At 35.9% G+C, this 72,089-nt stretch overlaps 3 protein-coding genes across 4 annotated transcripts; 2 read left to right on the top strand and 1 right to left on the bottom strand.

Moving 5' to 3' along the window:
• Positions 1–34,767: 34,767 nt before the first annotated feature.
• LOC145063220 (P-loop containing nucleoside triphosphate hydrolases superfamily protein) lies at positions 34,768–38,231 on the top strand. Its single transcript, XM_079010812.1, has 10 exons — positions 34,768–35,075; positions 35,541–35,634; positions 35,793–35,906; positions 36,214–36,336; positions 36,866–36,970; positions 37,091–37,249; positions 37,340–37,408; positions 37,483–37,572; positions 37,658–37,798; positions 37,876–38,231. The coding sequence occupies exons 1-10, from the start codon at positions 34,780–34,782 to the stop codon at positions 38,137–38,139; spliced, it is 1,455 nt and encodes a 484-aa protein (XP_078866938.1). The 5' UTR covers positions 34,768–34,779; the 3' UTR covers positions 38,140–38,231.
• Positions 38,232–54,563: 16,332 nt separating this feature from the next.
• LOC145061990 (CDPK adapter, putative (DUF1423)) lies at positions 54,564–57,818 on the top strand. 2 transcript variants are annotated; one of them, XM_079009596.1, is made up of 4 exons: positions 54,564–55,554; positions 55,626–56,176; positions 56,768–56,838; positions 57,210–57,378. In XM_079009596.1, the coding sequence occupies exons 1-4, from the start codon at positions 55,179–55,181 to the stop codon at positions 57,226–57,228; spliced, it is 1,017 nt and encodes a 338-aa protein (XP_078865722.1). In that variant the 5' UTR covers positions 54,564–55,178; the 3' UTR covers positions 57,229–57,378. The 2 variants fall into 2 exon arrangements, with proteins under 2 accessions (XP_078865722.1, XP_078865721.1); XM_079009595.1 differs by having other exon boundaries at positions 54,565–55,554; positions 56,768–56,831; positions 57,210–57,818.
• Positions 57,819–62,448: 4,630 nt separating this feature from the next.
• LOC145064854 (uncharacterized) lies at positions 62,449–64,820 on the bottom strand. Its single transcript, XM_079012224.1, has 6 exons — positions 64,665–64,820; positions 63,899–64,004; positions 63,727–63,771; positions 63,507–63,615; positions 63,173–63,392; positions 62,449–62,852 (listed from the first exon to the last, which is right to left on the bottom strand). The coding sequence occupies exons 1-6, from the start codon at positions 64,710–64,712 to the stop codon at positions 62,679–62,681; spliced, it is 702 nt and encodes a 233-aa protein (XP_078868350.1). The 5' UTR covers positions 64,713–64,820; the 3' UTR covers positions 62,449–62,678.
• Positions 64,821–72,089: the final 7,269 nt, after the last annotated feature.

Here is a 72,089-nt window from a genome sequence, read left to right as displayed (position 1 = left end):
TTGGATTTGATACTCAACTTGGAGTCAACCCCGGAAATGTTTCCGCCTTTGATTTTCAGGGTGTGACACACCGCTAATGCCTAGGATCGCTGCTAAAGGCTTTGCCGCTATTTCCCTCATTTCTTGTAGTTAGTTCATACATGGATAACTTTTCACCCTAACATTCTCCCCCTCAAAGTTAGGAATGGATGACCCGCTTCAAATCTTCCAAAATCGAGCAAATTCGTGAACCAAGCCTCAAGCATGATACATGTAGAAATGAACTTTAATTCTTCAATTCTTCAATGACTATCTAATCCTGGTTCTAGAGTGTGAGACTGTAACATCCCCCTCTGGCACGTATCACAATATTATTCGTTTTGAGCTCACTACAAAAAATATGTCATTTAGTGGCACGCAAAAAGTACCACTAAAAGCCCAAAAAAATGTCACTATAGGCTTCTCAAAGAATCAGCAGCACACTAAATAAATTCCACTAGAAACGCTACCACTAAAACCTTTTAGTTGCACTTTTTATTTTTGTTGCTGCAGTTTATAGGCTTTCAGTGGTACTTTTTTATTTGTCATAGTAAAACAAATTTCTTTTGTGGTACGTATTTTGTGCCACTAAATCTAATTTGATTTAATAACTTATGTTACTTTTAGTTACACATTTTAAAATTATAGTGGTACTTTTTTATTTACCACAATAAAAAATAGTGGCATTTTTTTATGTGTCACAATAGAAGAAAATTTTTTGTGACATATATTTTGTTCCATTAAAAGCTCATATGATTTAAAAAATTCATGCTACTTTTAGTTACATATTTTAAGATTTTAGTGACAATTTTATTTGCCACAATACAATTTCATCTATAATATAAAATAAAATGAATAATTAAAATGTAGCACATTGAAAATAATCAAAATTTCATTGTTTTTCATTAATATTTTTTTAACTTTTTGAATCGAATATCTAGGTAAATATCAAATATGTCTAAATACGTGCTAAAGATAAAGTAATGAACAAAAGTTAAAACATGCATTTTAAAAAAAACAAAGACATGATAGGTTGAATAAATTGTGTTATCTCATACTCTAGAATCAATGCTAGCAATTCCATGTCCAAAAACAAACAAAGATAATCAAGAATCTAGTGAAATAAGACTTAGTTTAGAAAATAAATAATATAACACTCAACACAAATAAGCTATATTTATAAGAACAAAGGAAAGACAAAAGCTCATAAAAATGATTACTATCGTTATGATGACTTTCAGAAGATGCTCTCAGGTTAACTGAATTAGAGTTGCGTGGAACTGTAGAAGTGTTGCGTGGAACTGTAGAAGTGTTGTCTGCCATCTTAAACAAATTAATGAAAACATATATCATTAATTTCCAACTCTCAATACCTTTTACTAGTCTTGTACAAATAAACAAGAAGAATGCGTTTAAGAAGATGCATATGTACACCAAGAAGATTATTTAGAAGGGCAAAAGTGGTTATTCTTGAGTCCAATTGGAAATATGATAATGGACTAATTTTAATGAATGTTTTTTCTATTCATAGGGTAATTGAAAAGGAACAATGCAACTATAGATGACATATGTACCTATATGTTCATATTGCTAAGAATTCCAAACAAGTTTGCATTTGGGATATGTTCTTGGATGATATTCGCCATAACGTTCACCATAGTTTTTAGTTGTTTGACACTCAGATCATTAGAACAAGAAACAACATTCTCTTTTACGGTAGACATCCTTCCAACACATTTGATATACCCTCTTTTTTCAGGACCTTTAACTTTAGAGTAGTCATCATTTGAAAAATCATCTACAGATCCTAGGGTACATGATCCTTGGGTATTTGAGGAATCACTTGCAATGGCTTGTAGGGAAGTCTGTATAATAGCAACATACAAAAAACATATCAAGTGTTTCTTACCCACTGTTTTTGTCCCACTTTCAAATTAATAGCAACATACTTTGAAAATGGTTGCTATACTATCATAGTATAGCAACCTACTTTAAAAGTATGTTTCTAATACTTTAAAAGTGGGACAAATAACAAGGTTTAAAACGAAACAAAGAGTATATGACTTGATACGATTAAAAACATGTATATATAATGTCTAGGGAAATCATTACCATAACTTGAGCGACTTTTTCATTCACGATATTTCCATTTTTACGAGTGTAGGTTTTTAGATATATTTGTCCTCATGTTGGGTATACATCATTCTTCAATGCCTATAACAAGATGTAGTTATGTTTGATGAAAAATAAATATATTTAAAAAAGATTATAAGATAAGTCAAAATAATACAATATAATAATACCTCTTCGTCAGCAAGTCGAGCAAATGATTTTGTCCCAGAAACATGGGGCTCTTCCATCTTTGCACGACTCTTTCTCCTCAAATCACACATGCTCTACATAATTATTTTTACATAATCAAGATGGTGGAAGCAAATAGTTGAGATCCATAATTAATCCATAATAGCAACAAAGTTCCTTTATTTACATATAATAGCAATTTACATGCATTTCTTTATTGATAATACATATGTAACAATCTAAAGGAGTCCAAAATATTATGGTTTGGTAGTGAAAATTGTTTTAACTAAAAGGTAAAAGTAAGGATTCAGTGAATAAAAAACATGCTAGGCCATTAAGGTTAATCAACTTTTTTATCATTTTCCATAAATTTATATTATTCTTTACCTACGATAGCAATGTAATTTCTACTTTTTCAGTGTAAAATTGTTTTAACTAAAAGATAAAAGTAAGGATTCAATGAATAAAAAGAATGCTAGCCCATTAAGGGTAACCAACTTTTTTTTTATCATTTTCCATAAATTTACTTTATCTTTTACCCACAATAGCAATGTACTTTCTATTTTAGTGTTAAGTTGTTTTAACTAAAAGGTAAAAGTAGGGATTTAATGAATAAAAAGCATGCTAGGCCATTAAGAGTAACTAAATTTTTTTTATCATTTTCCATAAATTTACTTTATCTTTTACCCATAATAGCAATGTACTTTTTATTTTTAGTGTAAAATTATTTTACCTAAAAGGTGAAAGTTGGGATTCAATGAATTAAAAGCATGCTAGGTCATTAAGGGTAACTAATGAGTAATAGGATAAATTCATTAGTTTATGTAAGAAACTAAATATATTACCTGATATTCTGAAGTAAACCAATGAGTAACAAATTTTTTAAACTGAGTTGGGTTCACCCTGTTATCTTTCTCAGTTTGTTGTGCCACAATTTGATCGATTGTAAGACTTGAATCATATGCACGTGCTTTTAGTGAACCTTTCCAAATCCTCCATTTTTCCCCCATGCTAAAAAGGATCCATTTCTTGATTTCACTTGTTTCAGCAGGATGAATAACAAACTTGGCCTACAAATAAAGCTTACATGTAAATATAAATACACCATAATTTTGGTTAATAGATACGCACCTTAACCATAGAATACATATCTTCTTTCTTCTGTATAGGGATCTTCCTCCAATTATCATAATCCATTCCGACATGATTAGCCATCCTCACAAGGGTCCCAAGGTATTGTACGAGTTCATATCCTTCATCTCCTACCGGTTTTCCGAACCTATTAAATGTCACTACTATTTTTTGGGAGCTACTCATGTTCCATGTCTCGGTCTTTTGAGTATAACCTCTTACCTTCTTTTGAGCACCTAATAAAAAAAAATAGTAAAGTTAACCAAAATTAGCAATAGAGTGATAATATGATAGTTTTCATCAATTAATTAGTAAATAGACATGTGTTTCTTTTTTACTCAAAATTGAAAGATGTCTTTCTGTTACAACTTGGAAGCCTTTATACTGAGGCGAGAAATTTATTCCAAAAGCAAACATCTAAATATTTCTTAGAAAAAAAGCTTAAAATACTAGGGAAAGATGAAGAATTGACAAACTTTAAAGAACTATTTATTGAATTTAAGCTTAGATATTTCAGATGATGTAAACAAAGAGATAGTTAGATAAAGGAAGTGGGCATTCGATCTAGTGGTAGATAAAGGAAGTGGGAATTTTTCATCAACAAAATCAAAACATTTGATCAACTAGAAACAGATCTACTTACTTAAAATGGATACCATATACCACAAAACAGATATGAAAATATGCAATAATAGTATCAATCAACAGAGTAAGGGTCATTTATACAGAAAGGTAACTGCTATAAATTGAAATTGTAAATGATAAAAGTAAAAAAGAACATGAAATATTTGAAATATATATTTAACATATGTCATTGACATACCTGATTTACCTCATTCAATAGAGTTGTGCTCTTCAGCAGTAGACTAGCCTCCTTCAGTAGTTTGTGGATGACTTGATTGATCTCCTTCAGTAAGGATATCAGTTGCAGAAAACTCAGAACTTTGTTCATGTATCTCACTTTCAATAGGGATATCATTTGAGGTGGTGCATAGCCTCTTACGCCTACCCATCCCTTTATAACACCACAACAGATAAGTACATGCATACAAATATATACATATAATACATAGATACATGCATATAAATATAAACAGAAAGATAAAGTGCATCAATTTTTCATTAACTATCATCAAATACTAATCTACCCACTATTATTTTCTTCATCATCTATGACATCTATGTTTTCATTAGCTATTATCATTTCTCGTGTAACATCTATGCCATCATCGCTAACCCTATGCAAGTTAGGTACATCAAATATGTCATCATAAGCACCTCCCATGTCAAATACATCTCTAAGCTTTACATGTCGCATAATCTCCCAACCTATATGTTTAGGATCCATGGAGTAGAACACCTTGTCGACTTGTGATGCCAAAACAAAGAGATCATCAATCAAGTTAACACTAGTATGTGTCTTATATGAGAAGTTGACCAATGTTACATTATGAGAAGTTAACCAATGTTGTCAACCCACTCACATTTGAATAAAACTAATCGTATCATTCTAGAGTAGTTTAATTCAATAATGTCAGTTAATTTTCCATAATAGTTATTCATGCCTTCGACTGGCCTTCTATCTCGACTACTGGAATAATTTGCATCTTCTACCATAATAGCCACACCACTGTTTTGAGTTCGTAGAAGTTCCTCTCGTTTTCTTGTGTGAAATCGATAACATTTAACTAGGTATCCTGAGTATTATTGCACAACTCTAAGTGGACCACGTGCAAGCCATTTTATTTCGTCGGTTACATTTTGATCTCCTTGCTCTTCCATGTGTGCGACCTATCAACATAATTATACAATTACATCTTGAAAATCAAACTTTGATACATCAAATATTTAATCCAAACTACCCTTCTCTTAAACCAATCACTAAATTGTTGGTAGTGAATCTTGTTGATTTCACAATCATATATCCATCGAGATCGATTTTGTCCCTTTATTATCCTTTTGTGTTCCTTTCAGATAAAGAACAACAATATGAGGTAAATGAAGAATAATATGTAAACGCATAGGAAAACTGGTTTATCTTACTTTTGGAATGGTGAAACTGATTCAACATTAAATAGGACATAACGATGTGCTTGAGTGAGTGACTTCTCGTCCAGGACGAAATTTGAAGATCTCTTTCTTTTCTGAAGTAATACCCTAGAATGCTTTTTAGGTCCTAATGGATGACCTGGGCAAAGATTGTTAGATTCTTCAATCTCATTTTGGTGTCCTTCATCATCATTCCTAATTGGTCTAGTAAATATGGTTTCTACTCCTGAGAGATATCTGGAGCAAAATGGTACACTTTCTTGAGCTAAATAGCCTTCAGCAATTGAACCTTTAGGATTAGCTCTATTATGAACGTAGGACTTAAGTCTTAGAAGGTACCTATGATTACAATTACCAAAAACTAATCATCTATAGAATAATAGAAGATGATAGGAAAATTAAAAAAAATATTGTTTACCTCTCTATAGGGTACATCCATCGAAAAGCAACTGGACCTCCTAACTTAACCTCTCTAACTAAGTGGGTCACCAATTGCACCATTACAGTAAAGAATGAAGGAGGTAAAATCTTTTCCAATTTGCATAAAGTGAGGGAAACTTTTGATTCGAGATACTGGAGATTAACTTTGGTTAAGTCTTTGTAGCAAATGATCCTAAAAAATCGCTCAACTCTATTATAGTGGAGCTTACATGGTCTGGCAAAGTACCTCGTAATGCAATAGGCAATTGGGCAGAAAGATAAAAGTTTCTCTATTATAGTGGAGCTTACGAATAAGAAGAATCAATTGAGCAGAAATATAAAAGTTTCTCCAATCTGAAAAGATGGGAGAGTACTTTAGTATCATGTTTTATGATCGTCTCATTAATTATCAAACCATATCACAATTGATCCTCTAAGTAAATCATAGTGTACTAGTATGGCCAAGAAGATGAATCAGGAATTGTTGAAGTGGTTAAATCAAAATCGTTCCAAAATCAAGTCTTAGAATCATACTCCAAGATTGTGATATTGAGTGATACGTCTTCAGTAAATTTAATACACTCATCAAGTGTGGAGTAGGAAAGTTTTTCTTATTCCTACACGTTTGAAATTGATAAGTTGTGATGTCTTGGATAAGACAAAGACCGACTAAGACCAATTGTGTGAAGTGTTGTCTTGATAAGAATCCGCACTAACTCTTGAGTATTTGTTTGTCAAGAAATGGTTCTTTACAAGAGAATCTTATATGTCAAGAGGTTCGTAGGAGTTTAAATGGTCTTGAAAAGTTTCAAGAACTAATCAAGAGTACACCTAGTTTTTTTATCACTATCTCACAATTTGATGTTTATAACCTATCGTGTTGACATATTCTTGGTTTCTATTCCATTCCAGTAGAGTTGTCTATGCATGTGAGTTCTAAGAGTTCTAATTTGAATACATAAAGGCAATGCACCTTGATCAATTGTAAGTCCCAAATTCGCTTGATGTATCAATCAAATCCAATTGATGGTGCGGAATCCCAATCAATTGGATGATGCAAGATCAAAAAAAGAAGAAGGAGAAGAAGAATAAGATGAATCTTGAATGATTTGATGATTAGAATGTAGCTCCTTACAAGATGCACACACACTTAGCACCACACTCTCTCTCTCTTTCTCTCTTTCTCTCTCTCTCTCTCTCTCTCTCTCTCTCTCTCTCTCTCTCTCTCTCTCTTCTAGCTGTACAGACTCTCTAACTATTATGACCATCTAACTTGATTTTGGGATTTATACTCTGACATTATTTTCATTATGATACTCTTTTGGTTGTTTTGTCATGACTATTGGATGTTTTAAATGAAACTTTTTATCTAGAAATTTTGGGACGTTACACTCACACTCTATCTCATCTTGTGTGTTATTTTCACTTACTCTTCTCAAGTTCTTTTCTCTTTTTACTGTTCTCTTAATAGGTTTATCACACATCCCGTTATACTCAGTGTCCTCTCATTTTACATAAAATTCTTTATGACCTCATATGTTTATCACAACTCGTTATCTTATTCTCAATATAAGTGCTTTATACTCTTGCACTATATATATATATATATGTGTGTGTGTGTGTGTGTGTGTGTGTGTGGAGGTTAACAGTGTAGTTGTCAAAATCACTCTATCTTTGAAAAATATTGTTGTAATAAAATGATTTACATCTCATTTTTAATCATTAATTTTATTTCTTTTCAATCTAATTCTTTGAATTCTCCTTAGTTCATTTACATTTTCCCAAATTATCATTGATCAAACAACATCCATACTATTACTCTGAATATTGATCATTTATTTCACAAATAGTAATGTTTCACGTACGACCACTCAACGTCAGTTATTTTCTTTTGACCCTTTTCTCACTCATCATTTAGTACTCAACTTACGACCCATATCTTAAGTCATGAGTATACCACTAACATCAATAAATGGATACTCATAATCATGTAATCATTATATTGGGTATTATCACTCATTTTCCAATAAACTTCATACACTTCTCAATCTTTACGTAATACTCGAATCGTAAATTAATCATTTAAACTGGCCATACTCTAGACATTTCCACGCTTAATAAATAAGAATAATTTGTCTCCCTTTTTGTTTCTCGAAACATTCAAATCAACCTCAACCAGATAAATCTCTATAGTACCTGCACCATGGTTACACTACTCAGATCACTTAGATTGACCACTCAACTTAATTGGATCAATCACTTAGATCATTATTAATCACTCTAATCAATATCACTCATTTTCATCAACCACTCGAATCACTCAATTTAATCACTTGTGTTAATCAATCTGATCAATATCATCACTCAGATCGCTCAAATCAATTAGACCGAGTTCTTACATCAACCACTCAGATCAGTGACAAAAATCAATCAAATTAGTTACTTAGATCAATGTCACTCATTCAGTTCAAACAATCAAATCACTCACTCTAATCATTCAATCAAATCACTTTCCAATCGTTCAGATCGATCACTCTAATGAATATTAATTACTAGAAGACAAAATTGCAAAAATGGTCCCTGTGGTATGCATTTTTTTGGGGTTTTGGTCCAAACCCCGAATTTTTTGGATTGGTGGTCCTTTTGAGCTACTTTGTTTGTGGTTTTGGTCCTCGTAAAATTAAAAAGACAAAAATACCCTTCTAATGCATTTTCTATGTTTTTTCTATTTAATATAAAGTTTTATAAATAAAAATTATGGGACCCACCTACCTCTCTCTCTCTCTCTTATATCTCACCAGTTGAAGGGAAGAAAGCATTGTTGATTGTAACACCGGTCTAGGCTGCTCACCACCACCACTGCCGCCATAGACCACCACAACCCCACCGAAAACTGTCCTCGTCTGTATTGGTCGAGCCCTGCCACCATTCCCTTACTGTTTCTGTCGAGCAAGCTGCCAGGTACCACCCTACACTACCGTGTTCTTCCCCTTCTTGCTACTGATCGGAGCAAACTGCCACCACCATCTTAACCCACCTAATTTTTCGAACGCCTCCTCCACCTCGCCATGTCGTGACCCACCACCAGCAAACACCCTTCCCAAACGCCTATGGACCATAACCTTGCTCCTCCCTGCCCTCTTAATAGTCGAGCTCACCTGAAAAGAAAGGAAATGAAGGCATTAAAGTTGCCACCATAGCTCTGTCACCACCCACCGTTGACAAAACCCACGGCACCACCCACCACCACCATGATTGTTGGCAAAACCCTCTTCACCACCCACCAAATGCCTCCGTCCTGTCGTAACCCATCACCACCAAACTCCATCGTCGTTGCTGCTTCGTCTTAGTCCCTCGTCGAGCATCGGCCAACATAATTAAAGCAGCAAGGTCGCCCACATCCGCCAGCGATAGCCACCCATCGATGCCCTTCCACCGTCGTTGCGAGATCAGGTAGAGGAAGAAGAGAGGGTGGGATTAGGATCGTTTTTTCTCATATTGACGCAAACGAAGTCGGAAGAGGAGATGTCATCGTTTAAAATCTTTAAGCTTCCTTTTGATGCGTTGTTGAACGCAATCGATGGTGGGAGGATCGAGCAGAGTTATTGAAGGCTAACCAGTGGCGACTGTTTGTATATGTGGAATGTGTGTATCGTGGATTGTGTGTATGTTCTTTATGGTGACCAGGAGGAGGACGAAGAGAGAGAGAGAGAGAGAGAGAGAGAGAGAGACAGAGAGAGAGAGAGAGGCCCGATTTTATATTTAATAATAATCATAATTGTAAAAAGTGAAAGAAAAATGAAAATTAAATTCATTAGGGGTATAATAGTCTTTTTAGTTTGGACAGGGACCAAAACTGCATGTAAACTAGCTCAAAAGGACCACCAATCCAAAATAGCCGAGGTTTGGACTAAAACCCCAAAAAAATGCATACCACAAAGACAATTTTTGCAATTTTGTCGATACTCAAATTACTCTCTCAGATCAATCACGCAAATCAATATTAATCTCACAGTCAATTACTCAAAATCACTCATATTAATTTCTCAAAATACTTACTCGTGTCAATTTCTCAAATAAATCGATCAAATTTCTCATTTGAATTACTCATATTAATTGGATCAAATTCTCAAATTAATCACTCAAATAAGTAACTCGGATCCGTTATTTAGGTCAGTTAGATCAATTACCCAAACTACTATCACTTACTTGATTTAATTTCTCAAATTAATCGGATCAATTAGATCAAAGACTCAAATTAATCACTTAGATCAATTACTCAATTCAATCATATTAATTCTCATATTGGGATTAGGTTTCATTATCTCTCGATAGACCATCCACACACGCCATATAACGATCATCAATACGAGAATCTCATCTGATTAGGTCTCGTCACCTCTCAAAGACTCAAATTACAAAATATCATCTGTGACATCCCCATTTTCACGGCCAGAAAAGACCGATTTGTTTATTCTTTTTTTTATAAAATCAGAGTAATCCTTTGATTAAAAGGGTTGCGGAATTTGTTCCCAAGACAAAATATGATAAAATTTATCAAAACGTTTCTCAAGAGAATGTATTTTCATTAAATAATAAAACCTCGGGATGTCATGTTCCGATACAGACCAAAAGCATAAACAGTACAATACAGACCTTACAATAGTTATTTGTAACTACAGATCTATAATCCAAAATCTCTCGTCAAGTCAGCCAATTTATACTCTTGTGTCATTACCTGTAATGCAAAGAAAACTGAGTGGGTCAGGCTTGGGAGCCTGGTGAGCATATAGGGTTTTCAACCCACAATAATACAGTTATTATTCAATCATCAAACAATCAACCCAAATACCCATCCCCATAACTCCTTTATTTCTTAAGGGTTTGCCCAAAGAACCAACTATCATTCATTCATTCATTCCTAAGGATTTACCTAAGGAACTGGCACAAAGTCCATTTGCTACCACGGTTTATATAACAGGCGCTACGTCACATAGTCACCAGGGTTCATACGATAGGCACTACGTCTCATAGTCACCAGGGTTTACTCAATAGGCACTACGTCTCATAGTCACCTGAGTTTACACAAAAGGCATGAAGTCACATCGTCACAAAGGCTCATCAAATAGGCACGAAGTCACATCGTCACCTAGGCTTACTCAATAGGCATGAAGTCGCATCGTCACCAAGGTTTTACTCAATAGGCACGAAGTCACATCGTCACCAACTATTCCATCTACACATGTTCTACCCAACAATTTTGTAGATATAAATACAAACACAGTTTAAATCATTTAACACCCGTATAAAAACATCAATTCCAAGTCCATCTCAAATAGACAAATAATATATAACACATAGCACGTATTTCATAGCTAATACTTTATTTTTATGTGTTAGAAGAAAGTAACTATACACTCACTTGATTAGACGATGCTCAGACAGCACTATGACTTGTAGAAGTAGTATTCTTCGGTAGATCTGGAAGATCTTCACAAAAACCGGGCTTCTCGCGGGCAGAGCTTCGGCTCGGGAATTTCACTTCTCGGGATCTTCTGAGCTTCGGTACTTGCTTCGGGTCTCGAGAATGATACCGGGGCTTCAGGATATTTCTTGCACGAAAAACAAGGTAAAACGGGAGAGAGAGGAGAGGAATTGAGCAAGGAACTCGGCTGCCCTCGCACCCTTTATATAAGGGCTGATTCTTCGAATTACGCTGGGCGTAACCCGGATAAGCCCAGTGACTCCCCCCCCCCCTTTGGATAATATCCTAATTTATATTTAAATTAAATACTTTAATTATATAATAAACTTCAAAAATTCATATCTTCCTCATACGAGCTCTGTTTTTGACGTTCTTTATATCTCTGTGTAGGTGAGACTACGATCTACAACTTTTGTTTAGACTCCGTCGGCTAATTTTGAATTTATTTTTATTATTTATTTTTAGTAGGCCGGGACAAGAAAAATCCGTTATAAATTCATAACTTCTTCATCCGATGTCTGTTTTCGTCTGTCTTTTACTGTTGCACTACTATCAACAAGATCTTCGATTCTTTTTTAGATTGTTTCGGCTAAAAACCGATCGATCTCAAATCGAGTATTCGGGCTGCATACCGCTAAGTCGAAACTTAGAAAAATCATAACTTCCTTATACGAAGTCAGATTTGGACGTTCTTTTTATGAACGCTCATGGTTTAACGAACTCTACGACTTTCGTTTAGATTGCTAAGGCTAAATATCGCTCTAATGTAAATTCACTTTATACGTCATTCAGCGTCGTGTCGGTTCTGTCGCGAAACTTCGGCAGGTCATAACTTCTTCGTTATAACTCGGATTTCGGCGTTCTTTATATGTACGGAATCCTTGTAACATATACTACAACTTAGGTAAGATTATTACTTCAAAATAATCTTCCATCAAAAAGTCATTTTTGACGCTTATTGTCCTTAAATTGACTAGTCCTAATCTACAGGCGTTACAATTATCTCCCCCTGAGGATGATTACGTCCCGGAATCATCAATGAAATAGGATTTGTATACTGACTCTATACGTTATCTCTCCATCCTAAGTAGTAACCGTGATGCTTAATCTTTCATCTGCTCTTCATACTATTTTGGACTTTCAATCGTAACCTTCAAGTTACAAAATAAATCCTTATTGTAAAGTCCTTATTCTTCTTAGGATAAATACATTCCTTTATCTATTGTAACAGACCGATGGGTCGTGTCCCAATGACCTCTCATCGTAGTCGGACTCAATTTGATATGACCATTAGGGTCGGAATAACAACCATCTTACTAGTCATTATCGAAACAATGGTAACGACATACTTGAATAAAACGAACTCAATTACAAGCTTCTTGGTAACCTTGCGACTTTCCCTGATCCAAGTGCGAGTCATGTGCTTTCGGTAGTATAGATCTCTACTACCATTCACACCTACTCATACTCGTCCCAAGTATTGTCTCGCAGTTAACCAAGTCACCATACATAAATCATATAATCATTCAACACATCAGATAACAAAACCAGGGTTTATATTATTTCTCGAAACTATTACACAAAAGTTCAAGTTCACCCTATACTATACCTCTAACAGGCTATGCTTCTTGATACAGACTTTATATATTAATATGAATTCTTCATCTTTTAATCCTCCCATCGTTTTCTGCTTCGTCGAGGAGCATGTGGAATGCCCTTGGCTGTGGCGGTGCATTTTTCTTTGGGCAGTCTCTAGAAATATGCCTTTATTCGTTACATCCGTAGCACACCTTTTTGTTAGCTGCACATTTGTTGGTGAAATGCCCTGTCTTCCCACATTTGTAGCAGGTCGTCTCCTCGTTACACTTCCCGAAGTGTTTCATCTCTTCCTCCATATTTCGAGAATTTTGTTTCTTTGTTGATCATTGAAGATCCTTCATGTTTTCTTTTCTCTCCAACTTCAGCTCTCTCCAGACCCTTTTCTTTTATTTGGGTCTCAACATTTTTAGCTGCCCAGATGGCAGCTTTCAGAGTGGTTGCTTGTTTAACTATCGGACCAAAGTCCGCTGGTAATCCATTGGCAAACTTGTTGAACTTGGAAATTTCAGTTGGAATTAGGTATGGAATAAGCTTCATCTTCTCCGTAAAGCTTGTAGCATATTCAGTGACGCTCAATTTTCCCTTCTTCATATTCTGGAACTCATTGTTAATTTCCAGAAGATCCTGCTCAGAGCAGTATTGCATTTCCAGTTGCACCACGAACTCTTCCCAGGACATCTTGCTAACTTCCCCCTTGGGCATCGAACCAGCCAGTGACTTCCACCAGCTCAGTACTCCATATTTTAACAGAGGAATTGCAAGAGCGGTCTTCTGCTTGTTGCTACACTTGCAACTTTCAAACATTGTCTCCATCTCGGAGATCCAATCCATGACTTGCACCAGTTTCGGGCTCCTAGAAAGACACGGTGGTTTGGATGCCATGAAATCCTTGTACTTGCATCCACGTCCTTCATTTCCTCCATCCTGGTTGTTTCCGCGAACTATTGGTGGGTTGGCTTAACCAACGGTCCCATTGTAGTTTCCTCCTTCAGACTGCCCTCCATTTACTTCGGGCTCTTCAACTTGAATTGACAATTCTTCGCGATTCTGCCTAATTAGATGTCTGGTTTCTTCCATTTGGTGATCCAACATTGCCTGGATCATCACTTGAACTCCGGCCATTGTCATTGGCTCAGGTGCTACTTCTGCCACAACTACTAGTTCAATCACAGGTGCTTGATTCCTGTGTTTGTCTGCGTTTCCAACTCCACTTCTCGTTCTCACCATATTAATCTATACACCGAATAAGGTAAATTTAGATCCTCATTCACGGTAGATATTCAAATCATCCTTATCACTCCGAAACATTTACATGCTAGTTTTAATCCCGTAGTCGTACGCTTAGAAACCTAAACACATAAGGTTTCCCGATCCGATCGACAACAAACCATAGATCCAAACAAATAATATCATATATGGCAACATATAACATTTAGCACATAAAAGCATCTTAGGCAACTTTCCTAAAAACTACTAGTGCTCGTGTCTTAAAATATGGTGGACACTCATCTCACAATCATCGCTTAGCATTCTAAGTTTAAGTCTAGAAATCCTACAAATTCCTAGTTCGCTTAAACTAATGCTCTGATACCAACTGTGACATCCCCATTTTCATGGCCAGAAAAGACCGATTTGTTTGCTTTATTTTATAAAATCAGAGTAATCCTTTGATTAAAAGAGTTGCGGAATTTGTTAACAAGACAAAATATGATAAATTTTATCAAAACGTTTCTCAAGAGAATGTATTTTCATTAAATAATAAAACCTCGGGATGTCATGTTCCGATACAGACCAAAAGCATAAACAGTACAATACAGACCTTACAACAGTTTTTTGTAACTACTGATCTATAATCCAAAATCTCTCGTCAAGTCCACTAATTTATACTCTTGTGTCATTACCTGTAATGCAAAGAAAACTGAGTGGGTCAGGCTTGGGAGCCTGGTGAGCATATAGGGTTTTCAACCCACAATAATACATTTATTATTCAATCATCAAACAACCAACCTAAATACCCATCCCTATAACTCCTTTATTTCTTAAGGGTTTGCCCTAAGAACCAACTATCCTTCATTCATTCATTCCTAAGGATTTACCTAAGGAACTGGCACAAAGTCCATTTGCTACCATGGTTTATACAACAGGCACTACGTCACATAGTCACCAGGGTTCATACGATAGGCACTACGTCTCATAGTCACCAGGGTTTACTCAATAGGCACCACGTCTCATAGTCACCTAGGTTTACACAAAAGACGCGAAGTCACATCGTCACAAAGGCTCATCAAATAGGCACGAAGTCACATCGCCACCAAGGCTTACTCAATAGGTACGAAGTCGCATCGTCACCAAGGTTTTACTCAATAGGAACGAAGTCACATCATCACCAACTATTCCATCTACACATGTTCTACCCAATAATTTTGTAGATATAAATAAAAACACAGTTTAAATCATTTAACATCCGTATAAAAACATCAATTCTAAGTCCATCTCAAATAGACAAATAATATATAACACATAGCACGTATTTCATAGCTAATACTTTATTTTTATGTGTTAGAAGAAAGTAACTATACACTCACTTGATTAGACGATGCTTGAACAGCACTACAACTTGTAGAAGTAGAATTCTTCGGTAGATCTTGAAGATCTTCACAAAAACCGGGCTTCTTGCGGGCAGAGCTTCGGCTCGGTAATTTCACTTCTCGGGATCTTCGAGGCTTCGGGACTTGCTTCGGGTCTAGGGAATGATATCGGGGCTTCAAGATATTTCTTGCACAAAAAACGAGGTAAAACAGGAGAGAGAGGAGAGGAATTGAGCAAGGAACTCGGCTGCCCTCGCACCCTTTATATAAGGGCTGATTCTTCGAATTACGCTGGGCGTAAATCCAGGTACGCTGGGCGTAACCCGGATAAGCCCGGTGACTCCCCCCCCCTTTGGATAATATCCGAATTTATATTTAAATTAAATACTTTAATTATTTAATAAACTTCAAAAATTCATATCTTCCTCATACGAACTCCTTTTTCAATGTTCTTTATATCTCTGCGTAGGTGAGACTACGATCTACAACTTTCGTTTAGACTTCGTTGGCTAATTTTGAACTTATTTTTATTATTTATTTTTAGTAGGCCGGGACATGAAAAATCAGTTATAAATTCATAATTTCTTCATCCGACGTCTGTTTTCGTTTGTCTTTTTACTGTTGCACTACTATCAACAAGATATTCGATTCTTTTTTAGATTTTTTTCGGCTAAAAACCGCTCGATCTCAAATCGAGTATTCGGGCTGCATACCGCTAAGTCGAAACTTAGAAAAATCATAACTTCCTTATACGAAGTGATGGGATTAAAACAACTTTTAATCTATGAAGATCGATTAGATCTTGAACAAGTATATGAATAAGAAACAGTAAAAACGCAATAATAAGAACAAAACATCTTGAATCAAACGTGTTGAATGATTAAATAAATTCCTTAGAAGAGCTCGATTAAGAACATCAACTGTAAAGGATTAGAAGATTACAAGAACGATTACAGGAAAATATAATACTCTTGATGAATCGCTATATCGAAAATCTCTGCAATCTTAACCTAATATGCATGCAAGCATTAACTTAAATACTATACATAAAAGGCTCACGGTTGGACAGGCCCAAACCGGAGAATACAAGGCTAAACTACGAGCCCAAAAGACGCAACATCAAAACTATCTTCAGCCCAACAATCTCCCCCTTTGCGTCAATTTGGAGCGAGACTTTCACTTCTTACTTGGGCCGGCAGCTGAAGCTGGTACCTTCTTCTTCACGGTGCTAAACAGACACTTGGTTATGGAGAGGATGGTCTGTCTAAACCGGATGTACCAATTGATCATATCATTGAAGTACTTGATGTCATCAGCCGAATTGTCTTTACACCGCTTGACGATTGATAAGACGTGCTCCAAGCAAGTTGTGGTGTAAAGATGTTTGTCAGCTAAAGCGAAGAGACATTTCTGTCCTTCGGCTCTAGTGAACATCACAGAGTTTCGCCTCGGATCTATCTTACCCATTTGCATTGTGTTTAGATCACTGGCCGATCCCACTGGTGCTACTTTCGGTTTCTTTTTGAAAACAGTGGCGACCTCCTGATCCATTTGGGCAACCTCCATGATGTAGCAAGCCAACATCCTTTTGACATGGTCTATGATCGGACCATATTCAGATTCATTTGTCAGCAGGATATTGTACAAGACTATCCAATCATGAGGATTCAGATTGGGCAGATCCGCCAGGGTGATGATGTGAGCAGTTCTTGCAGATCCTCGGATAAGCTTGAACTTGACATTTGTAAATCTCCCCACGGCATAAGGCTTCAGCACCCGAACATTAACAATCTTCTGGGCGCTCCATGTAAGGTATTGAGGGCGAGCGGCCTCCAGGTAGAAGTCAATAAGCTCCCTGTCAAGCTCATCGTTCGGATGCGGGACTTCAAAAATGTTAGAGAAGGCGTGGAAGATGAACGCCTTTCGAGTCAGCGGCATATCGAACTGCGAATCGATAGTGTTGTTGCAGTCGAACGATATCACCGGCTCGAGCCATAGTATGCTTGGAGTCTCTATGGCCTCTTTTATCAAACGATCCCTGGTCCAGGCAGGGAAGAGCAACTTTCGGCTCTCAAGGAGATCGTGGGCTTCTTTTTGCATACGTTCGGCTTCTTCAGCCTCACGCGCCACACGACTGGCATCGTCTTCAGCATTGCGACTGTTCTTTCTTTTTAACATGTCCGCAATGGTCTCCTTGTCTTCATTTTCATCTTCATCTTCATCTTCATCTCCTCCCTCTGCTATGTTTTTGCCCTTGTTCTTCACACCCGAACCCGAGGCATGACCAGTTGGGGGTGGTTCGGTGGTGTGAGTAGCTTTGGAGGAAGGAGGTGGTTTCGATCCTTTCTTCTCATCTCCCCCTTGTTTCGGAATGGACACGAAACTCGGTAGGCCTTCAATTTTGCTTAAAAGGTCCATGGCCGGGGAGAGCTTTTCAGCGAGGGTACGCCTCACCGAATGGTTCAGGATGGGGTCATGTGCTTCCAGGATGTTTGATAATGCTGCGTGGACATCCGAAACACACGATTTTATGACCTCCCTTTCGGATCGAAGAGCTTCCAATTGTTCTTGAGAGTTGGTAAGTTGTGTGCTCTTGACCTTTAGGGCGGTTGTTTTACTCGCCAAAACGTCCATCAGAGAGTTCTCAACTGCAAGATCCTCTTGTAGCTTTGCCAGGCGGGCATCAATGGAGGCACGGAGTGCCGAGTTGTCGTCGCTAATATTTTGTCTGAGGGTAGCGAACGAAGTCAACTCCATCGAGACGAACTTGGCCAATTGCTGAACAATCGGTTCCAGAGTTGTCTTTGTGGCGTCGGCGCTTTCCTGCAAAGATGTTAACAGGACAGTAGCGTCGGAGAATAGTTTATCGACTTTTTCGGTCGCAGCCTCACAGGATCGGGTGGAGGCGTCGATGGCAGCAGTTGCCGAGGCTACGGAATCATGTTGAGCCCTGGAGAAGGCGTCAACGATCTTCTGAAGGGCAGCTTCAGACAAAGATGACTGTTGATTGGAAGAGGATGCGAGAAGTTGATCAACCTTCTCGTTAAGCTCGCGAAGATGCTTCTTTGTCACTGGAGCATCATCCTCCTCATCACTCTGAACTTGAAACGGACTATAATAGACCGAATCGAAGTTCATGTGATCACCACCAAGATATTGATCACCGCCATCGGAGGCGTCTTCTGGAGATTGAGGTGGTGGTGAAGCTGGGGGTGTTATGGGTTTGGTTGGTTCAGGTTGAGTGGGTGGGGGGTTAGTTTCGGGTGGTGGTGGTGTATGGGTTTCGGTTTGTGGAGGTTCGGTTACAGGAGGAGTTTCGGTGACAGGTGGTGTTTCGGTTGATGTGGTGAATATGGGTGGGGGTATAGGGAATGAGGTTGGGGGTATAGTGGGGTTTATGGTGGGAATGGAAATAGGTATTGTGGGTGGAGGTGAAGGAACTGGGGATTGATGAAGTTCCATCTCCGGGGTTGGGGAACGAGGGGGTGTGTTGCCTCGTTGAGGAGATTCGTCTCCTTGTGATCCTTCAGATTCCGAACTCCCACCTTCGGATTCGCTTGATGAGGAGGGAATAAGAGCTTTCGCTTCGGTTGGGTCTTCCTCCGTTTCGGCTGTGGGGATGAAGCAGTCTTCGGTTGTTTGCGCTTCTTGGGAGAAGGTCCCTTTGGAGCTTTGGACACTTGCTTCCCCTTCTCTGCCTTTTTGCCCCTGGCCACCGGTTTATCAGCATCATGAATCGATCACAGCATGTCCGGTGTCAGTTCCCTCGGACCAGTTGGCCTAAACTCTTTGATCGTCCTGATCAGTCTGCTATCGGCGGGCACATCAGCATACATCGACTCCGGGATAGAGCCAATGAATGAGAATTTTGATGCATCGGATACGATGATCTTCTTGGTATGAAACGTACCAATAGAAGACATCGATGCACCATCGGCGGTTGAAACATTAAACTTGTCCATGGCCCATCTTGTGATCAAGATCCAGAACCGGGCCAACGACACCTCAGAGTGTCGGGAAGAGGAAGAGAGGCTCTGAATCAGTTGTTGCCAAAGGACAAACCCATAGTCCAAGTTTATCCCATTGTATACCCCATACATTATTGAAAGGAAAAGACGACTTGCACCGTCAGATCCTGAGCTCCTCTCTGACAGCCCCTTGAAGAGAACTGTAAATAACCCATTCCACTGGGGCGGTAGGCAGGACTTCTTAAACTTGGCGACGGAGGTGAGAACCTCTGTGTAGCCCATGTTGTAAAACATGTTGTACAACATTCCAACCGGAATCGTCTCCGGGTGAACTCGCGACGGGTCAGCAGCAAACCCTAACATAGTGCAGAAACGGGGGCGAGAAATCGACGTCTTGTGTTCTGCCACTTCGAAGAATACCCTGTCGACGGCCTTGTCGTAGTAAGCCATCGCGTAGACCTGAGATAAGGCCACCATTGGCACCATTTCAATTCGTGACAGTGCAGGAGCAAGCTGGGAGTACTTGAGACATTCGATGACCGGCGACATATAGGAATCATACGCCAGTGGATTCAGATCAATGGCTAGGCATTGCTGAGGACGGATTGGAAGAATCTGAGAAGTTGCATGAACAGATGAAGATTCAGCCATTGTTGCAGGTTTGGAGAAGAAGATGAACAGTGAAGTACTTTGGAGGTTTTTGCTCTTTAGAAAATCCGGAAGCAGTAAAAAGGTAAATAGTGTTGTAGACGCCCTTTTATAGTGAGGAATTGGAGAGAGAAAAATCGTTTGATATCTTTTATGCGATGATCACGTAGGAGAGAGAGTGTCAGATTCCTAGGATCACGCTACCCAACAAGCGCCGTTTCAGAGAGAGAAACCGTTTCCATTTCCACACGCGCGTTTAATGCCAGAGAGATGACGCTTGATAATCGCACACGCGTCCATAAATGTCAGTAAAAGCGCGGCCGTTTCACCTTCACACGCGCCCACTTTTTACTGTCGTTTGAAATCCAATCCTTTTAATCTCCTGCCGAGTCAGCAACCTTTCGTCTTATCCCTTTTTAAACGCCATGTTTGAATTAAATTGCCACGTGGATTGTTTTTGACCACAGCTCCATAATGAACCAAGAAAGTAAAATCCAGCCTGTAAATAATTAGCAACAGAATTTGGAAAATCTTGGATTTTCGTGCAAAGAGTGTAAAAGAAAAGGAAATAAAGCAACTCTTTTTAGGATATTCTGTGATGTCAATAATGACACGAAACTGATGATCCCTTCGTCAATTCATTGGTGAAAACTTGATCAAGTTAATTGGTCACCGTCAATTCGTTGGTGTTGCATTTTGGGTTTCACTTAGCTCGTAGTGGCACGAAACTAAGATCATAAACACAGATGTTGTGTAACCATAAACCTCAGTGGTAGTTTCTGAGAGTCTCAAGGGTTACAGTGATGAGACGAATGTAATGGAGAAGTGTAGTGGGGATGGTGAAAGAAAACATAGTACCTCTGCTGCGAAAATAAGGACCAAGCAGGAGACTCTGAACTCATGTGAGAAGAGAGTGAGGTAGCTCACGATTAGAATAAATGAGTTAGCCTTATTGGGAAGACAAGGTTTGTGTTTACCAGGTCATGAAGGCTATTATTCAAAATCTTATGAGGCTTGGGACACATACAGCAGCATGTTTCTAGGGACACTTAAGTAAGCCATCAAATATATTCCCATAAACAAATGAGCACACGAAAAGAAAAAAAATATTTTTGGAGTTTTGATATTTAAAAAGATAAAAAAAAAATAAGACTTAAAAAAAATATGAAAGAGTGAAAAGAAAAAAATACGATTAAAAAAAACTTTGGAAAAATTGAAAAACCGAACCCGAACGTTCGGTTGGTTTCGGTTGGGAAAAAGTTGAAAAACCGAACCCGAGCGTTCGGTTGGTTTCGGTTCAGGAAAATTTTGAAAAACCGAACCCGAACCTTCGGTTGGTTTCGGTTCAGGAAAATTTTGAAAAACCGAACCCAAACCTTCTGGAGGTTTCGGTTTTGGAAAATTTTTAAGAAACCAAGGAGTTTAGATAAGCAATTTGGAAAAACTTTTTACACAAAGAAAAACAAATTTTGCACAAGAAATATACAACACAGAAAAACTACCTTTGAAGTAATGAGCGAGTGAGATGGTTGAACCGAACCCGAACGTTCGGTTGGTTTCGCTTCTTACGTTTGAGGTTGAGAGGTAGTGTGAGGTACTGACTCTGATTCCATCATTCCTAGCCCTTGCAATATTTTATTGAACGATGCTTCTGGAAGAGCTTTGGTAAAGACGTCAGCCAGTTGATCAGTGGTTCTTACGAAGTGAACTTCGACATTTCCATCTTCCACATGATCTTTGATGAAGTGATACCTCAGTGATATGTGTTTGGTTTTAGAGTGTTGCACTGGGTTATGACAGATCCTAATTGTACTTTCAGAGTCACAATATAGAGGGATCTTCTTCATATTGAGTCCATAGTCTCGAAGTTGACTCTGGATCCAAATCACTTGTGATGTGCAGGATGCAGCGGCAATGTATTCCGCTTCGGCAGTAGACAGAGACACACATGTTTGTTTCTTGGATTGCCAACTGACCAATTTCCTATCGAGAAATTGACAGCCACCAGTTGTGCTTTTACGGTCGAGTCCACATCCTCCAAGGTCAGCATCAGAATAGGCTTGAACGAAGAAGCCTGAATTGGATGGATACCATAGACCTAAGGAGGCGGTTCGCTTGAGATAGCGTAGGATGTTCTTCACTGCCAGCATGTGAGGTTCGCGTGGGTTAGCCTGAAATCGAGCACAATAACACACAGAAAACATGATATCAGGCCTGCTAGCAGTTAGATACATCAATGAGCCTATCATTTGACGATAGAGGGTGATATCGACAGCCGGTTTATCTAGTGAAGGGGTAAGTTTGGTGCCGAATGCCATTGGGACTTTGACTTTTGAGTCTCCCATCATTCCAAACTTCGCTAGGAGAGTCTTCGTGTAAGCTTCCTGATTGATAAAGATGCCTTCGGGTCCCTGTCTTATATTTAAACCAAGGAAAAAATTAATAGGACCCATTGAGCTCATTTCAAACTTAGTCTCCATCAACTTTCTGAATTCAGCTGTTAAGCTGGGATTCGTAGAGCCAAAGATGATGTCATCGACATAAATTTGAACTATCATAAGGTGGTTACCTTCCTTTTTGCGAAAGAAGGTTGGGTCAACCGAACCTTGTTTGAATTTAGACATCTTTAAAAATTTTGTAAACGTTTCATACCAGGCTCTCGGAGCTTGTTTGAGGCCGTACACAGCTTTATCCAGAATATAGCAATGATTTGGATACTTTTCGTTCACGAACCCAGGAGGTTGTTCCACATACACAGTTTCTTCGAGTTCTCCATTGAGAAATGCACATTTAACGTCCATTTGAAAAACCTCAAAGTTTTTGTGAGCAGCATAGGCCAGAAATATTCGAACAGATTCTAGCCTAGCTACTGGAGCGAACGTCTCTTCATAATCTATCCCTTCCTCCTGACAGTATCCTTTGACCACCAGACGAGCCTTGTTCCTTATAACATTACCTTCCTTATCCATTTTGTTCCTAAAGACCCATTTGAGACCAACAACCGAAGCATCCGGAGGAGTTGGAATGAGGCGCCAGACTTTGTTCCTTTCGAACTCGTTCAGTTCGTCTTGCATTGCTTGAACCCAATCAGAGTGATCGAGGGCAGTGTTCACTGTCTTCGGTTCAACTTTTGATACGAATGAGTTAAACATACAAAACTCAACCTTTGAAAATAAGGATGTCTGTTTTGCCTTCAGTTGAGATCGGGTCAGAACCTTTTCAGATACATCACCAACTACTTGAGAGATAGGATGATCTCTGGTCCATTTTGTAAGAGGAGGGTAATTCGGATTGAAGGTTGGATCTAGTTCAGCGTTGATCATCTCTTCTGGCTCAGATAGGCTATTGTAATCAAGCGTCATATCATTATGCTCCCCCTCAATTGATGAGTCTTGAGAAACATGAGGTTCAGGGGTTTCTTGTGGTGCTGGATTTTCAGGCGTTGAAGCACCTTCGTTTGGAGGGACATCTTTGGTTGGAGAGGCACCTTCGGTTGAAGAAGTAGACCTTGGCTCCCCCTCGACTTGAGTACTTGGCTCCCCCTCGACTGAAGCATTGTCGGTTGGAGATTCATCAGTGGGCGATTCTCCTTCATGCATTCTTCTTGCAGCATCTTCGACAATCTGCTTCATATGATCTATTTTGTTGTCAGCTGCACCTGCTTCTGAGAGAGAAGCTTTTTCCGGTTCGTCAAAGAGTTCCAGAAAATTCTCGTACAAATTGGCGATTGAGACTGTGACTTGGCCAGTTTGAGGAAAGATTTCCCTGGCAGTGTCATCTATGGCCTGTAGCTTCTTGACATAGCTATCGTCGAAGGTCACATAGTATGTCTCTTCAATCCTTCTTGAACGTTTGTTTAGGACCCTGTACGCCTTGGATGTGAGTGAGTAACCCAGAAAGATTCCCTCGTCGGCTTTGACATCAAACTTGTTGCGGTGTTCTTTAGAGTTAAAGATGAAACACCTTGAGCCAAACACGTGGAAAAATTTCACATTGGGTTTTCTGTTATTTATTATCTCATAAGGTGTGAGTGTGAATCGCTTGTTGAGATAGGACCTGTTCTGTGTATAGCAAGCAGCAGAAATAGCGTCAGCCCAAAAATAAAGAGGTAAGGAAGCGAAACTTAGCATAGTTCGGGCAGCTTCACACAGGGATCGGTTTCGTCTTTCGACTATTCCGTTCTGTTGTGGTGTGTAAGGAGCTGAGAAATTGTGACTAATTCCCTTTTCTGCAAGAAACTCTTCAAACTCCCTGTTCTTGAATTCGAGACCATTGTCGCTCCTGATGTTTCGAACAACCTTCTTGAGCTGGACTTCAATTTTCTTGATAAACACTTTCAGCTTTTGAGTCGCTTCAGATTTGAGCTTTAGAAAGAACACCCAGGTAAATCGTGAGAAGTCATCAATGATAACAAGAATGTACTTGCTACCACCGATGCTTTCGATAGATGAAGGACCACACAAATCGATGTGAAGCAATTCGAGTGGTTCAACAACTTTTGTGTTAATTACGGATGGGTGACTTTGACGACTCTGCTTTCCCATTTCGCATGCAGCACATAAATGCTCTCTGTCAAACTTGAGCAATGGAAGACCCCTAACATGACCTCCAGTGACAAGTCGGTTGATATCTTTGAAATTGAGATGAGAGAGTCTTCTGTGCCACAACCAGCTTTCGTCGGATTGAGCTTTTGATAGCAGACATATGGCTGGGTTTCCTTTGATGGGTTTCATGTTCAGAGGAAACATTTCACCCTTTCGCTCTGACTTCAGAATCACTTTCTTTGTCTTTTTCTCTATGATTTCAGAACCTTCATCATCGAATGAAACTTTGAGACCTGTACCTCCAACAAGCTGAGATACACTGATGAGGTTGTGTTGAAGTCCTTCCACATAGGCCACCTTCCTTATGGTAAAATCACCATTCGTTATCATCCCATATCCCTTTATGGTGCCGAAAGAGTTATTTCCAAACTTAACGTTGCCACCATTTGTAAGAGATCTGTATTCCCTGAGCTCCTATTTCCTCCCTGTCATGTGACGCGAGCAGCCACTGTCGATGTACCATTCTTCATCAAACTGCTCGTCACTGATAACCTGCAAAAGTTAAGCAGATTTAGGAACCCAAAGTTTCTTGGGTCCATGTGAGCTTTTCATTGGAACGGGAATAGTAAGAGAGATGTCAACTAGATATGTTCGTTTTATTAGAGTTGTTTCATCTTTCTTTTTAATGGTAAAGACTTTTATTTTGTTAGGATTGGGTTTGTTCGCTTTGGACTCAGGTTTGGATTCATCGACCTTCTGCTTTCCCTTCTGTTCAGCTGAAGAATGAGATTTTTGAGAGCATGCGAGATTAGCTTTGGAGTAAGATGGAGATGAATGAGTAGAAGTAGAAGAACGAGAGAATTTGGATGGGGAGGACTTCCTGGCTGATGACTCAAGGTGACCCTTTTGCTTTTGATCATTAGAGGGGCTGACCTTTGAGTCTTGTTTTCTTTTGACTTCTGAGCTGAATCTCTGAGTTCGGTTGGAGTTGTTCTGGGAAACGAACCTTCGGTTTCGGTTGAAATCCTTTTCAGAACCGAACCTTTGCTTTCGGTTGGTAGTTTCTTGCGAACCGAACCTTGGCTTTCGGTTGTTGGAACTTTCAGGCTTTTCTTACAGGATTGTCTTCATACTTCAGATTTTTGTCTTTGTGTGAATAGTATGCATTCTGGGAGTGCCAGAATTGTTTTCTTTCAGAAAGGTTTTTCCTGTATCTTTGGTTCCTTTCTATCTTCTTATCCCTCATCTGCTTAGGTTGATGATGAACGTTCGCTTTCGTTTTTGTTGTCACCTTGGCTGGTTCCTTTTGAACTTCAGGAGTTTTTCTTTGAGCAGAGGGAGCAGAGGGAATATCTGAAGAAGATTCAGTTTGCCCTGAGGAAGTGGAAGAAGTATCTGATGAAGTTTCACTTCGAGCTGTTGGTGTTGAAGGAATGTCTTCTTTTGCTGAACGATCAACCTCTTGAGAAATATCTTTTGTACCACTGGTGCTTGGTTCACTGAAATTATCAGGCTTGTTCAAGGGTTCAGGTATGTATCTCCCTTTTCTCATCCAGGAGGTTCTTTCAGATAGGCCAACGGTTTCGTTTCCATTATCAATAGGAGCTTCCCAGAAGTACTCATCACAGCCATCAGCATTATCTTCGTTAACAATAGCTGTGAGTTCAGCTGTTTGATGTTCGGTTACTCCAGTCACCTTGTACACCTGATTCGGAGTGGTCCTGACCTTTTGATACACAACAGCTTTTTCTACTAATTTCGGGGACTTTTGTTGGGACAATCTAGCGAATTCCACAGAATTTTCAGAAATAAGATTTTTGTGGTTTTCAGTTTCGCTTTTAACAAATTCTGAGCAGTCAACCGTATCCTCTACAGAAATTTCACTCATGTTTTCGTCCTCGTTGAGCTCAGATGCATTTTCAACATCGATTTTATTTTCTGAGCTTACGTTGGCGTTTAGAGAGTCAAATTTTTGCATGGTTTCGGTTCTCAGTTTAAGTCTGTCATTTTCGTCCAAAAGATTTTTGAGCATGTCCTTGTGGTCTTTGGATTTGATGAAGGACTCAATTTTGTCCAGTCCATACATATAGGTTGGGTTGACATCATCAGACGATATCACACTCTCACAATTGTAGGCTTCGGCATCGATTTCATCCTCCTTAAACTCTAGGAAGGGCAAAATCATGCGATGGATCTTTTGGCCTATTTCACAGTCTAAGTGAAGTTGAGTAATATTGGAATATAAGCGTTTAGCAATTAAACAAAAAACATTTCGTTGTTTTAACAATTTTAAATTATCTCTCTGCAAATAAATGTTTTCGTCCTTGACTTTAACTAATTCCGACTCTTTTAACTCAATCCACATTCGCCGCTCCTCACTCTTCGACGCCACCCTGCTTAATTGATCAGTCAGGTTAGAATTGGTGACTCGAGTTTGAGTTAAGCTACTATCTAAATGAGAAATTCTTGTATTAACATTTTTTAGTTCTTTCTCATATGAGGATGATGGTACTTTAGATGAAATAAAAACAGATTGTACCTTCTTTATCAGTTCATCGAGCTCATTGAACTGCTGGCTGAGTGGTTTGGCCGTAAAGCACATATCCTCCTGCACCTTCGGTCCATTGCTTCCTCCATCGGTATTGTATCCCCTCATTTGAGATACGCCAGACACCATGAAGCATTTTCCACCACTGCTTTCCTCCTTAGCCATACAAGCCTTTCCATGAGTAGGCTTCCTCACTTCTTCGTCTTCTGAGTCAGTAGACCAAACTTCTGTGCTACCGAACTCATCGTCATTAACCGAACCCTGCACAATAAGAGCATTAATAGAAGGGTTAGCGGTAGACTTCTTCTTTCTCAACTCATCCAATCTCTTCTGCAGCACGGCTTCCTCATCCTTTCCATCGTCCTTTTCAGCCATCTTCTTAAGAACACAGTCCTTAGCATAGTGGTTCTTGCCCCCACAGTAGAAACAGCTTACTCCGGAATCGCCATCTGCCTTCGGTTCCTTCTTGGGCTCCTCAGCCTTCGGTTCATTGTTCGCTTTTTCAGAGCTGTAACTCCCCTGCCAGTTTCGGTTTTTGTTGCTGGGGAATCTCTTCTTTATGAACCTCTTAGGATTGGATACCATCATGGCATAATCCTCAGTTGTGAGGTCATACTCTTCCAAGTTGAGCTCTTCATCCTCCATCACGGCTTTACTTTTAGATAGGAGGGCCAACGAACCAAGACTAGAAACAACGTTCTTCTCTTGAACCACAATCTTCTCTTGGGACTTTAGAATACCCACCAGTTTCGCCAAAGAGTATGATTTAAACTGTTCATGGGCTTTGACTGTGGAAACTACTGCTCTCCATTCAGATCTCAGTCCGTTCAAGAAAGTAACCTTTTGTTCGATGAGCTTCCTTTCAATGTCGTGTTTGATCATCTTCCTGAGAAGATGATTGAAGCGATCAAACGTCTGGGTCACCGTTTCTTCGGCCCCTTGCCTGAATTCTCCAAACTCAGATAGAAGCAAGGTTTGGATAGAATGTTCAAGATCTTCATCTGTGGAATACAGTTCGCGAAGTCTATCCCACACTTCCTTCGCCGTAGTGCATGAGCTGACCAGTCTGAATGTGTCGGACTGAAGGGCGAATCTGATCAACCTTAGTGCCTTAATATTGCACTGGAATTTATCTTTTTCATCTTGTGCAATATTCGTCACGCCCTTAAGCAGATCGTTGTACTCTTTTTGCGTCTTAATGATTCTGGATGTAGCAGAATGAGAAAACGGTCCATTGATGATGGCTTCCCATATGAGAAAACCATTGTCCTCTGATCCAATCACGTAATCTTCAAAATGATGCGCCCATACTTCATAGTCATGGGTGTATAAGATTGGAATCTTTGTTGTCGAACCAATGCTGTTGGAAATATTAATAGGGTTTGATTGCGTCGCGTCCATTATGATCGTAAAAACCTGTTCAAAGATCAGACTTGTAATAAAGCAGATTAGGGCAAAACAATAAATATTAAGATACGTCAATTAAGATGACGGCTCAATAAGTATCGATGATTGCGGAAAACCCTAATGGAAATCTTTTTCACAGAAAAGATGTGTATCGATTACACAGCCTCCTGCTCTGATACCAATTGATGGGATTAAAACAACTTTTAATCTATGAAGATCGATTAGATCTTGAACAAGTATATGAATAAGAAACAGTAAAAACGCAATAATAAGAACAAAACAGCTTGAATCAAACGTGTCGAATGATTAAATAAAATCCTTAGAAGAGCTCGATTAATAACATCAACTGTAAAGGATTAGAAGATTACAAGAACGATTACAGGAAAATATAATACTCTTGATGAATCGCTATATCGAAAATCTCTGCAATCTTAACCTAATATGCATGCAAGCATTAACTTAAATACTATACATAAAAGGCTCACGGTTGGACAGGCCCAAACCGGAGAATACAAGGCTAAACTACGAGCCCAAAAGACGCAACATCAAAACTATCTTCAGCCCAACACGAAGTCAGATTTGGACGTTCTTTTTATGCACGCTCATCGTTTAACGAACTCTACGACTTTCGTTTAGATTGCTAAGGCTAAATATTGCTCTAATGTAAATTCAATTTTTACGTCATTTGTCGGTTCTGTCGCGAAACTTCGACAGGTCATAACTTCTTCGTTATAACTCAGATTTCAGCGTTCTTTATATATACGGAATCCTTGTAACATATATTACAACTTAGTTAAGATTATTACTTCAAAATAATCTTCCATCAAAAAGTCATTTTTGAAGGTTATTGTCTTTAAATTGACTAGTCTTAATCTACATGCGTTACATCATTTACATAAGCAAATCGAATCATCTCTCATGGATTTGTTATGTAAATCTCATGATCTCAATCTAAATTCTCATTACCAAATCTCATTATACACACACACACACACACACATATATATATATATATATATATATATATATATATATATATATGTATATATATATATGATTTTGGACCCAAACCTTCAAGGTTGGTCAATCTTCTATACTCATACTCTTCAGGTTCTTTGCCTTCATAGATCTTCAGCCATATATCGTGATCTCTCACAAACCAGATCATAATCATTGCTCTTTATCTATTCTCTATAGTTTAAGACTAGGCATGGATACACCAAACCTAATTCACTTAAACTATAGCTCTCATACCAACTCGTAGCACCCTTGATCTTTAACATATAATATATAAGAATTATCAAAATTTTAATTACAATTATGGAAATCTACTCAACTATAAAACCTTTTACTTCTCGGGTTGAATCAATTGGGCATAATATCAATCTATCTTTTTATATAAAATGAAGAATACATAAATGCATCCTACTTTAAGTCTTGCTCTTTTGTCCATGTCTTCTCTTCCGGTACCACGACTGCTAATACATGAACTTGCAAAACATAAATCTCTACTACATCAGAGACTAGGTATGGTGAGTTATTCTTTTATCTTTTATTAACTTTCTTTCTCTTAGATCATACTCGTCCATATAGTTACTTCTCCAATCTATCTCATACTCTGCACATATCTTGACTTTTATGTTGTGAATTGTGATACATCTTGTAACACTAGTCAAAATAGGTCAATAGACAATCACATGTGATTATGCCAATCATGTAATGTGATTATGTTAACCTACTAATGTGGTAAGAATGTTATGTAGTTCATGATAAATTCTAATACAAATATGAACTTTCTTTATGATACAACTCAAAGTATACGTCCATACGATTCCAAAAATATAGAGAACATCTGAATCTGACTTCGCATGAAGAAGTTATGATAAAACGAACACCATAAATCTCTATCATAAGTGGAATTTAAAATAGACTAAGAATTAGCTATTTAAGTCTAAAATAGAGTTGTAATACTCGTAAATACCTACGCGTGCATATAAAGAATGTCAAAAACGGAGTTCGTATGCAAAAGTTATGGCATTCCAAATATTTAGCTTTTAAAAACCCTAAACTAGCTAATTCACGACGTCAGTTTTATGACACTCACGACGTCATATCTCGGAATCTAGAAGGTATGACGAGTCTGTGAGGGGATAGAATCCAAACCCACGACGTGGACATCAAATTCACGACGTGAAACTGGAATTGTGACGCCTTCCGAAGCTAGGAACGCAAATGGCAAGTCTACGAGGATAAGATCCTAAGTCACGACGTGGGGGTCCAAAATCCCTAATATAAATAGCAGGTCCGACTTTAGTCATTCTTACACCAAAACTTCTTCCCTTTCTCTCCTTTGCTGAGGCCATCTTGCATCCCGAGCCCCGACGATCTCGCACGCTGACCGTTTCGCTTAGATATCACAAAATCACGCTACTAGGGTGAGTTTCACGGCCCCACTTTCTAATATTTTCGGGGGAAAACGCATGCTAAATACTATATATACGTTATTATTATGTCTATATGATAGTATATTAGTATCAATATAGATAGTTATAATAACCGGAATATAGTTATTTCATATCTGAAAATATACAACTATCGTAACGTTGTTAACATATTATTGTTATAGTAGTATATTAATGTAGATATTGAGTTATACTTAGGATTTTATATATATGTTGTGTGCGATATAGTTCCGATGTTATATTCGGAAGTTCTATATGTTAAGTTATAAAGTATGTTGCTATTAATAGTTTTATGTCAAGATAAAACTGGATATGTTATATATTGTTATTGTTAGTTTTAGGTTAAGATAAAACTTGGTATTGTTATTGATAGTTTTATGTCAAGATAAAACTAGAAACATTATATGTTGTTATGATTGGTTTTAGGTCAAGATAAAACCTGGTTTTTACTTCAAGATATAGTTGTTATACTGCCTAAATATTATGAAGTTAGGAGTAATGTTTAAAAGCATAGTCTAGTAACTTAAGGTTTTAGACATGAAAATGCTTTTGTTGTTAGAGCTATAGGAAGCCGTCAAAATCTACATGAGTAATTGTATTCATCAACTAAGATTGGGGATCTTAGCGGCAATCCTCTGAACTGTAACCGCTAATACCGTGTGAGCGAGGAAGTCGTGTATAATTAGTATACGGGCTGACCACCCCACTTGTGACTGTTAGCTACAATCAACCAAAAACAAGTGATGAACTATCCTTTTATTTGTTATTATTTTGGCGTCGATGAAGTGTACGGTGTTGTTTCTCATGTTAAATCATGAGTGTATTTGTTCTCATGGTAATTCATGAGTGTATTGTTCTATCAGAGGTATTATGTCATAGCACCGGTTACAGGCTCATGGTAGCAAATTGTAGAAACATTATACCTTGTCGTATACAAGTATTAATGTGAAGTATAAGTTTTCCCCTACTTATACCTTAAGATTAAGAAATGTTTAGGTATAACACTTAAATGATAAGTATACTATTATACCTAATGTTGGAGAGTCAAAATGATACTTTCAAAACTATACTTTTGAATGTGTAAAAATGTATTATTTTATGGAGTCAAAACCTGTGGACTCACCAACTTTATGTTGACGTATTTTAAAATGCATGTGTTTTCAGGAACTTGAAAAGCTGGTATGTATTCGAACAGGAGAAGTTTTACTAGTATCTTTCTGTTCATTAAGAAGTATGTCATAGTCGGATATTATGTAATAAATACTAGGAAAACAATAATGTAACTTTTAAATCATCAATAAAGGTATGTATTTTCTTTAAGTATTGTTCAATGTATGTTATATAACTGTGATACGAAAAATGACGTTACAATACCCGGTGTTTCCGCCGACGGCCGGGGTGTGACACATCTCGCCTCTACTTTGTTTCGTATTCTATGTTAAATCTCATCTCTGTTCAGTCTTATTCACTCTATATATCTCTTTTCACACTCAATCTCATATACTCTCTTTCTTTCTCTCTCTCTCTCTCTCTATATATATATATATATATATATATATATATATACACACACACACACACACCTCATCTTAAGCTCAATCTCATGTACTCTAGATAACTTATCTCATACTCAGTCTCGTATACTCCATACGTCCCATCTTGTACTTAATCTCATGTACTATGTATGTCTCATCTCAATTAGGTCTCGTATACTCTATATATAAATATATCTCATCTCATACTCAGTCTCATGTACTCTGTATGTCTCATCTCTACTCTATCTTGTATATTGTGTTATATCTCATTTCTGCTCGATCTCATATACCCTATATGTATCACATCTCTACTCTGTCTCATGTTCTCGTATCTCAATTTCATTTCCGAAAAAAATATACTCATATCTTGATCTCATTCCCGACGGAAGTACATTCATATCTCAATCTCGTCACTAAAGGAAGTATACCCGTATCTCAATCTCGTTCCTAAAGGCAATATACTCATATCCTATTCTCCTTCCTGAACTATAAAATACCTATACATAGGGAATTAGAGCGGACAAGATTAAAAGTGGCCAATATCGGACTAATGGGTTTTCTAGGTTACACTAAATCATATTTGTAGAGCAGAATTTTACATAAACATTTTATGGTCACATGCAACCTAAGGATCTATGGCATTTTCTCATTATAGCAACATACTATGAAAAACTAATTTAATCTAGGTATGATCGAATATCAATTAGATTAGAATACATAACTTTTAATATATTCAAATATACTAACTCTCGAGTTCTTCAAATGCTCCATGGAAAGTTAACATCTAATATTGTGAATGTCTCTAATGGTTCATACCCAACACCCTAGAACACTAGAACTTGAAAGAGAGAGAAGAAAGAAGTGAAATTTGTATTCCACCTTCTAAGTATGATTAGCCATAAAATTTTGATGCATAATGGTTTTATTTATAGTTTAGGTAACTTGCAGATAAATCCAAATTTGAACAATTAAATCTAACCTTATCAACTACTAGGAGGCTTCTAGAACCCCTAAAGGCTTTCACAAAAACGTTCATGCCTTGGTAGCTTTTACAATTGCCTCTTTTGTTTAACTAATTAATTTAAAATTAATTATTAACCATTTTTAATTTAATATATTAATCATATAATATGTTAACAAATTATTTCATATCTATTCTAATATTAATTCTAGCTATTTCTGGTTACGATGACAATCCAAAAAGGATTTTACTTTTATTCACTAAAACTATACCAATTTAGTTAAGACCTTAAACACTCTAATCCAACATAGAAGTCACCTATTTAAGAGACGATTAACGACAGCTTGCCATTAGTAATAATAATAACGTCTAAAAATAACATTCTACACTTTAAAATGGTCTCTCTTTTTTCTTTTTCTTTTTCTTTTTCTTTTTCTTTTTGGAATTTGAACATGGATCAAAAAATAAATAACTTTTTTTTTATTTGGCCTTCTACTTTTTGGAAAATATTTTATGTACCCAAAAATAAACAAATATCATATGCATACAACAAATAAATTATGCTACAAGTTTAAAATTTCATTCTACAAAATAATAATTTTATTATTAATCTACTAAATTATAATTTTATCATTAATCTAAACACGAAGAACACTCTTCATATCTTCAAAACATTTTGTATAATTAATTAAATTAATAATTATATATCTAATAATAAAACATGATCATTTAATCTGTAAATTACACATAAATAAGTTACACATAAATAATGTTATACTTTCAAAACACATTGCAAAATTAATTTAAACTAATAGCTAACAAAACATCAATTTATTTTATAATCCCGTATAAAACATATGAGTTAAAACCTAAAACCTAGTTGTAAAAATATTTGAAAATATTAAAATTAAAATTTTTAGATAAATTTAATATTCAGAAAATTTATTAAAGATAGCATCCTATTTAGGTTGTGGAAACATGATATTTATTTATATTTAAAAAGATATACAAAATTAAAATTGTCCCAATTTGATAAAAAAAATATGAATACAATAAATAAATAAATAATATAAAACAGAGCAAATAATACGGATAGAAGTAAATCAATACACTACATGGCCTCTTCTTCGACTGAAATGTTGTTGCAGGCTCTCCTATGGAAGTTCCCCTTTTCCTGTAACACACGCACCCGTATTATCCCTCCTACTCTTCTCCTCACATCACCCTCCATTGGCTCTAACCAACGCTCTTCCAAACGCACTTTGAATAACTCAATTTGCAGTTCAATTGCCCCAATCACATCGTCTGCCACTATATCAACGAACGAAGAAGTCGGCGGTTTTGTCGCTGATCAACATTTGACGCTTCGAAATATCTGCGAAGGCCGCGTGCCTGATCATGTCTTACGCAGGTCACCTTTCTTTCCTATTATCTATTTTGTTCATAGAATTCTACGTCTTTTTAATCTTCACTGAAATGGGAATAACCTGTATAACATCTAATGAAACCCTTGCTCCATAGAAAATGTTATATCTATAGTATTGATTATATTGAAGCTTAATGTACATATAGTTAATACGATTCTAGGTTTGTATACTAGAATTACCATTGACAAATCACATTAACATAATCGTGGGATCATTTGTGGCCTTTGATAAATATAACTTCTTAAATAAAGTATATAATCCAAACAACAGAACATTATCTTAAGATTGCATTTACAAATTGAGATGCATTTAGGTTGATTTGATGAATAATTGAGCAAGGGGCTACAAGGAACTCATGTTTACAAATTGAGATGCATTTAGGATGATTTCTTGCTTTGACCAATGCTAAAAGTATGAGATGATTGATTTTCCTGACTTTTTTTTTTCAGAATTGAAGAACTTGGATTCCTTATGCCTACAGAGATACAAAGACAAGCTCTACCAATTCTATTCTCTGGCCAAGATTGCATTCTCCATGCCCAGGTGAATATTTTCTTTACTGCTTAAGACTTTTTCTATCTATATCAAATTTATCCCTGTGTAAAATGGTTCATTTATTAACATTATCATATAACCTCTTCCATGATTTATCTACTTACTTATTAAGACAATGTTTTCTACTATTTCTTTTGGTTCTTCAGACAGGTTCAGGGAAAACTTTGGCATACTTATTACAGATTTTTTCAGTAATAAACACACAAAGATCATCTGTACAAGCATTGATTGTGGTTCCAACTAGGGAGTTGGGCATGCAAGTAAGATTATAATCCTGATATAGCAATATACTTTCATGTATATATCATTTATAACATCCTACTTAATTTCTTTACTTTATAACACTATACTTCTAATTATTTTCTTATTATGCCATTCTACTTTGAAAACACTACCTAATTATAGCATTGCACTTTCAGTTTTTTTTATTAGGACATTATACTTCAAAAATTGGGAAATCTCCTATAAAGTCCCTACATTTTGACCTCATATTCAATCAAGTCCCTAATAATAATAGTAGGTTGCTATTTCTTGCATGTAACCCATTGTTTTTTTGTACCATGAAAGGTTGCAAAGGTTGCTCGGATACTGGCTGCAAAGCCTGATCAACCTGTAGCAGAAGATAAGTCATGCACTATTATGACTCTTCTAGATGGAGGAACTTTAAGAAGACAAAAAAGTTGGTTGAAGGTAGATATTTTATTATTTTTCACATTTCCCTAATTCATATTATGAAAACAAATTTTCAAAATTGGTCCCTGTGGTTTCCAAAAAGTATCACTTTAAGGATAACCATCAAAAAGCATTACACCGTCGGTCCTTATGGTTTCAAAACACTGTATCATTGGTCCTTCAAACATTAATTCTAACTTTTAACCGGTTAGTTTCTTTGAAATGACCAATATGCCCTTGGACCAAATCTGAATAATACAATATATATATATATATATATATATATATATATATATATATATATATATATATATATATATATTGTATTATTCAGATTTGGTCCAAGGGCATATTGGTCATTTCAAAGAAACTAACCGGTTAAAAGTTAGAATTAACGTCTGAAGGACCAATAATACAGTGTTTTGAAACCATAAGGACCGACGGTGTAATTCTGATGATAGTTATCCTTAAAGTTTTATTTTTTGGAAACCACAGGGACCAAGTTTGAAATTTTGTCAATATAAAATATTATTTGATATGATCACAGGCTGAGCCCCCTACAATAATTGTTGCAACAATAGGAAGCTTGTGCCAAATGCTTGAAAAGCATATCATCAAATTAGATTCAATGCGTGTGCTTGTAATCGATGAGGTATAAATTATAACATCATTTTTTCTAGTTTTTTTTTTTTTTTTCATTATTTAATAATCTAATTTGATATATATATATATATATATATATATATATATATATATATATATATATATATAGGTTGATTTCATGTTTAATTCTTCACAACAAGTTAGCTCTCTTCGAAAGCTATTGATATCATACTCATCAATCAACACTCGTCAAACAGTTTTTGCAAGTGCTTCAATCCCACAACACAGACGATTTTTATACGATTGTATACAACAAAAATGGACAAAGGTTTTTTATTTTATTTATATTCATAATTTAATTTTTCATTTTTTTTTTAATGTTCATCTTATTAATATTCATCTTATTTATATACAAAAGGCAAATGTTGTCCATATTCATGCAAATCCCATTCACCCAATGCCTCCACGTTTACACCATAGATTTCTGGTGAGTCAATACAAGTTTTCCAGGGCTATTTTTTATGACAAGGGTATTTACGTCTTTTTGCAATTTTTTGTCAGATATGTAATAGAAAGGAAAGACATTCAGCATTGTTGTGGTTGTTGAAATCTGATGCACCTCAGTCTGCGATAATTTTTGTTAATGAACAGGTTAGTTAGTTATTAATTATTATTATACTAAGTGTTATAAATTTATTTATTAATTATTATTATTATTTTTTTAATTATTTTTTAGTCTGAGAAGTCTAAGAAAGCTGGAAATGATCCTGCAACAAATATTGTAATGGATGCTTTGAAGAATTCACATAAAGGGGAACATGAAATCCTGCTTTTAGAGGAAAAGATAAATTTCAACTCTAGGGCAGCTTCTTTCTCTGTAAGTTACAACCAACCATGTAAAATGACCAATTTACCCCTACTAATTCATTCTATAAATAATTGAATTGGAAATAGGAACTGAGACAAGTAGGAGCATACATTTTGGTGGCAACTGATATAGCGGGGAGAGGCGTTGACTTGCCTGATACAACTCACATATACAACTTTGACTTACCAAAAGATGCAGTCCATTATTTACATAGAGCTGGAAGAACAGGAAGAAAACCATTTTCAGAAAGTAAATGTGTTGTTACTTCCATATTAACATCAGAAGAGAGGTTTGTGTTACAAAGATATGAAAATGAATTGATGTTTCATTGTCATGAGATGTTTCTGTAAGTGTTAAGTTTTGAGTTGAAATTACCTATTTGCCCATAGTAATCTCAAAAATATTGTTGGCATAGTAATCTTAAAACCTTTGATACACATAAGCACATGTTTCATCTCACATGCTTACATTATTGCACAAAAAATTCAATATTTTATAAAGTCAGAAAACACAATATGAATTAATTTTATAACATTAATACATCCTGAATTGTTGAATTCTTTAATAGGATTATAACACCGGATTGAATGTAAAACCCACCCTTCTTAAGATCTGTCGACTTCCTGTATTTCCTATAATTTCAATAATAGAAATTCTCGCATTAGTTCACAACCTTCAATTCTTTAGAAAAGTGTCAAATTAAACATTTGCCTAGTGAGTTAATAATGTTGATGCTACTCGGGAAATCTGCGAAAAAATCCCAATATTTTAGGCCAGTTTACGATTTAGTCCCAAATTAAATTTTGTTTACAAAAAAGGACAGATTACCGGTTAAAACTTCAGATTAACCCTTCGTGACCGGTTTCATAGATTTAGCCGGTATCTCGTCTTTTTTCGTTAATTGATCCAAATTTTGGGGCTTTTTCATTAATTAATCAAAATTTTAGGGCTTTTTCATTATTTATTACCAATAAACCAAAATATTTGGACTTTTCTGAAGATTACCTTTAAACTAATATATATTATATGATCTAATTTAATATGTACTATTCAATGTCTTCTTTCTTATGTTCTTTTAGGCTCACCGTGTGTTTTTATCTGTGTCGTCAAACCCAACAACAAAAATTTCACTCACAAGTCTCGTTAACTTCATCAATTTTCCAAAATTATCCATTCACAACTCTATGATCATATTTCAATCTCCAAATAAAGAACGGAGAAAAGCAAAGTATAAACCATATTATTGACCCAATAAGGAACAAGAGATCATGCTTCACTACCTCCACCTCCTCCAATTATTCTCCCTAACCCACAAGTTTGAAGACTTGAAAAGTTCAAACTCACTTAAGCCCTTTTGGCAAGTAAACATGAAGATGGGAAACTTGTGTGTGTACACATCTTAGAGATGGAGTCACACATTGATAGGTTAAGGATGTTGGGTGTCGAGATTTCAGGTGAGTTGACCGTTGACTGGGTTCTTCAGTCGCTTCCTGAATCATATAGTGAGTTCGTTAGAGAGTACTATATGATGGATCATGACGTGATCCTCATTGATTTGACCTATTTGCTTATAGCTGCTGAATCAGCAATGATTTGGCGAGCTGGTCAAGCAAATTTGTCTGGTGAATCAAACTCCCAAACATCAATGGACATTGAAAATGGTGACATTGGAGATCCAGAAAAGGTAAATTCTGAGATAGTTCCTTGTGTCATTCCAAAAGAGTCCATTTGCTTTCATTGCTAAGAGAAGGGGCATTGGAGACGAAGCTGCCCTATTTACCTGAGAGATTTAAGAGATGGGAGAGTCAAGACGTATGGCTCTACTTCAGGTAAAATCCATTAACTAACTTTTTAAGTTCCTATTCTAGATTCTTAATACATGATGTGATAAGATTACATTTTGATGTTTTGTAGGATCGAAGAAAAGAGAGGAAGCTTAAGGGAAGAAGTGAGCTGAATCTAATCGTAAAGAAATGGATTTCGATCGCATTGCTTGAAGATTGAATTCTTGAGCTACTACTTGGAGTTAGAATAAATTGCTTAGGAATATGTAACAACATAGTTTTTCAGTTGAATTGCATTGTAAGGATAAATTTTTCCGCAATAAAATAAATTTTGATTTTATATTATTTATTTATCCTTGCAATGGCATGTATGAAGAATTGATGTTTGAATGTTTCTATTATTAGCAATAATGGATTTGATTCTTAATTATGTTATTTGTGGAAATGTCGATAATTTACCAAATAGGGAGGGTTTCTCATCGCTCAAATTTCAATTGGACAGAAACTTGGAATCATACAACTTGGTTGCATGATGAATGAGAAATTTCATATTTGGAAATTAGACTAATTCGTTGACAAAGTGTCAAGTAAAGGACTAGGAGATCGAGTACACAAGGTTGTGTGTTGATTGAGTCCACCACAAGAGTAACAAAGATATTCGTCATGATTTACTAAGGTTTAGTAAATATGGTTATACTTATAAGATTAAGTGTGATTCTAAGTTGATTGAAAGAGTTTCAATAAATAGCAGTACGAATAAAGAAGAATCAAGTAGGCAAAAAGATAAAAGTTTCTCTATTCTAAGAAGAAGGGAGAGTAACTTTTATTGTGTTTTATGATAGGTCTTAATGATTAAGAACCATGTCTCAATTGATCCTCTAAGCGAGTCTTAGTACAATTGCATGTCTAAGAAGAGGAATCGAGAATTGTAGAAATGGTTAAATCAAGAAGTCAATCATGCTTCGTTCCAATATCAGGTCTTAGAGTCAAGATTGTGACTTGAGTGAAAAGTCTTAAGTAGGTTTATAACACACATCAAATGTGAAATTTGGAAAAGTTTTCTTATTCTTGCACATTTGAAATTGGTAAGTTGTAATGTCTTGGATAAGACAAAGACCAACTAGGACCAATTTTGTGAAGTGATAAAAGCTACACTAACTCTTGAATATTTGTTTATCAAGAAAAAGTTTCTTGACAAGAGAACCTTATATATCAAGGAGTCGGTGGGAGTCTTAAATGTCTTGAAAAGTTTCAAGAACAACTTCAAGAATAAACCTAATTGATCATCACTAGCACACGACTTGAGGTTTATAACCTATCGTGACTGACATACTCTAGTTTCTGTGTCATTCCATTTGAGTTAACTATGTATGTGAGTTTTATGAGTTCTCATTTGAACGCATAAAAGGCAAGCACCTTAACCAATGAAAAGTACATTGATAAGAAAGGGTGAGCTGCTTAACAAGCTAGAAGCAATGGTGGGCACGCATGCTGCCATGAGGCAGGAAGTTGAGATTGAACAAGTTCTGTCCATATGAGATGGAGTTGTCACAAACATTTTCTTATGATTGTTGTTATGACAAATTCACATGGATAGGAACACATACACTATAAAATCTAAGTGTCATAAGGTTTCCCTCCTTCATGAAAATGGTTGTAATGAAATGTTTTCACTAAGAGAGATTTTAGAAGATAGTAGTTGTGAAAATTGTATTCTCAGATTCGATTATGGTTACGGAATCCCTTTCCATAGTTCGAATTGTGAGATTTGACAACTAGTCTGAATATTTGGGACTTAGTAACATAAGTTCTGAATTTGTCTAGACACACATGTGAGCCTTTTAAGGAAAAGGTGTATGAGTTTAAGAAGCTTAGATAAAGGATTATCAAAGCATCTGGTATTAGAAATGTGAACTTAAGGAATTCAATAAGCATTGTTTTCTGGAAGTTCAACTGTTTTCTGAATACATGTCAAAGCTAGTGGGAGCATAAGTGTTATGCCAATAAGGAAATAATCATCATGTTAGTGGGAGCATGATTATTATGGTAAGTATTGCAAGTTATTAATATTAATTATAGAAAGCAAGAGTTATACTTTGCAAAGTCGTAAGGTTTGAAAAGTTGTTTTGCTATAATTAAGGGAGAGAATATTGTACTTCGTTTCAAAATCTAAAGCTTAGATTGAGAAATTTTAATAAATTTAGTCAAAGGATACATAGTGTGTTCTCAAATTTCGATTTTGATTACGACATCCCTCTTCATAGTTCGAATAGTGAGAACGTGACACATAAAATATTATGGCAGAAGATTGATAAAGTATCATATCTTTATGTAAGACATTATGCATCATGTCCCATACGTTTCAGGTATAGGAACAATTGCATATGCTATAATATTTAACTGTTCTAAAATTTTCCAAATGCCAAGGGCATTAAGAGGTAAAAGGGACTAGAACCGGTTTTGACTATAATCATTAAACAACTATCAAAGGACGATCCAAAGTTCGTTGAGGATTGGTCGCTTGTGAGTATTTGGAAGTATAGTAATGGATGGACCATATCGACATTATTATGAATAAATAAGATTCTATTTAGAATGAGTTGTCATATGGAAAATATGGAAATGTTTCCATAATTGGGAGTTGGAAATTAAGAATTTATGTCTAGATTAGAAAATTTTATGCAAAAAGGATGTTCAAAGGAATGTACTTTGAGTGAGAGACATCACATCTATAGAATTGTTTTGTAACAATTTCTGATAGAGTACCTTGTGATTTCATTGCCGAGTCTTTGTGACTTTTGTGTTGTGACTTCACAAAAGGATCATTGCATAAAATATTAGGTTTGACATATTCTAAAAGTGGCAAGAATTTGGTATTCTTACATTAATTATAAGGATTGGGGATTGTGAAATGAGTTTCATTGGAAAAAATTTTCAATTGATCTATTTCACAAAGTATGGACCATAGGAAACCAAAGTGTGCATGCTTGGAGCATGGGACAATTATGGTTATAATTCGAGTTATAAAGTTTATTATCTGAAACATTAAATAATGAATAATGAGTAATCAATATGGTGATTAAATAAAAGTGTTTTATTTATACTCACAAGTTTGGGTCATATAGGATTAAGTATTATCATTGTGTTTCTCTTTGCATGTTTTGACTTCCAAAATAACTGGATTATTCGAACCTCCACAGTCGGTCATACGTTGGAAGTAGGTATGAAGGAAGATTGTCATGAAAAGTCTGTAGATTGTTTGAAGAGTTTAGACATAGCACAAGTTAGTGCAGAGTTCATGAGTGCTTTAATAAGATTAGAGTATTGGATTAAACCCACACTAACAAAAATCACTTCATGGATTTTATCACGAGTGATTGTGAGTCGATAATATTGTATATTCTTGAAACCGAGACGTGTGATTTGTTATTGCTGGTCAGTTGCACATTGATGATAAGTAAACGCACCAATAACTTGGTGTTATAAAACTTATTGTTGTGTGTGATTCGATGAGTGAGTACAAGCGAGCATTGAGTCGAAGTTTATCCGTTCCTTTTTCCAAAGTGGGATAAAAGCGATATTTTTGGGCCCCTTAATGATCTAGTGATGACACCCTAAGCGCTTGGCCAAGTCGGGACTAATTTGATGTGTTCAATTATAGTCTGTTGTCAGTTGTCATAAATCGGAAATCGGGAAACAACACATAGACTGAGAGAATGATTTCAATCCATGTATCACGTCTATGCGATATCAAGAATGGAGGAATATATGATCCCTTATCTAAAGGACACGCTTCTGATACGATCATAGTTGACAGCGGCTTTTGAAAGCTACGATTGCTGATCAGGTTCTGAAGTCATATGCAGAATAGTTATTAGAGTTATCCAAGTGGGAGACTGTTGGATTAGTGTCTAAGTCCATAACTATTTTGGTATGTACTTGATCCGATTGTGAGCATGGTCCTTTTGGGTTGCCTTCACACTAGTGACCAGACAGGATGATTGTTGAGGAGAGAGGCTGGTTTATTGTTAAGAATAATAAATTGGGGTATAAATATGATTTGTTAATATATTATATGAATAATATATTAATTTGGAATCATATTATTAATTAGTATTTAATCAGAAATTAATTAGGAATTAATTTCGGGATTAAAGGAATTAATTAAAAGTACAGGGGCTGTTTTGTAATTATTTGATAGTTGAGACTTTAGGCTATTGGATCACCTTTATTAAGGCTTGAAAGAAAATCCTGGAAGGATCTAGGAGTTTTCGTCCAAGGGCTTAAGGAAAGGAGTCAATGGACTTGCTTAGGCCCTAAGCTAAGGGATTAGGGTTTCCACCTTGAAACCCTAGTTAGCCTTAAGTATAAATAGCACCCTAAGGTACTAAATTCGGCCAACCCTTGGAGAAAACCTACTAGGGTCGAATTTTAGAGCCTCTTGACTCCTTTCCTCTCTCTCATATTCATCCTGTGACAACCGTCAATTTTCAGTCAAGTCAAAGTCAACTAAAAGTCAACAAGTCAAACCGGTCAACTCAATTTGCCATGAGTACTAGCGTTTACGTTATCTAAATTCTAAACAACTCTCTATTCTAAATGAGAAATCATAAATCGAAAAGTGTGTACATCTAGATCTCCCTAACCTAAAACGGTGGTACGTGGAGAGCCAAACCAATAAAACAATGTTACATACTCATCGGGAGTATGCAAGATCCTTAAACAAGGCTTAACGGGGTTTACGGACCTTGCAGTGCGTAGCCGAACACTCAAAAAGGTCACCAATGAAACCTCTCTCAATCGTTTTCACTCTATCTCTTCTTATGTCAAATCTCTCCCAAATCTCTCTAAGTATGTGAAATCTCTCCCACATATCTCTTTGCATGTGAAATCTCTCCAAGAATGTCAAATCTCTCCCAAATCTCTCTAAGTATGTGAAATCTCTCCCACATATCTCTTTGTATGAGAAATCTCTCCAAGAATGTCAAATCTCTCCCAAATCTCTCTAAGTATGTGAAATCTCTCCCGCATATCTCTTTGTATGAGAAATCTCTCCAAGAATGTCAAATCTCTCCCAAATCTCTCTAAGTATGTGAAATCTCTCCCACATATCTCTTTGTATGAGAAATCTCTCCAAGAATGTCAAATCTCTCCCAAATCTCTCTAAGTATGTGAAATCTCTCCCAAATCTCTCTCTGAATGAGAAATCTCTCCAAGAATGTCAAATCTCTCCCAAAACTCTCTAAGAATGTGAAATCTCTCCCACATATCTCTCTGTATGTGAAATCTCCCCAAGTATGTCAAATCTCTCCCAAATCTCTCTGAGTATGTGGAATCTCTCTCAAATCTCTCTCGAAATCTCTCCCAACTTTCTATAATCACTCGGGGCATCCCGACCCTTGAATTTGATGAAATCAGCCCAAAAACGGAAGTCTACGCGAAAAACAGACTTAAGGAAACGAACCCTCCGAACCGAAAGTACTATTCATGAACCGAACCGAAAGTACTATTCATGAAGGTCTGAACCGAGGGTACTGTTCATGAACCGAACCGAGGTGTTGACTTATGAGCCGAACCGAGACTACTGTTCATCCGAGCTGAACATCGCATAAGAGGAAGAACCGAACCCGAAGGTACTGTTCATTACTGTTCACAACAGTTCCTTCGGTTCTGGCTTCCCTTCGGACCGAACCGCCTGACTTCGCTTCTGACTTCTCTTCGGACCGAGCCTCGGACCAATCCTTGCTTCGCTTCTCGCTTCTGGCTCGCGTCTCTCGCCTCCGAACCCTGCACCCATCGGACCGAACTTCGGCCTAGGTCCGAAGGGTCTCGCTGGGAAGCTCATTTTTCTCCCGGTTTTCGCGTAATTTTGCGTTTAAGGCCCGTTTTTAATTGTTTTAACATGGGATTTTCACCAAAACTTTATTTTAAAATATAAGACCCCTAAATTAATGATTTAATCATATTTTAAGGGTAAAATCTTATCCAAATAAGAGTAGGTAAAGTACAAAGGTAGAGTGTTGACTTTACCTTATTTTATGACACAAGCAACCCCATACCCACTCCATGATTAACCCACACTCCTCCCCACCATACCTTGTCACTTCCTTGTACTTTTTACCTCCCTCACAAGCCATCTCCACGTTTTGAGAGCTGGATATTCATCCTCTCTCCTCATTTTCTCTCATTTGCTCTCATTTCACAAGAAGATCAAACTCCTTTCTCTCTCACTTTCTCTCTCTAGAAATCCGAGATTCAAGGGCTGATCTTGAGTTTTCCTCCACATTTGGTAAGCATAATCCATTTCCTTTATGATTATCTCAATTATTTCCACTCAAATCATGGATATCTTACACAAACTCCATTATATTTGTGTTAGAGCTTCGAATCTTCAAGCGATTCTTCAAGTGTTCTTGGGTTGAACACTTCTCTTCTTCAACACTTATCTACTGAAATCACACAAGGTGAGTTCATACCCCTACATTTTCATGTTTTCTCAAGTTTTTAGGGGGGGAATACAAGTTAAAACACCAAGAACAAAACTAAATTCTTCTAACAGCTTTCATCAGAAAAGTTGGACTCCATTCACGGACTGTTTTGGACATCTTAAACACTTTAGTTTTCAAAACTGTTTTAGGTGCATGTAGTTCCACTTCTTAGCTTTAAAATGACTACTTGCACACCTCCATACGATTTTTCTACAATTTATGGTGATTTTTACAAAACTGCCTATCATTTCAAACACCAATCCGGACCAGTCTGTGATTATGGACTTTTTCACCTAAGTTGCAGGTCATTAAAAATCATGATAAAAATTATGAGTAAACTAGACATATTTTGGGAACTCCCAGAATTTACGGACTTAGTTTTCAACTTCGTATGATTTTTCTATGAATTTTCAAAAACAGTGTAGAAAGGCTGAAAATTTGTTAACAGCTTATAATTTTTATAACACTTTGTATTATGTTGAGCAAAGTGTATAATGTCAAGTTCTACATATTGAATGTGTTACCTTGTTATTTTATCATCATAACTGAAGTTTAGGCATTTGTGATAAGATTATTCATTTATTTGGAACAAGAATATTAAACTATAATGAGCATAGTTTATGAATTTATCACAATAAAGCATTTATAAAAGAATTCTCACATATTACAAACGTTTTGAATAAACTATAATAGGTATAGTTTATGTATCATTACTTCTCAAACTTATTTATCGAAAGTTTTCCGTTTAGTTCACGTAAATCTGTTAATGAATAAATTTGTGAGTCATTCCCTTCGGGTTACTTCCAAAGTAACAAAGCCAAAAAGTCCTGTAAATTGTAACCAGAGTCTCTTGTAAGGAGAACGTGATAGTTGTGTATAGATCTATATTGGGTTTGACAAACCCACACCAGAGCTGCTCGCTACAGCTAGACCGGCAGGTCTGTGGTGACAAGTGTCATTTAACGGCGACGCCTGAAGAACGTCGCATTACGAGGCCACCCAAGTCAAGTATGGTTATAATAGCTCACATGTGGTATTAACAATCATAAGATTTACGGGTTCTAACTTTAAATTAGCGAGTTATGTCTATTTAGCTCACTGAAATTACTTTAAGTATAGAAAAATACTTGTACGCCTTCATATCAAAAAGGGTTTTATGTCGATTTAAAATCACTTTTTACATCAACAATTACATACTTTATTGTATACTTTCGGTCTTGGTATTTAAGACTACACATCATTCATTACGGGATTTTTCTCACATCAGAAAGGGTTTTATGCCGTTTTAAAATCACTTTTATATCTTTAAGTATGACATATAGTTGTTCATTTTCGGTCCTGGTATTTAGGACTACATAACTTTTGTAAGGAAAATATTGGATTTTTCTTGGTATCATACATCTCTTTACAAAGATCGATTTTCAAACTCTTACTGTCAAAAGCTTATGAACTCACCAACCTTTGTGTTGACACTTTTCAAAACTACTTGTATTCTCAGGAATTCAGTGAAAACAGGAAACCAACAACGTTTTGAGGATGGGACGATAAATCGTCAAACAGTTCATTTTGTTTCATAATGTAATCGATTCGAATCATGTAAACATATACTTTGGTGTAACTTTTTCAATTATATTTATGATGGTTGTATTTACTTTGAGCACTATTATACTCGTTGTTGTGATACTTTACATGAAGTCCTCCACCCCCGGACGTTTCCGCCATCCTTGGTTTGGGGGTGTGACACATCCTCTCACCCAAAGTGTGTTTGTGAGCCATTAGAGGTACTACACTTGTGGTACTTGCTTTCAAGAGCTAAGGAAATTCAAGGAACTAGTTGTTATTGCTATATAACAACAAAAGGTATGTGTTACATTCTCCTTTGTTAATTTTGAAAATCATAGGAGTATTCCAGGTTTCTTTTGGTGTTCATAAAGTTGTATGTCTAATAGTGAAAAACATAGATCCAATTAGGGTTGCATGCACACATAGGATTGTTTGTATAAAATCCATCACCTGTATGAAGAGAGATATTATGTGGGTAGTTGAGAGATGCTTGACATGTCGCCAGGTTAAGGCAGAGCACCAGCGTCCACATGACCCTTTGCAGCCTCTAGAGATTCCCTGGTGGAAGTGGGAACAGATTTCCATGGATTTTATCACCAAATTACCGAGAACCGAACGAGTGTCTATGTGATATGGGTAATTGTGGACCGGTTGACGAAGAATGCTCACTTTTTGGCTATTAGTGAGAACTCTTCTGCAGAGAATTTAGGCGAGATTTATGTGAGAGAGGTGGTAGCACGGCATGGTTTACTAACATCGATAGTGTCAGAACGATATGTGCGCTTTACTTTCAGGTTCTGTAAGAAATTTCATGAGGAGTTGGGTACCCGATTGCACTTCAGTACCGCATACTACCCACAGACAGACGAGAAGAGTGAGCGGACGATTCAGACGCTTGAGGACATGCTGCGTGCATGTATTATGGAATTCGGTGGAAGTTGGGACACTTATTTTCCTTTGGCTGAGTTTTCGTACAACAACAACCATCATTCCAGTATTGGTATGCCTCCCTTTGATCTCTTATATGGGAGGAGGTGTCGGACTCCCATCTATTGGGGAGAGGTGGGGCATAGAGTGATAGGTAGCATTGAGATAGTGCTTAAGACGAATGAGCAGATTCAGCAGGTCAGATAAAGGTTACTGACGGCCCATAGTCATCAGAAGAGTTACGCAGACCGGCGACGATCCGAGCTAGAGTTCCAGGTCGGAGATTTTGTCCTCCTGAAGGTGTCCCCATGGAAAGGGGTGATCCTATTCAGGAAACAGGGCAAGCTGGTCCCTATATATATATATATATATATATATATATATATATATATATATATATATATATATTGGTCCTTTCAGGGTGATCACTCGAGTGGGTAAGGTAGCTTACCGCTTGGAGCTACCTGCAGAGTTGAGCCAGATTCATAACACCTTCCACGTGTCTCAGCTGAGGAAGTGTGTAGCTGATGAGACAGCAGTGGTACCTTTAGATGACATTTAGGTTGATGCAAGCCTGAACTATATTGAGAGACCGATAGCGATTTTGGATAGGAAGGTGAAGGTCTTAAGGAATAAAGAGGTGCCCCTGGTTCAGGTCCAGTGGCAACATCGGAATGGATCCGAGTGGACTTGGGAGCCAGAGTCCGAGATGCGCAAGCAGTACCCAGAGTTATTTCTGGAGCATGACTTCGAGTGCGAAGTCTGATTCTAGTGGGGGAGAATTGTAACTTCCCGGTTCCCAAGTATAATACTTATATAATTTTCATGATTTTGATTGAGCAACTTGACGAGTTGGAGGCCCCAACTCATCGAGTAGAGAGGGTTTTGGTTGCGTGGGTTTTATGAACGACTTGAGGAGTTAGAGGGACCAACTCGACAAGTTGGCGCTATGAGAGGAAACCCTAATTTTTCGGGGTTGTGTCCTATTTAAAGGACCTTAAGCCCTCATTTCCGCCTCCCATGTCACCGTACTCCCCTGTGTGAAACCCTAATCGTTTTGATTGATCTAAGAGACAAAGAAGAGCTAACTTTGAGCATTCTAGTGCACTTTTGGAAAAGAAGAGAATAGTATCAAGGAATGGAACGAGAAGGGATGGTTGGATATGGTGTTATTTAATCTATAGCTTATGTTGGAGGTAAAAAAAAGTCTCCACATTGCTCATTATTTTGATCAGATCTTGTTTTTATGGAGTTTTAGGGCTTTTCCCATCTTTCCTTGAGACTTTGAGTGTGTTGAGCTTGCCAAGAGATTGAGACTTCAGATCTGGACCCTATGAGGTCCCTAGAGCCCAAAGGTCCCAACTTTATCCTGCTAGAGAAGAGATTTTATGCTTAAGACCCTAAATGGAACTTGTTTTGGCATTTCAAGCCCTAAGTGCCATGCATGGACGTAAAGCTTGTAGCTTTACGTGGTATCTCAACCTTGGTAGGCTAGATCTAGAGTTTGGGGTTGTAAATTTGCCTTAAAACGTCTGAATGAGAAAAGAGTCTGAAAGGACTCAACGAGTCGATGAGATGACTCGACGAGTCGGCTAGGGTTTTCCCCGACGAGTCTGGACATGAGTAACTCGGTGATTTGATGAGACAACTCGACGAGTTAAGTTGGATTTTCTCGACATCGTTGAAGGAACAACGGAACTCAACGAGTCACATAGATGCACTCGACGAGTCGGGTCAACATGGATTGTTGACTCGAGTGTTGACTTATGTTGACTTTAGGGTTTGGTCAAGACATGGATTATAAAGACCATGGAGGGGTAACATGGTCTTTTACCCATCCCAAAAGTTAGAGAGAGAGAGAGAGAGAATAGCTTAGTTTATTAGAGTTGTGATTGAAGTGTTAATTAGAGATAATTATCGTATGTGTTAGGCGGAGACTAGATCGGTGATTTGTGTACGAGGTTGATTTGCTTGCTTACGAGATGAGTCTTCTCACTATACTTACCATGAGTGGTAACTTTGTGTGACCAGAGGTTATTGTATGTTTTATTGAGTATGGTGATATCCTGCATTATGTCTTTGTGATTTATGTTGTGTATTATTCTGAGCTTTATTGAGTTAGGACTGGAGGGTCCACCCGAGTTGTGGGACCGGAGGGTTCCAATGACACACATTGACCGAAGGGTCTTATTCGAAATATGGCCATGAGAGGCTAATGAGACGTGTATGGTATTTTAGGGAACTCACTAAGCTTCTTGCTTGCCGTGTTATGTGATATGTGTTTCAGGTACTTCTCAGGATCGCGGGAATGCGCCGGCTTGATTGTACACATGAGATGGAGTTATGTTTTTGAGGATCCTGGATTTTATTCAAACAGTTATGAGTATGTGTTTTTGATAATTTGAAAATTGGAGATTTTGTGAAATGTGGATGAAATTTATGTGATTTTAAAATAAAAATAATTTTGTTTGAAAATTTATGGTGTTACAATACCTTTGGTGATAAACCCTTTCCATAAGTAAATCCTGATTTCTTCAAGCATTGTAACTAAAGGCTTCTTCCTCATTTGCTTTATCATAGATTTGAAGCATTTTGAAATGCCATTCTCTATAGCCTCGCATGCAAATCTTGTAGTAAAAAAGGTTGTGCACCAAGTTTCTGGTTGTCTTGCCATTAGATATGTATAACCTGAAAGTGTGATGTTCTTGATCTTGATTTAAAATCCCCTTCTATTGTACTTTTAGTATCCTTCCAAAATAGATTCTTTAGTTCCAATCCTGTGTATCTTTTCCTAAAATTGGCAAATATATGTCTTGCACATTGTCTGTGTTTAACATGTGGAAGGAATTGTGCCACAACCTGCAATAGTACTTGTAATATGATAACAAATTAATAAGTAAAACATTTGTACAATTTTTTATTGGAAGGTATAATATACATACATTTTATTGGTCTAAAATAACAACTAGCCCATTACCGTCACCAAGATCCAAATCATCCACCAATAACTCAATTAACCAAGACCAATTGTCTTTATTCTCAACTATAACCACTGCCCAAGCTATTGGGTAGATATGATTGTCTAAATCTCTACCAATAGCAGTCAATAGCTCACCGTTTACTTGCTCCTTCAAGAAACATCCATCCAGTCCTATCACTTTTTTGCATCTTTTTTTTCCATCCATCCTTGAAAGCCTTGAAGCATACATAGAACCTCTTGAAATAGTTTATTCCACCAGGATTGACATCTACCCCAACCGTGCATGTGCTCCTTAGATTAGACCTGAGGATTTCATATGCATAGTCCTAAACCCTAACATAGTGTTCCTCTAACTTTCCTTATATTATCTCCCTAGCCTATGAACTTGCTCTTTGACATTGCCCCTTAGATACATTCACTAAAACCCTCCTTAAAACATCTTCTTTCATCTCATTTAATGTTATTTGGGCTTTCTAATGACATCTTGCAAGTAGTACTTGGCTAACCAGTTAGAAGTAACTAAGCTACCAAACTTGTAATTCCTAGCACAAAGATGAGTCTTAACAATGGATTTAATTTGGAAAGTTCTTTCATTATACTTCCAAGCAGCTACTACCCTAAAAGGACATGGCTTTTTATCACTAGAATTGTAGTCACACATAGCAATTACCCTAAGTCTATCACTTTCTCAAAGTAAATACCATAACCATTACAGACTGCATAATTTGTTAATGCAAACCTAAGTTGAGCAGGGGACTCATAACACTAACCCAATTCAGGTCTCATTTCGCTCTAAAGTTGGTTTGGATCATGGACCCTAAACTCTACACCAATTTCTTCATCATTTACCTATGGTATGTGGCCATGCTCAACCTCATTTACATTACGTTGATTATTATCATCCCCCGACCCGTCTATACCCCTCTTTAACATATTTTCATCACACAAAAAGTTAAGAAAAGGGCTGTTACAGAGGTTGGATGGTGGTTTGAAGGTTTCTTGTGAAAAATCCAAGAAATTGAAGTAAAAAACTTCATCATCTGAGTCTGAGTCTTCAACGCTTACCTTTTCAGGTCCTTTGCCTTTATCATTCTTAGTACTAGTTTTAGGTTGTTATTCTTTGTGTTTATTAGTACCAGAAACAGAGGCCATTTGCTCAATGTACAATAAAGAACTTTTTATTGATAATGACGTGAGGAAAAAACCCACATACACTTCAATTTCATGTTTGAACCTACGTACCTTGCACTTGCAGTGTGCCTGAGTAATAATTTCTCGTGTGAAAATGGTGATTCTTCACAATCCCTTTTCAAACCCCTCTTCCCAAACGTTTTTATACATGAAAACCCTTTTTGAGTTCTGAAAGATGAACATGTACGGAGAGAAAGGTGATGAATGGGTGTTTCAAGGTAAGAGGTGACTGGTTGAGGTAGGGTACCGTTTGTTAACTGGCTATTATTCTTAAGTCGATAGCTCAACGACATAAAAATGGCCACAGTTACCGAAAATTAAATTATAGGGTTTTCCCCAATTTAATAATAAAATGTTAGGACTTTATGGTATTTGCCCCTTTTTTTGTCTCTTAAACTCATACACTTTCAATTTATTTAGTGTTTTAATCTACCACAACACGACATATTTACAAAGTCTAGTCTAAATCCTAAACTTGCCAACCTGACACAAACTCAATACGAAAAGAATTTTGTGAACACGACACGACACAACACGAAAATTAAACATAATCGAATTAGGATCAAGTTATCTCAACTCGTTTAAGTTTTGACAGAAAATGAACACGACACATTTGTCACACCTAATGGTTGTTGGAGATGGTTTGAGGTGTAGGAATTACATTGGAAAAGAAAAAGGTTTTAGGTTGGGGTGTGGTGTGGTGTGGTGTGATGTGGTTTTATTTAAAGTTTATTCTACTTTTAATAAAATAGTTTTAATAACCTATAAAAAGTTTAAAATGATATATAAATGTTATTTTACACATGTAAATAACCAACTATATAAAAAAAATGAAAATCATTGAGACCAAATAAATAACATCTACTCTAATAAATGAATGTTTTTTTTGTCACTTGTCACACTCTCATTTAATTTTTCAAATATCGTTTATGGTTATTTTGAATTAATTTTTTTCCACATGTCATTTTATAAGTTTTTCTATTTTTTAAATTTCAAATAATATTTTAATGTAATAATTGCAATAAATATAGTAATAATAAATGAATATCAATGTTATTAATAAACTTATATTTTAATTTAAAAATTCTCAAAATTAAAGTTCATTAGTTTTTTTGTTTATTTATTTAAATTATTTGTTTAAATTTAAAAGATAAAAAACATTTCTATTATAATAATTCATTATTTTTCTATAATCTTATAAATTCAAAATTCTCAAATATTTAGATCTTTATATTTAATTTTTTTAATTAACTTACATAGGTCTCACAACTAGTCGTCTCTAATAAATGAATGTTTTTTTTACCACTTGTCACATTCTCATTCAATTTGTAAAAATATCATTTTGTGGTTATTTTGAGTTAATTTTTTTTTCATATGTTATTTTATGAGTTTTTCTATTTTATTAAATTTCACATAATATTTTAATGTAATAATTGCAATAAATGTAGTAATAAATGGATATCAATTTTATTAATAAACTTACCTTTTAATTTAAAAATTCACAAAATTGAAGATCATTAGTTTTTTTTTTCTTTATTTAAATTATTTGTTTAAATTTAAAAGATAAAAAAATATTTTCATTATAATAATTCATTATTTTCTTATAAATTTTAAGTTCTTAAATATTTTGACATTTATATTTAATTTTTTTTTAAGGTAACCCATATATTTATGTAATATATGGACCAAGTTTTGTCAAAAACAAATAAATTTGTGAAAACTTTTTAAAAACTTTGGAAAAACAATTAAATTTGTGAAAACCATTTTTTAATTTTGTTAGCGGATAATATTGCGAAAACTTTTTCTTTTTTCAAATTAAAACGGTTGATTTTTAACCAAACCAAAATAGAAAGCATCGTTGGGTACAATAAATAGCATAGCAAAACCGTCGTCAGTGTCACCAGCCACCTTCGCCGCCATCCACTGCCGAGAAATTGTAGCCACCACTGCCATCGCCATGACAGGTCGTCGGTGACATGAACACTATCCATCGTCACAAACACTGAACCATCACAAACCCTCTTCAGAATTGCGAAATCCGGCGCGACTGCTTTCGCATCCTCCTGGTGTCTAGCTCCACTGATTGTGAACTTCTGGAGACGAATCCTCTTGCCGCGAAACTCCAGTCACCTTTCATCTCAATCCTAACTCACCGGGACTCTAAAAGGAAGACGCTGCTGTTGCGAAGCTACAGTTATCGTAAAACCCTAGCCGCGGTGAAATCTGTCAAGTTTGAGAATTTTTAGGGTTTCTGTCGACGATTCTGCTATCGCTTGCGAAATCCTTACCAGTGAAGCATCTTCCAGTGCTTATTTTCTCTTCCTGTGTTGATTTTTATCCAACTCCAAGGCAAGTACATCTGGTGTTGTATATCCATACATACATAATCATCACCTTCCCCCAAACACTATTCTATTCGTTTAGAAAAGCTAACAGTAAATTAGTTTTAAGTTGTTATGGAGATCGATCCTCCACATGAAAGCGATGGAAGCACCACCGGATCAAAGGAAAATGAGATGGCTGTGGTGTTCGATAGCTCAGGAATTGGTTTGCCATACGCCCCTGAAGATTTCCCTCTACCTGGTGACAAATGGGGTTGGAAAGTGGGAAAAAGAGTTGGAGTTTCAGGGCACTTTATAGACAGATATCTTTATCTCCCTGATCGTCTTCACAAAGAAAATAAGTTAGTAGGTTTCTCTGGTGTCACTTGTGGCAAAGGTTTCGCTAGCAAAGCTTCACTTGAAAGGTATTTAATGGAAACATTTCCAGGAATCGATATCAATGCGTTCTTCTCTTCCTTCACTTGGAAAATCCAAGCTGCAAACATCAAAGGTAACTCAATCTTATCTAAATTAATTGTAACTGAATTCTCATACATCAAATTCCCAACCAAAATCATACAGGAAACAAAGAAATCATGATGGAAAATCCAATCAGCAATCAACAATTCGATCCAGCAGGGTGTAAAGCGGGAAACATAAACTGCTCAAGTCTAAGACTACTTGAAACAAACAACCCAATATACCCTTACACAATGCCATGTGACATCTGCTGTGTAGAGCCTTATTTCTGCCATGATTGTTGCTGTATACTTTGTTCTAGACCTGTGAATTCCTCCATTAGTGACTACAGTTTCATAAAATGTGAAGCCATGGTGAACCAGAGCCATGACTTCATTTGTGGTCACATTTGCCACATAGAATGTGGACTGCGGTCCTACATGGCTGGGACCGTGGGTGGGACCATCGGTCTGGATGCTGAGTATTCATGCAGGCGGTGTGATGCCAGGACTGACCTGGTCCCACATGTTGAGAAGCTTCTTAGGAGCTGTGAGAGTATTTGTGATTGTGATAAAGTTCAGAAGATATTAAATCTTTGTATTATTATTTTGAGGGGATCCACCAAAGCTAGTGCTATGAAGCTGTTCAATCATGTTCAATCTGCTGTTGCAAAGGTATTTTGTAAGAAATAGCAACCTACTTTCATATATGTATTTGTTATCAAATTTTTTTTTGGGGGTAAATCTGTAAATGCAAGAAATAGCATATTACTTTTGTTATCATTTTTTTCATATATATTTGTTATCATTGAAAAAAGGTTAATTTCATAAAAGACCTTATATTTTGTGTTTTTTCTGGATTAAACCTCATTTTTTATTTTTTTCATGAGAAAGACTTTTTTTCTGAAAAAACCCTCAACTTTGTCTTCTTTTCCGAAAAAAACCCTCAACCTTCTAAATGTTTCCAAATAAATCCTCGACTTTTTTAGTTTTTCTTGAAAAGACCCTCACATTTTACAACTTTGTTTAGAGAAAAATGACTAAAAGGGCCTGATCGGAAAAATGAAAAAAAAAAAATGCAAGGTCTTTTTGATGAAAAAAAATAAAGTTGAGGTTTAAACCTGGAAAAACACAAAATATAAGGTATTTTATGAGATTAACCCTTTGAAAAACCTACCTAGTGCTATAATTGAGTACATCTTTCAAAATATAATGTTCTATTTTTAAATAAATATTTATTTGAAAGTATATGTTTGTTGTTGTCAGCTTAAAGAAGGGAATAGTCATGAAGATATATGGAAACGAGAAGACATGTCAGCTGTTACCACAGGTGCCTTGTATGTACTTTATTTATAAATAAAATAGAAACCCATGAGCCTATTGCTTCCAATTTCTTGTATGTACAAAAGACATTAATACCCTTCTCATCTTTAACGTTGGGAATACCATAGAAAGCTTGTCCGGTGTAATTTTATAATTTATCCTACACAAAAAAGTAGGTCAAGGACACTTCTGATATCTTGTCTGTGCAAAAGACGTAAACACCCTCCTTATCCTTTTCGTCAACATTAAAAAAATCATAGTTTTTTCTCCTACCAAAAAAAGTGGAACAGAGTAGGTCTATGTAAAAGACGTAAATACCCTCGAAAACATCATGATCTCACAACATTATTTTCTTTGATAAAAACTTCAATTTTGCATCATTCAGGAGATCTTTCTCAATATGAAACCGATACATTTGAAGTTTCAAATTTTGCTCCTTCACAACGACAAATTTCCTTCACAAATTTTGATTACCGAATAGAATCCATGGAGCTCGAGAAAAAGATCAATAAAACACTCGCCTCACTAAAAAAGTCTCAAGAAACCGAGTATAAAATTGCCGAAAACGCCCTCACGGCTCAAAAAACCCATCTTTTAGATCTTTACAAAGAGCTTGAGAAACAGAAGGGCAAACTTGCCAATTGTTCCCCATCAACCGACCCATCTTTAGTCCATGCTGTTTTCAAGAAAATGGAGGAGATAAAAACTGAGTTTAATAAGATAATTGCAATGCAAGTGATTGGTAAAGGGTTTGGAAAAACATCTAAATATGTATTGAAAGAGCATTTTGGGATGCATTCGGATAACTAAGAAGATTTGATTTGGTTTGATTGATCCTTTAATTTTGTCATTGGGTGTGTAGATTGATGTAAGGTTGATTTTTGAACCAAATAACTTAAGAGAGATTGTGTATGTGAACTTAAATGTTGTAGTGAGTTATGGATGTGGTTGTAAAGGTTATATTAAAATATGGATAATCATTTAGACACCCAAATTGATGGTTCTTAGGCTTGTTTCCTTTTTTTTTTGTCCAAATTTTGTGTGGATTTAAGAAAATGATGATATGCCTTGGTGATAAGTAAAAAATATATTAAGGGGAGCTTGTCATGTCAAATAGAAAAAGAAGAAAGAAAAATGTTTGCTTGAAAATTAGATTTATTTTCGGAACATTTTTTTTTATTCAAATACAATTTATCTTAAAAATTAAAAGGTTGTTGAACGATTAAGAGACAAATTAATTTGAAAAATTTGGAGTCAATATCTTAATTGAAAATTTAAAAGCCTATCAAGCAACAATAATGTCGGTAGGAGTACCAACACCACACACCACAGTGAGGTGAGGTTTCGCCACGGCATGGTGTGTGGTGGTGTGGTGATCCTCCCCGTGTAGGACCATTTTGATGCATCTGCTTCTCTTCTCTATCAATTTTTATATGATTCTTGATATTGTACATCAACATCTATTGTTGTACATTTTGAGTGGAGTGATATGTGACGATTTTCTACTAGTGAGAGTTGAGATGATGATGGAAAAATGACATGGCGATGAGGTGACAGACAAAAAATGAGATGACGAGAGGGTACACCCATCGGCCCAAGACAAATTTGTGAAATGTTACATTTTAAATGTGGAAAATCTGTGTGGGTTAGCTATGCAAAACACCTAACATGTAAGAATTTTTTTTTTCAACTAAAAAATATTATAGTACAAACTTTTTACAAACATATTTTATACAATTATAGAAACATTTTTTACAAACTTTTTTTGAAAACTTATTTTAGATTTTTTTATAATTTTTACGGACTTTTTAAAAAGTTGTAAATCATTTGTAGTCGTGAATTGTGTTTCCATCAGAAAATAACAGTTAAGTCGTCATTTCTACGTTAAATGTTTTAACCATTAATCTCTTTAAGTTAAAGAAAACAACAGTTAAGTCGTCCTTTCTACGTTAAGTTCTATATATATATATATATATATATATATATATATATATATATATATATATATATATATATATATATATGGTTAGGTTATTTTGTTTTCACTATCTATTGTGTGTATGTATGACTGATTCTGGACCAATTATAGTCGCCCAATGTATAGTCCTAATTTCAACACGCCACCTACGCGACTCACTACATAGGTTTAAGGATTTTAGTTATTTTAAGAAAGTAATTAATGCATATTACATGTTGAAGATATAATAGGTATTAATTACATCTTCAGCATTTAATATGCATTAATTACTTTCTTAAAATAACTAAAATGATTGGTCCAGAATCAGTCGTATATGCACACAATAGATAGTGAAAACATTTGAACCTAACTCTCTCTCTCTCTCTCTCTATATATATATATATATATATATATATATATACCTTAAAAAACATTTACAAGATTTTGCTGAATTTTAAGAGGTACAAGCTTTTAAGCATCATATACAATAATTTTATGCATCGGAAAATAATAAATCTTATCCGGTCAAAGACAAATTTTAAATAGGTCTTCTAAACTTATCTTCAAATTGAATGTGTTAAATATGAAAAAGTTAAATAAGATGATGATGATAACATTTTGAATGGGTCAAAGTTTGACCAAGTGTTCATCATATCCAATTGAATCGGTAAATACAAAATCTTATCCGGTCAACATTTATGAAAAAGTCAAATAAGATGATGATGATAAGATTTTAAGTGAGTCAAAGTTTGACCAAGTGTTCCTCATATCCAATTAAATCGGTAAATACTAAATCTTATCCGGTCAACATTTATGAAAAAGTCAAATAAGATTATGATGATAAGATTTTGAATGGGTCAAACTTTGACCAAGCGTTCCTCATATCCAATTGAATCGCTAAATACTGAATCTGTCAATAATAATGAAAAAGTCAAATAAGATAATGATAAGATTTTGAATGGGTCAAAGTTTGACCAAGTGTTCTTCATATCCATTTGAATCGGTCTAATACGATGTACATGTTATAAAACATTTCATATAAACTAAAAGAGGCGCATTGATTTAGCATTCATCTATCATGAATGTCTTGTCATTGACCGTACAACCTTGGTTCTCTCTCATGCTCGCTACCTCCTCCTTTGTTTTTCTTTCTATTAAAATCGAATAAGCCTAAAAATATCTTACGTTTAATCCTAGCCCAGGTATAAGAAATCTATATCTGTTCGTCATTTTGTTTAAAAAAATTTTTATGTCATTTTGTTGATCCGTACCCGTCGCTTTGCGTGGGTAAACGGCTACTATATATATATATATATATATATATATATATATATATATATATATATATATATATATATATATATATATATAAAAGGATAAAATTAATGCCATTATTTTAAGAGGCAAATCATGATTCAAATCGCTATATATATATATATATATATATATATATATATATATATATATATATATATATATATAAAAGGATAAAATTAATGCCATTATTTTAAGAGGCAAATCATGATTCAAATCGCTTAAGGGATTGCCTCACGGTTTTGGACCCTAAACTTTTATTATATAATTTCACTTAAACTGTTGTTGGGGAGGATAACATTCATATAGTTTTTAAGATTAAGTTTTTCCTTATTAGAGGACACGGTGTTGATGAAGGAAACTCAGCAAAGGCAATGCCGGAAGCATGGTACCGACGGGAACACCACCCCGAGTGGTACACTACTGCTCCCATGTGGGTTTCTTTTCTGGATGTTGCTTTGTGTAAAATGTTAGTCATCTCGTTTTGCAACCAACAAATCGACTATTTTTTCTATTAAATGCTTTCCTATTTATCTTTTTTTTTCGTAAGAATATGCATTTAAAAACTAAGTTATACTCCCTCCGTCCCAATATTATTGTCCACAGACAAAAAACACACCGATTAAGAAAAACATTAATTACCACTAACTTTATATAATAAAATGACAATTTTGTCCTTACTTTGCATTTAATGTTCCATTAAATGCTTAGTTGGTTAAGTAATAATGAGGGGATATTTTGGTAAAAATGTTATTTATTTTTAGAAGTGGACTATTATTTTGGGACAAACCAAAAAGGAAAGATGGACTATAATTGTGGGACGGAGGGAGTATATCTTTGTAAAAATATACATGTTTATTGCATAAATAAATCATTAGTCATGAAATATAATCAATGAATGAGCACGAACCCATTTACAACATGTTTACCATGTGTGATTACTGATTCGTAAACGATTTGCAATAAATATGTATGAAACAATTTTAAATGTACAAATTAAATAAATAAATAAAAGTCGAAAAAATCCAACTATTTTAGGAAATGATGGTCTGGTCTTTTGGTTATAAAAAAAAGGGTTTGTTTCAAGTCCATGGAACAAAACTTTATCAAATTCTTTATAAATAGTTGTTAATGGTTTTTAAGTTTTATAACAGTTCACTTAGGAGATCTACGACCCACCTCAAATCCAATATTTTACATCATTTTTCTGTAAAGTCATCTTCAACTTCACACCATTTTTAGCACCAGTTTAATGCAAATAAAGAGTATATCTCTATTCTTTTACATCAAAATGGTGTAAAACTTTCATATGTCACTTTAGTGTCAACTTTAATATTTTTTTCATTCTAGTTTATAAAATTGATAGGTATATAATAAATATAATAATTATTCAGTTATAATGTTATGTTGTATATTAAGTTGATATTAAAAATTTAATACTTACCTTAATATTTTGAATTTATTTGAAAATTTAATATTTTTTATTTAAGAAATGTCATTTTGATAAAATAACACCCAATTCGAAATAATAATATACAAAGAATTAATTTGGTTATAATTTTGTAATAATATGTGAGTTTTTACATAAAAAATATATAAAAAAAATAATAAGTTGACAGGTGTTTTTTTAATAATTTATGAGTTAAAAAGACGAATATGCTAAAGAATATATTTTTGGTGTATAAAAGTTGATGATTATTTGTACCATTTTTAACATCATTTTGATGTGGAGTTGGAGATGGTGTTAGTTGTAATTGTGTTACATATAAAATTTCAAATCGTTCTTTATTACTATATATTGCAAAATTTAATAATTTTATGTTTTACACTTCAAAGTAACTTACTGTATTTGTTATTTTTTTATTGCTTTATACAACAAAAATACCAAAAAACCACAAGCAAAAGGATAGACAAAACTATAGTAAAAAAGCTGATTACGTCGTACCAAAAACCGAAACCAAATACAACCAAAGATACGGTTTTTTTATTAAAAATCAAAAGTCTCTATTTAATTTAGATTTTAGACAACCAAAATATCAATACTTAAGTCGAAAAAATTTAGGGTATTCTGATTATATAATAGGAATAGGAAAACTCTGACTTAAATATTTAAATTTTAAAGGAACCCTTTCTTATAGCTACAACAATTCCCAAGTGCTACTATAATTTCCATTTTCCAATAAGGAAAAGCTGTCTAAAAGTGACAGTTGACTTGAACTCCATAAACTTCATCAGCTACTTCTAGTTGACGACATTTTTCAATTATTTTAAGAGATCTCTTATTTTAATACATATAAATCAATTATCCCGTCACCCACAGAATTGTCCCTCATATAGCGAAATAACACCATACTTTAAGGTAAATAGAAAGAGATATTCCTAAATGAAGTCGAATAAAAAGTCCAAAAATTAAAAATCTCGACACCATTAATATACACAACATGATCAAACTCGGTTTTCATAATTTCATAAACAAAACATAAATAAGTCCACGAGCATGATCTTATACCACTTGTTTGAAACCTGAGACCTCACTTACAGATTCTCACCTCGTTACTGTTAAGACAAGCATCCAGGAAGGGACTACAAATCATCATTGCTGTGATGTGTGTGATGCTTGCGGTGGGATCTTTTATGTTTGCGGGTATGTTTTTTTGCTGACATGGCGGGGACAGGGCGTCGAATTTCCTCGACACTTGGTGGGAGTCCAAATATGCAATCGAAAGGGTTTTCCATTGCAACGAAACCGTTGTTCATCTGTAATATGAACAGATCAGGACAAAACATGACATGACGACCTTGTACTGCAATTAACATGCATTGTACTTGGACTTATGGCAATAGGACAAAAATACAATTTTACCCCACCCAAAAAATAAAACACAATAGTTGGACAAAGAGACAGATGTCAATAAGACAAAAATTGCAAATCTTTGTCCTTCCAAAAAGGTGTGACCATGACTAATGTTTGATAGTGTGATGTGACTGATGTCAATGAGACACAAACATTGAATTTTTTTCTTTTATAAAATATTAAATTTTTCTTTCTACATTAGGTAAAAGAAACAGATACTCACAGGAACCGGTTTGCGTTCTGGAACAATGTTGTCATCATGGTCATAGGATTCACGGGTATCAGGTCGTTGGGGATGGGGTGGACTTTCAACAAAGTTATTACGAAAACGCCACCTTGATTTTGGCATGTCCGATGTTGAATCATCGAAAACATGCTCACAGTAGAAGCGTTTGGACATAAGTTTTGTTGTTGTTGGATTATTTGGATACCTTCTCAACATTCTACACATAGGAAAAACAATAACAATTTTTTTTTTTTTTTGGATTTAGTACTAAGTAGAAATATTCTATATATTATCAAACATATTTGTTTAGGATAATGATTAAGTAACTCACATATTTGCCAACTCTTTTTGCATTCGGCTTCCATCCATGCAAAGAATTTGTTCAATGCATGAATTAACCGACTTCCTAAATCTCCATGTTGCAGTAATTGCAGCAGCTCCTAGAAAATCATTAATAAATTATAAATTCATATTATGAAAATAGTAACAAGATAAATAAGTATAAACTACTTTGTATGCTTTGGGGGGGGGGGGGGGGGGGGGGGGCTTACCTCCTGCAAGGTTGATGCGAAAGAGCCTATGAAGATTTCCAGTAGCTGTGAGGAAAAACAAGTAACACCATTATAAGCTAAAATGCTTATGAACATATTATAATGTAATTCAAAGGAATATGTGAAAAATTAAAAATCACAAAATAAATTGAGAATTTGTGTAGAATGTTACCTGACCATGCAATTGCAGCACCAACTCCTGCACCAACAGTGAGCTGTCTAAGTGTATTTTCCTTCCATGTCATAAGAAAGTTTGCTTCTTGAATTGATAACTTATCCTGAAAATATTTATTTAATAATCAGTAATCACACCTCTTTAATAATTAGTATGTAATCTACTAATGATGATATGCATATCCAGACTATGAATTTTCTTTTATTCTACATTCTGAGAAGAATGCACATTTGGTTTTATATGGAAGAAGTATTATAAATAAACCCATTTACTTTGTCATTCCAAAAGGTATAATTGTATCCTATGATCATTTCCCACCTTAGCAAACTACACGTTTTGACAATTGATGTAAAATCTTCCAATTCATCCGGTTGAAATTGGTAATGATTTGTCAACTTCAATCTAAATGCACCATTTCTAATACAATCCCTTTAAGATAGTTATCGACAGGACTTAAATAAGTTCATAGAAGTAGCAACTGTGAAGCAATTGTGCATAAATTGAAAAGTCAAGTGGGGCTTTTTCCCCCTTTGATGTATTTTTCTAATCATTAGAAAGCAATCGGAATTCTCGGAGATAAAAGCAAGTGGAACACTCACTGATCCGAACTACATTATCAGTGAAATTGTTTATGAAGAATTAACAAAGATAGAGTTCTAGAAAACGAAATCACAGAAAGTAAACAGTAGTGCTATCCAATATTTTTTGTGTCTGTATAGAACGATGCAGATCATATGTGCAAATACACAAGTGTATAGAGTACCTTCTTGGAGCGGAGGACATTTTCAAGGTCAATTAGGGATTCTGCCATTTCAATTTGCAAAGAAGCTCCTCAGAAAAACAAAAACCCTCTATCGAATCCGTTGGGGAAACCGGAATGCCCGATAAGCAAGGTACGGAACGTGGCACTTGGAGTCGGGTCGGATTCAATATATGACCCGTCTCTAAAACATTTGTATTCATGATTTCATGTAAAAAATATGGAAAATGATTTGAAAAGGTAAGAATTGTTGGTTTTGTTTATAGACAAAACTTCAAAAATGGTCGTTGTGGTTTCATAAAATCTGAATTTTGGCCTCTAATTTATAAAAAACTCACGGTCGTCCATGTGATTTCAAAACTTTTAATGTTTAGTCCTTCCGTCTAACTCCGTCAGCTTTCTGCCGTTAAGTAAGGGGCATTTTTGTCATTTCAATACCCAGGGACCATTTATGAAAGTTTTCTATTATTTTAAATAAAAAGAAAACTAAAAAATAATTATTTTAATATATAATAGTCCTCTCTCTCTCTCTCTCTCTCTCTCTCTCTCGATAAAAACCCAAATTTGCCTTTTTCTTTTTTCTCCATCTCCACTGAGTTCTGCTTCTCCAACTCCACTGAGTTTTGTTTCTCCAATGATTACAAGTGTTTCATTTCCAGATTCAAGATCCAAAAAATTCCAAGACCCACTACGGAGATCTCCAGCTCCGGTGAATTCGAGTCACCGACAACCGACGAATTCAACAAACTTTCCCTCCTTTTTCTGTGAATTTTAGGTCTGTGAACTTAAAACAAAAGCGAAGAGTACTCTCTCTTTCTCACTCTGTATTTATGTGGGAATCTTCTGGGAAGAATCGGGGTTGAACTTTTTATGGAATACATGGGTCCTAATGTTTCTTATCATGTTCCAAGGGTTGAACCATTAGAAGTAAATTCCCGTTCTATCCCCATTGAATCTATAGCCGAATTATTTTTAGATTCAAGAAGATCCATCACTCGTGAGGCCCCCCTATAATTGAACCCATACCTTTGCCAGTTTCTTATAGAACATATGTGACAGATTCCCCAAATCAAAGTCTAAGATTATCAAGGAGTTTTGAATCTATAGTTTCTGTTTTGCATAATGATGATTCATTTTCAGCTTCCCCTTCAGGGTCTCCTAGTTCTTCTCAAAACCTACAAGTTGATGCTAATGGAAACGAAGTGAGACGAGGATGGCGGAAACGTCCGGGGGTGGAGGACTTCGGGTAGAGTATCACAACAACGAGTATAATAGTGCTCAAAGTAAATACAACCATCATAAATATAATTGAAAAAGTTACACCAAAGTATATGTTTACATGATTCAAATCAATTACATTCTGATACAAAATGAACTGTTTGACGATTTATCGTCCCATCCTCATAACGTGGTTGATTTCCTGTTTCACTGAATTCCTGAGAATACAAGTAGTTTTGAAAAGTGTCAACACAAAGGTTGGTGAGTTCATAAGCTTTTGACAGTAAGAGTTCTCTTGTGTTATTACCTGTAATGCAAAGAAAACTGAATGGGTCAGGCTTGGGATCCTGGTGGGCATATAGGGTTTTTAACCCATAATAAATAATTATTATCTTTAATCATCAAACAATCAACCCAATTACCCATCCCCATTATCTTCTTTATTTATGTATTAAGGATTTACCCTAAGAATCGATAATCCTTCACTCGTTCATTCCTAAGGATTGTCCTAAGGAATTGACACAAAGTCCATCACTGCCAAGGTCCTCAAATTACAACTGGTAAACACTTAGTTCAACCTACTTAATGAACCCCTAGTCCAAACACTCCTAGTGAACACTCAATTCAAAACATTCGGTGAACACTTAGTTCGAAAATACCTAATGAACACATTGAGTTCAAAACACCAAGTGAACACATAGAGTTCAAAATTACCTAATGAACATATTGAGTTCAAAACACCAAGTGAACACATAGAGTTCACTATTAACTAGAACAAACCTGTTAACTTTTTCATTGAATTGTCTAGAACATTCAGTAGTCACCATCTCTATTCCACTAGTTAACTAGAACATCAATATCATAAAAAATTCTTAACATTTTGTCTCATATCAACTATTTCATCTACCCTTGTTCTACCCAACATATATGTAGATGCAAACACATATACATTTTAAATTATAAAAAAAAACTGTATAGAACATTCATTCAATATCCGCCTCAAGCAAACAAACAATGTATAAACACATAGCACGTATTTCATAGCAAATACTTTGTATTTATGTGTTAGACGAAAGTAACTACACACTCACCTGATAAGAAGATGATCGGACAACACCTCGTCTCTTAAAATAATCTTTTTCGATAAAACGGGGATGTTTTCTCCAAAACCGGGCTTCACGTGAGCAGAGTTTCAGCTCGGAAACTTCACTTCTCGGGATCCTCGAGGCTTCGGGTCTCGGGAATGTTACTGGGGCTTCGGGGGGTAAAGCTTGCACGTAAAACGATGAAATATAGGAGAGAGAGAGAGAGAGAATAAATGGGCAACCAAATTCGGCTGCCCAAATGATCTATTTATAGGGTTGGAGTCTGGCCGCGAACACGGTGCGTTCCCTCAAAGAATGCGGGGCATTCAACGAACGCAGGGTGTTCTCCTTCAGCCAGCCTCGAAGTTTGTGCTTCAACCCTTGAAATCCCGTAACTTTCGCATACGATCTCTGTTTTCGACGTTCTTTATATCCACACGTAGGTGAGATTAGGCTCTACAACTCTCATTTAGACTCCGTTGGCTAATTTTGAGTTTATTTTTATTATATTATTTTTAACTGGCCGGGACCAGAAAAGTCCGTTAAGAATCCATAACTTCTTCATCTGACGTCCGCTTTCGTCTGTCTTTTTACCGATGCACTAATATTAACGAGATCTTCGATTCTCGTTTAGATTGTTTTGGCTAAAAATCACTCGATCTCAAGTTCGAGATTTGGGTTGCATACTGCTAAGTCGAAACTTTGAAAAATCATATCTTCCTCATACGAAGTCAGATTTGGGCGTTCTTTTTATGGACACTCTCGGTTTAACATAATCTATGACTTCCGTTTAGATCACTAAGGCTAATTATCGCTTTATCGTAAATTCACTATTTACGTCGCGCAATGTCGTGCCGGTTCTGTCGCGAAACTTCGACAGGTCATAACTTCTTCGTTATAACTCGGATTTCGGCGTTCTTTATATGTACGGAATCCTTTTAACATATACTACAACATAGTTAAGATTACTCCTTCTAAATATCCATCAAAAATTCATTTTTGATGCTTATCGTCTCTAAATTGACTAGCCCGGATCTACGGGCGTTATAGTATTTTCCTTTAGCTTCTATGTAACGACCCAATTTTTCATAGAAAATTTTCATTTTTGAATCATCAAACATATTTCCATACATTAAGAAATCCAGTTATAATTGCTCTCAAAACATAAGTCAAATACGACTTTTATTCCAACATCAGGGTGTCCCGTGAAAGCGCCTGAGAGAGAGTGCACACCGCGCCATCACACCTTTCCCTTGCCCTTGAGATCTAAAGTACCTAAAACAAATCCACAACCTATAATCTAATGCTTAGTGAGTTCCCGAGAGCATAACCCACACAATCCACATATCATATTAGCTATAAAATCTACCTCTACCACATAACACATATCGATTAGCTATAAAAGCTACCTCTACCACATAATACATATCAATTAGCTATAAAAGCTATCTCTACCACATATCACATATTAATTAGCTATAAAAGCTACCTCTACCACATATCACATATCAATTAGCTATAAATCTATCTCTACCATTAGCCATAAAGGCTATCTCTACCATTAGCCGTAAAGGCTATCTCTATCATTAGCCACCTTAGTTGTAAAATGTATCTCTACCACGTATCAATGCATAAATATGCCACACACCCCTAAACAACAAGTATACCAACTATCACAAAATGGGCCAGCCTTGGTGCCTTAGATCCATTGGTATGGTGAGAAAACTCACCTCGAATGCAGAAGCTTCCTGAAAGAAATCCTTAGCTGCTGCTATGTTGATGCAAACCCACATCTGTCAACAAAGGATCCAATTCAAATGCCAGATGGACCGGTTACAAGGGCACGAGCTAAAGCATTCAAGGAGGCTTTAAATGGGTTTATTAGTGAATTTTGTACTCAAGAAAGTGCATGGAGACTCATTGGACCTAATCAAAGCTGGATTACAATAATTCAAGTCCAAGAGTGATTTACAAGATCCAATAAGAGCTTTATCAGCCCATTTCATTTTTTCTATATTTTAATATGTAATTTTCATTTTTATGTCTCCTAAATAAGTGTTGGGAAGATAAAAGGGTCTTAGGTTACATGAACTTTGTGATAAACCATGTCTAGGTTCATAGTTTTAAACTTGAGGGTTAAATGCCTTAAATTAAAGACACTTCTTTAATTCATGGCTCTTTAGGTACTCTTCCCACACTATAAAAATGTGGTCTATGTATCCATTTGAAATCAATCAAGTTTTGAATACAATTTGTGAGTTTTTAACTATTTTTGTTCTTTGTGAACTTTAGAACTTATCAGGCTTTCATAGCTTGTGGCGTTCAAACTTATCAATCAATTTGGTGGGTTGATTGTGGCGTTTTATACCAAGGTTCTTGTCTCTTTATAGACAACGGGTCGCGGTTTCCACCTTTGTTTTACAATTCTGCAACCAAAAGAATGATCGGGTGAAACGTGTTCAAACCTCAATTTTGGGTGAGATCACATCATTTGGTATCAAAGCCAGTTCTTTGTGTTGCATATCTATTTTGTTCTTTTTTTTTCTTGATTACTTGAGTTCTAAGACGCATATTGGTAGCGGGTCTTATCACAAGTTGTCAAGGTTCTTACTAGCGACTTTTGGATTTCTAAGTTGTCAAACTTCTATATTCTACATTTCTTTTTGTTTCCTTTATATTTTCATTTGGCTATTAGCTTCCTCAAAAAAAATCAAAGGTAAGAAAAACGAAAAGAAGTTACAAAGAAAAGAAGAGAAAAAAAAAGAAAAAAGGAAAAAAAAAAGAAGAGGAGGAGGAACAAGTAAAGCCTTTTTTTCTATAAAGTAAATTTGAATTCCAACTGTAGTCTTTTTTTTCAAAAAAAAAAAAGCTGTTGTTTGTTTCATCATTAGCAAATCCAAGTTTGTTTGGCTTTCTTTTTGTATATTGAGGTTACTTTATTTTGGATAGATTTTTTTTAAAGTTGTTTGGTAAGTTTGAATTCCTCAAGGCCACAAGTTCAAATTTGATAATTGTTTCTTTAGTTTGTTTAGAACTTTAAGAGTTAAAATGAGTGGTAAAAGGTTGTGTGGTGAGACTAAAAGAGGTTAAAAGCCATTCGAGGAATACACTAGGGTTGAGTGAACTATTTTTGAGAGAAATACGTGAGCGAGTGTTGGGAGGAAGTAACTTACTTTTTTTTGTTAGCAAAAATATAAGATGGGTGATCAACCCCCCCCCCCACCAAACCTTCAAGTTCAAGCTATGATGGATGAGATGTGACGTTTGATGACAAATGAATTTAACTAGGTACATGAAAGAATGGAGCGAATGGAGGCACAAGCACAAAGAACTCGATCTCGAGCATCATCACATACGAAGAAATGGAGGAAGGCCTATTGAGACATGGGATGAAATGAAGAGTGTCATGTGGAGACGGTTTGTGCCAAGTCATTACTTTCGTGATCTCTACAATAAACTTCAGAGCTTAAAACAAGGCAGCAAGTGTGTTGACGATTATTTCAAAGAAATGGAGGTTATGATGGTTCGTGCCAATGTTGAGGAGGATCCTGAGGCAACCATGGCTAGATTCTTAAACGACCCAAATCTTGAAATTCGTGATCGTGTTGAAATGCATCATTATGTTGAAATTGAAGACATGGTCCATATGGCTGTTAAAATTGAAAAACAATTAAAAAGGGGTTTCAGGTATCGAAATCACACTTGGAAGGCTAGTACTTCAAAAAAATCAGAAAACACCTACTTCTTCTTCTAATTCCAAATCTGATCCTAAAACAATAAACACTTCAAAAGGAAAAATCGATTCTTCTACTCTTAGGAATCATGACATAAAGTGTTTCAAGTGTCAAGGAAGGGGTCATATTGCGAGTCAATGCCCAAATAAGCTTACCATGGTGATTAGCGAAAATGGCGAGATCGAAACGGATGAATCAGATTCTATCGTTTCATCGAAAGATTCTAGTGATGATGAAGAGGTGGCTGTTCAAGGTGATTTGTTGGTTGCAAGGCGAGCTCTAAACATTCAATCCAAGGAGGGAGACGATGCCCAAAGGGAGAATATATTTCATACTCGTTGCTATGTTCAAGGCAAGGTATGTAGTGTTATAATTCATAGTGGAAGTTGTAATAACGTTGCAAGTACTTCCATGGTTGAAAAGTTAGCTCTACCAATGATGAAGCATCAAAAACCATACAAACTCCAATGGCTCGATGATAGTGGTGAGGTGCGAGTTACAAAACAGGCGATGGTTTCATTTCGGATTGGAAGATATGAAGACGAGGTGTTGTGTGATGTTGTTCCTATGCAAGCTACTCATTTGCTGTTAGGTAGACCATGACAATATGATAGGCACGTAAGTCACGACGGTTTCACCAACAAATACACTTTTGTTTACAAAACAAAACCGGTAACTCTTGTACCAATGTCACCAATTCAAGTTTATCAAGATCAAGTAAAACTTCAACAAGATGCGAAAAAAGAGAGCGAAGGAAAAAGAGAGAGTGAAAAAAAAGATGATGAACAAAAAAAATGAGTGAGAAAAAAGAAGAAGATGAACAAAAAAAAGAGTGGAAAAAACAAAGAAAACGTGAAAAAAAAAAAAGAGGGAAAGAAAAAAAGGAAAATAAATATATTGCATTGGCAAAAAAATGAGATAAAAGAAGCTTTTAAATCAGAAATGCATTTTGTGCTTCTTTTATTCAAAGAAGCTTAAATAGTCATTAACATTTCGGCCGGAAATCTTCCGAGCAATGTTGCCTCTCTCTTGCAGGAATTTGAAGACTTGTTTGTTGAAGATGTTCCAAATGGATTGCCACCAATTCGTGGGATTGAACACCAAATTGACTTTATGCCTGGGACGTCTATTCCGAATAAACCAGCCTATAGAACAAGCCCTGAAGAAACCAAGGAGCTACAAAGGCAAGTTGAAGAGGTTCTTGCAATGGGATTGGTTCAAGAAAGTATGAGCACTTGTGCCGTTCCAGTCTTGTTGGTGCCAAAGAAGGATGGTTCTTGGAGAATGTGCGTAGATTGTCGTGCCATCAACAATATTACGGTAAAGTATCGTCATCCCATTCCTCGACTCGATGATATGCTTGATGAGTTATATGGAGCAAAACTTTTTTC

This window comes from Lactuca serriola, chromosome 7 (genome assembly GCF_051521515.1).
Source record: "Lactuca serriola cultivar US96UC23 chromosome 7, Lser_US96UC23_V15, whole genome shotgun sequence".
NCBI lineage: Eukaryota > Viridiplantae > Streptophyta > Magnoliopsida > Asterales > Asteraceae > Lactuca > Lactuca serriola.
This window is presented reverse-complemented; position numbering and strand designations above follow the sequence as displayed.

Excerpts from the sequence above, each read along its gene's own strand:
- LOC145063220 (XM_079010812.1), top strand. The coding sequence starts at position 34,780 with ATGGCCTCTTCTTCGACTGAAATGTTGTTGCAGGCTCTCCTATGGAAG. Across the intron at positions 37,409-37,482 it reads GTTTACACCATAGATTTCTG|ATATGTAATAGAAAGGAAAG; the intron begins GTGAGTCAATAC and ends ATTTTTTGTCAG. Across the intron at positions 37,573-37,657 it reads TAATTTTTGTTAATGAACAG|TCTGAGAAGTCTAAGAAAGC; the intron begins GTTAGTTAGTTA and ends ATTATTTTTTAG.
- LOC145061990 (XM_079009595.1), top strand. The coding sequence starts at position 55,179 with ATGGAGATCGATCCTCCACATGAAAGCGATGGAAGCACCACCGGATCA. Across the intron at positions 56,177-56,767 it reads TTCAATCTGCTGTTGCAAAG|CTTAAAGAAGGGAATAGTCA; the intron begins GTATTTTGTAAG and ends TGTTGTTGTCAG. Across the intron at positions 56,832-57,209 it reads CATGTCAGCTGTTACCACAG|GAGATCTTTCTCAATATGAA; the intron begins GTGCCTTGTATG and ends TGCATCATTCAG.
- LOC145064854 (XM_079012224.1), bottom strand. The coding sequence starts at position 64,712 with ATGGCAGAATCCCTAATTGACCTTGAAAATGTCCTCCGCTCCAAGAAG. Across the intron at positions 63,616-63,726 it reads TCGCATCAACCTTGCAGGAG|GAGCTGCTGCAATTACTGCA; the intron begins GTAAGCCCCCCC and ends ATGATTTTCTAG. Across the intron at positions 63,393-63,506 it reads CAAAAAGAGTTGGCAAATAT|AATGTTGAGAAGGTATCCAA; the intron begins GTGAGTTACTTA and ends TCCTATGTGTAG.